Source organism: Schistocerca americana, chromosome 7 (genome assembly GCF_021461395.2).
Source record: "Schistocerca americana isolate TAMUIC-IGC-003095 chromosome 7, iqSchAmer2.1, whole genome shotgun sequence".
Lineage (NCBI taxonomy): Eukaryota > Metazoa > Arthropoda > Insecta > Orthoptera > Acrididae > Schistocerca > Schistocerca americana.
Genome location: NC_060125.1, coordinates 76651281 through 76702191, shown reverse-complemented (window position 1 = coordinate 76702191; position 50911 = coordinate 76651281). Strand labels below are relative to the sequence as shown.

At 44.2% G+C, this 50911-nt stretch overlaps 1 protein-coding gene across 1 annotated transcript; it reads left to right on the top strand.

Annotated features, from left to right (window-relative positions):
- Positions 1–4008: 4008 nt before the first annotated feature.
- On the top strand, positions 4009–42929 carry LOC124622720. The gene is made up of 6 exons (XM_047148511.1): positions 4009–4022; positions 13174–13303; positions 25679–25851; positions 39790–39897; positions 42743–42800; positions 42831–42929. Exons 1-6 carry the CDS (start codon positions 4009–4011, stop codon positions 42927–42929), a joined length of 582 nt encoding a protein of 193 aa, XP_047004467.1.
- Positions 42930–50911: the final 7982 nt, after the last annotated feature.

The following is a 50911-nucleotide window of genomic DNA, read 5'->3' as shown; positions in this document are numbered from 1 at the left end:
TAGGTTTCCTTAAGTTTCTAATAGTTAACCACATATTAGCTAGATTGAGAGGGACTGTGTCTGTTGTGTGCGGATGCAGGAAGAGTTGGCCGCAGTCCAAACGCAGCTGGAAGCTTTGTTGGCCACAGTCAACAGGCTCCAGAGTGTCACCTCGAGGTGCGGTGGAGATGGGGTGCCTGGGGTAGCCTCTGCTGTACTAGATGTGCACGGGGGGGGGGGGGGGGGGGATGTCACAGCTCTCTGTCACTGAGTCGACCTCAGGTGCGACTGAGCCGGCCGGCCCACTCCCACCTCAGTTTGGGTGGCGGACTATGTAGAAGTCTCGAGCCTCAAGGCAAAGGCTGCATGGCCGCTCCTTCAGCAAGGTCCGGGCAGGCACATGGGGATAGGGATTTGTTAGTCATTGGGAGCTCCAATGTCGGGCGGGTCATTGAGTCCCTCAGGAAAATAGCGGCTAGGACGGGGAAGAAGTCCGACGTTCACTCTGTGTGCTTGCTGGGGGGCCTTGTCCAGGATGTGGAAGAGGCTCTTCTGGCGGCAATCAAGTGTGTGGGGTGCAGCCAGTTGCAGACTGTTGCACATGTCGGCACCAACGATGCCTGTCGTTAGGGTTCTGAGAAAAACCTTGGGTCCTTTCGACTGCTGGCTAAATTGGCGAAGGCGGCCTCCATCTCTCGAGGAGTGGAAGTCAAGCTGACAATTTGCAGCATCTTACCAGGGTGGACCGGGGTCCTCTGGTTTGGAGTCGAGTGGAGAATCTAAACCAGCTACGTCGACTCTGTGACGAAAATGGTTGTAGATTCCTCGACCTACGCTATTGGGTGGAAGGTTGTAGGACGCCCCTAGATAGATCAGGGTTGCACTACACACAGGAAGCAGCTACATGGGTAGCACAGTACTTGTGGTGTGCACATGGGTATTTTTTAGATTAGGTTCCTCCCCACGGGAAACAAACCGTTGGGCTGAAAAATTACCAGTTCATGACACTGATGTGGGTGTGCCAACTGTAAAAAGTGTTATTTCTCCTAAGCAGGTCATTCCAAAGGATTTACATACACTAAATCTCATGTTAGTAAATTGTCGAAGTGTCTGTAGCAAGATAACCGAGTTAGTCTCCGAAATAAACAGTAGTAATGCCAATATCATATCAGCTATCGAAAGCTGGTTGAAACCAGACATAAATAGCTCTGAACTTTTGAGCTCGGATTGGGCAATGTTTAGGAAGGATAGGAATGATTCCATGGGAGGTGGTGTGTTCGTTGCAGTTAAAAGCTGTTTAAACGCAGTTGAGATAGATACTGGGACGGACTGTGAAATAGTCTGGATACAGCTGTCAATCAGACAAGGAGTGACCATTGTATTAGGATGTTTTTGTAGACCACCACCATCCGCAACAAACGTCGCAGAACGTTTCAGGGAAAGTCTTGAGTACGTAGGAAACAAATATGCAAATTATCCATTAGTTATAGGTGGAGAGTTTAATCTGGCGCCTATTGACTGGGAAAATTACACGTTTATCAGAGGAAGCAGATGCAAAGACACGTGTAAAGTTATTCTAGGAACGCTCTCATCATACAACCTTGAGCAATTGGTTAGAAAACCAACTCGAGATGGGAATATATCAGATACCTTGGCGACAAACAGACCTGATCTTTTTGAGGAAGTTAATCTACAAGAAGGTATTAGCGACCATAACGTCGTTGAAGCTTCCATGTCAGCGGACGTTGCAAAAAAACCAAAGAAACAGTGTAGAGGTTTCTTGTTTGGGAAAGCAAATAAAGTGTCATTAATGAATATCTTCAAAGTCAACTCCAAGCATTCACCGTGGGACGCAAAGATAGTGAGCATCTTTAGTTCGAATTTAAAGTATTGTCCACCACGTGCTAGATAAGTATGTGCCTAGCAAAAATGGGAAAGGATCCACCTTGGTTCAACAAACACATTAGGAAGTTGCTGAGAAAGCTGAGAATTTTACACACTCGTTTTAAACGTAGTCACTGCCCCGCTGAGAAACAGAAATTATGCGAAATGAAAGCAGCTGTCAGAAGGGCAATGAGAGATTGTTTTAATGAATTTGAAAGCAATATTTTATCTGCAGATTCTAAAAATAACCCCAAAAAATTTTGGTCGTACGTAAAATCTATGAATGCTACAAATAATTCAATACCTTCTCTTGCTGACAGTACAGGTAATGTAACTGATGATGATAAAGAGAAGGTTGAAATTTTAAACCTAGCTTTCAAAAACTCGTTTACGGTAGAGGACTGCAGCACCATTCCTCCTTTCAATTATCAAACACATGCAAGGATGGCTGACATAGTGTTTAGTGTATCTGGGATTGTAAAACAGTAAAGATCCTTAGACGCCAGAAAGGCATCTCGCCCGTACGGTATCCCCGTAAGATTTTATGTCGACTATATACAAATATAGCACCATTCTTATCCATCATCTATCAGAGATCATTGGAACAGCGGAAAGTTCCACGGGACTGGAAGAAGGCCCAGGACATAGCAATCTATAAAAAGGTAAGAAAATCGGATGCACGTAATTACCGGCCAATTTCACTGACATCGATTTGTTGTAGAATCATGGAACACATTTTGTGTTCAGACTTAATGATCTTTCTAGAACCTGAGAAGCTCATCTGTAGAAAATAGCATGGTTTTAGGAAACAGCGGTCAAATGAGACACAGCTGGCCCTCTTTGTGCATGATATACAACAGGCTCTAGATTCCGGCTCCCAGGTTGATGCCATATTTCCTGACTTTCGAAAGGCGTTCGATATAGTTCCGCGCTGTCGCTTGCCCCAAAAAGTGCGCGCTTACGGTCTATCCGAAGACATATGCGGTTGGATAAAAAATTTGGATCAGATAACACAAGTAACCGGCAAGGCGAACTCTAGATTGCGGTTTATTGGTAGAATCCTGAAGCAATCCAGTCCTTCAACCATGGAAATTGCTTACAGTACTTTAGTTTGCCCAGAATATTGTTCGTCAGCATGGACCCTTACCAGTTGGGTCTGATTCAAGAGATTGAGAAGGTCCAAAGAGAAGCTGCAAGATTCGTGATCGCGAGAGCCTTACAAATCACATAGAATGTTTGAAGTGGGACACACTTGCAGATAGACGCCGCGCTAAACGGAAGGGGCTGCTCAGTAAATTCCAGAATCCGATCTTTGCCGAGGATGTAGAGCATATATTATTACCACCAGCTTTCAAATTGCGAATGACCACCATTCAAAGATAAGGGAAGTAAGAGCTCGTACAGAGGCATTCAGACAGTCGTTTATCCCTCGCGCCATCCGCGAGTGGAACAGAGGTGGGTAAATATGACTTTGGCGCGAATAGCGCCCTCTGCCACACACCGGTTGGTGGCTAGCGGAGTATATATGTAGATGTAGATGCTTTGATAGTCAATGCACACCTATGGCAATGGATTGTATAAAGTAAAGTAAATCTTTTTATTCATTCAAGTAATAAAGTGAACTAATATGTCTCTTGTAGTAGTTCCAGTGATCCGCCTTCCAAAGCAATCAAAGAATCTGCAACTACAGCCGGACGATTGTAGTTTTATCTGGTCATGACATACAGAATGACGACGAAGTGATTTCGAGATGGAACGTTCCACGACAAGAGGACTAACATCAGTAGCAGTTTTAATGTCGTAGACTGATATTTTTTCAAGTTGATAGTAAAATCCTTACGACTGCCATACTTGGTTGCCACCTTCGAAATGGACGAAACACTGTTACAGTGCCTTCGCCTTCACAGATAGCGCGTCAGTGACCTGTCGCTAGTGACTGAGAAAGAGGCTGCTGCGGTGGAGAAGTGGATTCTGTTGCGTATGCAGCACGCTAGCCCACGTCGCTGGTGGTGCCTTCAAAAGCTGTACGTGACGGCGCATACTCGGTCATACTGCCAGGGCAACGCCCTGGACCTAGCCGGCCGACGTCTGGGGTTGCAGTCAGCCCGCACAGAAAGCTGACTGCAGTTCAGACCGGCGCCTGCAATGGACAACTCCAGGTCAGTCACCAACAGCTTAGGTCACTTCCAGTTATTTTTCTCCTTTTCGTTTTCATTTACTCTTGCCTATTCTTCTTCAAGATCACAGACAAACCGTTTTACACTGAAAGTCGATGATATCGAATGGTTATAATTAAACTGCAGCTACTCACAGAGGTGTAGGCTGTAACTATCGTGTGGCAGCGAAACGTGGTAAATATTCTAATGCGTTAATGTGGAGCCGATTTTCGCCGGGAAAAAAAATTAGTTGTATTTTCGCCACCAGGTGCAAATATGGCGCTGTGAATGCAAGGAAGACGTATAAAAATGTTGCCATATGTGTTGGATTGAGACAGGGACGTGGTCAGGAAAGGGCAAACAAGTTAGAAAGGCAACGCTTGCACAATTTGTTCAGTATGAGCACCGGATATGTCAACGAGATGCTGCTTCCGTAAAGCGACGTGATCGACAGTTCTTCACAGCACTTCTCGCGATATCTGAGGAACTCGTTCCTGTATAGTGGCGTTTACATCACGTAGAGACCGAATGTGTCCCTGGTAAACGCTTTCTTTTAGGTACCCCAGAGCCAAAAATCACATGGTTTCAGATGACGTCATCTTAACGGCAATGCACCTAGAAAATCTGTAGAGATGACACGTTCGTGGAAGGTTGCATTAAGCAGATCTTGAATTGGGCGAGGGACATGAGGTGTTGCCTCATATCTCATGCAAAAGAGCTCTCCACACAGTTGCGCTAGAGCACTCACATGCCACACAAGGAGGTTTCGATAACGTCCAGTGCAAACGTCATGGTACACCGGACAGGCCCTCTGGTGTATTCTTCTCTAAGAAGTAGGGAATAAGACCGTGAACAACCCGAATTTTAACAGTGGCCCAAATTCGACATTTCTGTGTATTCACTGCAACTTGTAGACGCTGACGCTGAAAAGACGAGCCTGTCCTTGGCTCGAGGTGGTGCAGTTTAGACAAAATTTGTCATTACTGCTGTTCCTGTAAAAGATATATTATTGATATTGTTGATTGGTCCTAGCTGGTGTAGCCTGAAAAAGAGAAAGACACACTCTGGTGAGGGATTAGTAAAACTTAATCCTTCAGCAGGTCAGGCCAACGCGTGGTTGGCCTGTGATGAGGTTGTTGGCCCATTCCACGGATGAGCCGGCTGCGGGAGCGTCCCGTCTTCTCGTAGAACTTCCTGGCGATGGCGCGAATCCTGTCTCGGAGAGGCAGGATCCCGGTGTCCTCGTGGAGTTGGCGCGTCGAGAAGCGCCTCGTAAGATGCATAGCAGTCTTCAGGGTGCGGTTCTGTATCCGCTGCAGAGTCACAATGTGAGCATCTGCGGCTTTCCCCCAGACCACGGCCGCATATTCTAATAGTGGGTGAAACAATGTTAGGTAAAGCGTGATGCCGTGTTGCGGTGGCAATGACGACTGCGGGTTTAGCAGTGGATACAGTGCGCGAAGGCGTCCTATTCCTTTCACATCTCGGATGTGATGCTTCCATGTGAGCCTTCGGTCTAGGGTAACCCCTAGGCATTTCGCCGTCCCACTCCATGGGATAGGTTCTCCCAGGATTTCGACTGGCGGCAACCTGTAGTGTAAAATGTGCCTCATCATTCCACAGAATACCGACTGGATACATGTCATCAACTCCGATTCGTGCCAGAAATCGAAGAGCAAATTCATAATGTTGTCGCGGATCATGATGTTTCAGTTATTGCACCTTCTGGGTCTTGTACGGGTACCAGTGGAAGACAGACCGAAAAACGTTCCGTACTGTTGCCCATGGGATGTATAATTCTCGTGACACTGCACGAGCAATAACAGGACCCGGGAAACGTGCTGCATAATCGGTTACAGCAACAGCAACATCGCCATCAACTGCTACATCTACATCTACATTTATACTCCGCAAGCCACCCAACGGTGTGTGGCGGAGGGCACTTCACGTGCCACTGTCATTACCTCCCTTTCCTGTTCCAGTCGCGTATGGTTCGCGGGAAGAACGACTGTCTGAAAGCCTCCGTGCGCGCTCTAATCTCTCTAATTTTACATTCGTGATCTCCTCGGGAGGTATAAGTAGGGGGAAGCAATATATTCGATACCTCATCCAGAAACGCACTCTCTCGAAACCTGGCGAGCAAGCTACACCGCGATGCAGAGCGCCTCTCTTGCAGAGTCTGCCACTTGAGTTTATTAAACATCTCCGTAACGCTATCACGATTACCAAATAACCCTGTGACGAAACGCGCCGCTCTTCTTTGGATCTTCTCTATCTCCTCCGTCAAACCGATCTGGTACGGATCCCACACTGATGAGCAATACTCAAGTATAGGTCGAACGAGTGTTTTGTAAGCCACCTCCTTTGTTGATGGACTACATTTTCTAAGCACTCTCCCAGTGAATCTCAACCTGGTACCCGCATTACCAACAATTAATTTTATATGATCATTCCACTTCAAATCGTTCCACACGCATACTCCCAGATATTTTACAGAAGTAACTGCTACCAGTGTTTGTTCCGCTATCATATAATCATACAATAAAGGATCCTTCTTTCTATGTATTCGCAATATACTACATTTGTCTATGTTATGGGTCAGTTGCCACTCCCTGCATCAAGTGCCTATCCGCTGGAGAGCTTCCTGCATTTCGCTACAATTTTCTAATGCTGCAACTTCTCTGTATACTACAGCATCATCCGCGAAAAGCCGCATGGAACTTCCGACACTATCCACCGGGATAGGTTACCTTCCTCTTCCAGGTGCCACACTAAACTCATCCGTGTTTTCATCATCTTCTTTAAACAATTTAATGACATCGGGCCTCTCCTCAGACATTCCAGTCGGCCATACGCTGTGGTTGCTGCCGTTCACATATAACAGTTTCACCAACAGCGCACGGTCTCACTTCTCGGTGGCCACACTGTTCACTCACGTTATGCCTTGCAAATCGCAGCTTGGATGCCATACCGTCATAAAAACAGTGTACAGCGCCAGACTTGAATGCGGTGTTGACAACTGGAATTTCATTTTCTAGCCTAAATCTGTTCTCCATTAACGCGTTAGCATATCTTCCAAGTATCGCTGCCGTACGATAATTACAGCCGACACTATACCTAGTGAGTGGCTGCACTTTAATTATAACCACCACGTACATAGTCATAAACCGAGTTCGGAAAAAAATTCACAGTGTATGTTTATGCATGTATGTGTGCGTGGGGGGGGGGGGGGGGGGGGGGGGGGAGGGGGGGATGTACGTGAGAGTCTGTGTATGCACGCAAGTTTCGTAAGTTCCCCTTCCTCCGCTTCCTTTACCAATTTTTCTATTAATTTTGGTGACTGGACGTGGACTGGGGATGGCTAACAGTGAGAAAATGATTCGTTGCAAAATAAATTTGGCCTCCTTGTCTAATACGACAACGCATTACTTTACTTTATGAATATTAGAGTTTTTCAGTTTTCTAAGTGGAACAATGTTTGTTTGAACGAATAACAGCAAGATTCATTATAGTTTATGGACTTTTTACAAGTAACGCACTTCCTAACAATGCCTAGGCCCAGGGCTGCATACTTCCGGGTTACCGCGGATTTGTTCAGTGCTGAGGGCTTCGTCGTGGGTAAGCCTGGACGCTTCTGGAGAAATTCGACTGACTGGAAATAAATAGATGTTAATAAACCTTAGCTAAAATTCACTAAATCAAGACTGGTACGCAGGTAATTTCGTTAGTTTTATTTTTTTAAAAACTAACGGCAAACTTATTTAGGGACACTCCTATGAACATATTCTCCATAAATCTATACTGAAGACAGTGAGAAACCGGCGACAATCGACGATCGGGTGCACCGCGACGTCGCCCCATCCGCCGGATAGTTGTCCGCAGAGAAGTCAATTGTACAACTGTATGTTTCACTCATCACGCTCGTACCACAGACGTAGTATCCCGATATTGCAGAATACGCACATATGTAAATTTGTATCGTTTATATTCGTTAAGATTTTTTAACTAGTCATTCTTTCATTTGTAACGCCAAGTTTGTCGTGACAGAGTATATAAGGGTGTTTCCGCAAAAGGGTGCAAAAATGTAACAGGACATAGAGTGCTCCACTGAACAGTTTGAGACAGGGAACCTGGACTCGAAGAAGCCAGCTTAGGGAGATATGGAAGTAAACTTGTCTACCGCTTAGCCTAGCATTGCTCTTTCTCAGCTTATTTGCAACTAATATGGTACAAATGTACCCGTACTGTGCTGTTTAACCGGCTGCAGTGGAAGACCGGTTCTAGGCGCTTCAGTCTGGAACCGTGCGACCTCTACGGTCGCAGGTTCGAATCCTGCCTCGGGCATGGATGTGTGTGATGCCCTTACATTAGTTAGGTTTAAGCAGTTCTAAGTTCTAGGGGACTGATTACCTCAGATGTTAGGTACCATAGTGCTCAGAGCCGTTTGAACCATTTTGTGCTGTTAATTTACGTGTATATTCTTTATTTCCTACAAGGAAACAAAGTGGACGAGCCTGATTACTAGCAAATCATGATGCAGGATTTGTTTACTTTACTTGTTCGTGCAAACAGTTTTACCTAAGTTTGTAACCGCCCCCTCACTTATCGACCTTAATGACAGTAAAATTAAACCGCGTGTACCTAATGGAAATTTGGGAAAAGCAATCGTCACCGAAGTTAATCTGTAGGTAAAGAGGGAGGAAAGGGTTACATCTAAATGAAAGGAAAAATGCAAATGAAACTGGTGGAAATTAGTTTTGAAAAGGGGTACAGTTAATAAAGAAACTAAATGTGCGGTCGTTGCGTTAACAATTAACTGGCGTTAATTAGATATTTGAGATTTGGGGAAAATTATGGTCGCCAGTCCTATGGACAACTACTATAAAAAACTGAAAAAGAAAGGTTATTGCACATATAATTAGCACTAAAAGCGTGGCAACTGAAGGTTAGTCTTGGGCTACCTCAACATTCATTTCAAAAGCTACTTGAATCTGCGCAATTTAGAAATAATAGGTTTAACTTTGAACTAGAATTAAATGATTCTGAACAATTAACAATAGTAAAATTTAGTACGTACCAATCTGAGCTGTAGTCACATGTAAGCTAAAATATGGTTACAAAACTCGCACTCTTAATTTGTGCTTGTGTAATCTAAATATTGTAGCCAGCTATGAGTACCTTAACCGAACTTTGAAATTAAAGCAGTTTGAATTTCAACGACACTCGGGTTCATTTCGGAAAAGGAAGGGACCCTGCTTGGTAATGCAACTGGAACGTTGAGCAACAAAGGTTCATGCTAATTTGCTGTAATTTTGTGAGGCAAATGGAACAATTTTAATAGTTGAGGTCTGCCATACAGTCTAAAACTTTACGTGCTTCCAGTCTTCCTTGTTGGTTGATTGAAGGTTTGAAGTCGTCGGTCGAGGAGGTGGCGACAGTCACTCATTGTCGGCCGTCGCTGTTGCAGAAGCTGGATGTTGGCGCGCCTTCTTCTCGACACTGCCACCAGGTAAAACGGGCTCTTGATGTGCGCCAGCTAATGCTTCCCGTCCGCGACACCGTGTCAGAAACTATCATAGCAAGTCGAGCGCAATTTCATGCTGCCAAACCCCGAAAGCACGGCAACTCGCGGGAGCGTCTCACAACACACCTGCTCCACCGCCCTACTCCAGCCAGACTCTGCTCTGCCCGCGCTCCACGCGGCAGAGTTAATACTACCAAAGATCCTAAACACTTTGGTTCTTCACACGACCTATCGATGTAATCGTTCGATAGAATATTTTTCCCTAGGCCAGACGCAGCGTAAAAATACAATTAATATTTACAAAACAAACCATTTATACATCGACATAAATGCATATATATATATATATATATATATATATATATATATATATATATATATATATATATATATATAGTATAACAATTGCAATATATAAAGACACAGAAATGTCATATCTTCAGGTAACAAAATAAGGAAAAAAATTATAGTACAATAGATGGAAGTAGGAGGATATGCATTTCCGGCGTTACAAGTTGTTGAAAGACGTACCCGTGGCTGTGCGTAAGAGGATGTGGATACAACAGGACGGTGCACCGCCTCACTTCAGTGTGGATGTCCGAAAACATCTCCGTGCTGTATTTCCCGATCACTGGATTGGAAAGGGAGGTCCTATTCCATCACCTGCGAGGTCTCCTGATCTGAATCTTTTTGATTGTTTGCTATGGGGATATCCAAAGTCACTTGTGTACGAGGCCCCAGTAGATACGGAGGTGGAGTTAGTCGCCAGAATTGTAATTGCCAGTAATGTGATTCGAAACACATCACGGATATTTGTCGGGCTGCGCCAGAAACGTGTTCACCAATTTCATGCTTGTATTGAGTTTGATGGTCGTCAGTTTCAGCAAATTTTGTGGGAAACAGCACAAAAGGTAAGTTCATTGTGTCAATGATGGTATTTTCAGTTAACTGTGACTAACGTACATAAAAAAGTACACAGTAATATGATTTTATTCCTATTATCTCCTTAACTTGCTTCTCCGACCCCAGATTTCCTGCCTCAAATTGTTCAGTGGAGCATCTTCTATGTCATGTTAAATTTTTGTACTCTCTTATGGAATCGCCCTGTATGTTCGGGAAAATAATCCGATTTGATCCAAACATTCGCGGTCGGCAACCTGAGTGATGGCACGCCTACCCAGACCCAGCCATGCTCGTGTTAATAATTAAAAGTATTCCACTTCCAGATTGAAGTTTGCTGTTTTGTACTGTTTTCCGAATTAATCTTTCATGTTATAACTGTCCCGAACAGCACTTTCATAGTTGTTGCAAGAATACATGAACGAAGGTGAACCCAGACATAATATCTTTCGCAAGATCGCCGCTAGTAAGTGGAGATCTCGAGCACAAACCCTGAGAACCACAGCACTAGCAACATGTTACAGAGCTGCAGATTACGTGCGTCCAGTTTAGTCCAAATATATCCCAGCACGTATAGCTAAGAAGGCGCTAAACTAAACATGTCGGCCTGTCACAGGTTGCCTGAAGCTTACATCTCTTGTAAAATTCTACCATTTCGCAGGCGTAGTTCCGCCAGATATCCGCCGAGAAGTAGCTGACAACGCAGGGAGAATAAATCAGGCTCACCAGGGAGCCAATCCATTACATAGGCACGTTCTAGCAGCCACAAGGCCATTCCAGTCTTGCAAACAGCAGCAGCTACAGCGAGGGAACAATCGTCGATTTCTCGTTTCGACTTGCGAACAGCTCTCCCGTCTCCATTCTGGAGTTGGAAGATCCACGAGTAATCTCCAGTAACGGCACATTCCTGCGGATACCACCAACTGTGACTCCGGAGTACCATCGTTCATGGAGCACTTACTTGACTGTCAACTGTGTCCTGCATCTTCCATATAAGGAGATCTGCTTCTGACTCCGAGAGTAACTGTCACTGCAAGGTTTTGGTCAGGATTAGTGTAACTTTATTATTCTTTCCTTTATTTGTTTCAGACTCAAATAAAATAACTGTCAAGTGATACGTTCCGCCGATGAGCAAGAACGACGATACAGTTTCGTCCACTGATATCATGGGTAATTTACGCACACCTTACGCATAGAAACCGAGTCATTACTCATTGTTGTCCTACCAAGGGGCGTAATACTTTAAAACTCATAGTTCATCACTTTAACAAGTTGTTCAAATTATTTTTGTCCGCTGCTCATGGTCTGGCGGTATCGTTCTCGCTTCCCGAGCACAGAGTCCTGGGTTCGTTTCCCGGTGGGGTTAGGGATTTTCACGTGCCTCGAGATGACTCGGTGTTGTTGTGTCGTCTTCATCATCATCATTCATCCCGAATGAGATTTTCACTCTGCAGCGGAGTGTGCGCTGATATGAAACTTCCTGGCAGATTAAAACTGTGCGCCCGACCGAGACTCGAACTCGGGACCTTTGCCTTTCGCGGGCAAGTGCTCTACCATCTGAGCTACCGAAGCACGACTCACGCCCGGTACTCACAGCTTTACTTCTGCCAGTACCTCGTCTCCTACCCTCCAAACTTTACAGAAGCTCTCCTGCGAAACCTTGCAGAACTAGCACTCCTGAAAGAAAGGAGTCCCGAGTTCGAGTCTCGGTCGGGCGCACAGTTTTAATCTGCCAGGAAGTTTCATATCAGCGCACACTCCGCTGCAGAGTGAAAATCTCATTCTGGAAACATCCCCCAGGCTGTGGCTAAGCCATGTCTCCGCAATATCCTTTCTTTCAGGAGTGCTAGTTCTGCAAGGTTTCGCAGGAGAGATTCTGTAAAGTTTGGAGGGTAGGAGACGAGGTACTGGCAGAAGTAAAGCTGTGAGTACCGGGCGTGAGTCGTGCTTCGGTAGCTCAGATGGTAGAGCACTTGCCCGCGAAAGGCAAAGGTCCCGAGTTCGAGTCTCGGTCGGGCGCACAGTTTTAATCTGCCAGGAAGTTTCATCATTCATCCCCATTACGGTCGGAGGAAGGCAATGGCAAACCACCTCCACTAGGGCCTTGCTTTGTACGACGGTGCGGGTCTCCCGCATCGTTCCCCCACGCTCTTTGAAGGAGTATGGGACTTCATCATCATCATCAAGGAACGATTACAAACGACTGTTCTGCACGAAACCCGAGGAACGACTCTCCGTTCGCATAATGCCGCGTGACCATTAGCGCCTGGTGAACGTAAGACAGGGAGACAATGCCCCTGCTGCAAAAAAGCCAGCTTCGAAAGTTCCAGAGAACCAGCCGTGCATAAGGGATACAATAAACTGCGTCATACTTTTGTCGATAGTAGTATAATTGTGTGCATGGGCGTGTGTATGGGTATATACAGGAGTGGAAAGAGAGAGAGAGAGAAAGAGAGAGCGAGCGCAGGAGCGTGGGGAGGGGGGGGGGGGGAGAACAATATCGTTAGAACCCCAGTTCAGTACAAATAAGATTAAGGGGGTTGATGTCGTTCTTCTACCTCTAGTAATTCCACTGTGAACGGTAGGTTAGAAATAGTGCCACTGAGATGAGGTGTCAGGTACGTTTTACAGCCAAATGCCCTGTTTCCTTTCACTCATATCAAATTTCATTGGTAAAATAAACGAAGTAAACCCCTCCTCAATACTTTCAACATTTCTGTCGTGTCACAGGCGTTGCATCACTGCCGTTGTGTGTCTGCTGCTGCTCTATACAGCATCTTGTACGTTCAACATTTGTACGGCGGAGAGGGCTTCCAGGAGCATACCGTTCCTTGTCTATCCAAATGGAGGAGCTCTTAAGGTAACTATGACGCACACATAATTGACTACAGCTCAATGTACTTATTTCAGTCTGAGTGGATAGCAAATGAAATTACAAAGAAAACCGTAATATTGTCAAACATTTTATTTCATATACTTGATGAAACTATAAAAATATTTTAAGGTAATTATGTTCCACTAGCAAAGAAAGTGAGTCATTTACTCGTAACTGAGAACTAAGGATGAAATGCAAAACTTATAGAGCTTTTCATTGTAGTTGATCATGAAAAGTGTGCGATAATTCGACTTCCACATTCTTCCATTTCAGTCTGTTCTGTGACACCACGTAATCCAGCAGTCCTGTCGGTGCCACAGAGTTAGTCTTCTGGGGTTTTACAATGCGTTTTCCTATTGGCAAGCTCACACTTATTAAAAAATCCCACGCTGTTTTTTAAATAAACTTAACGGACCCCATCAGCGGCGGACGTCTTCAAGGACCGATTCGCCACTGATTAAAGTAAACTTTCGTTTCCACCTGTTTCCGTGCAGAGGTTTGACAACACGGTTTAAAAATTGGAGAACAACTGTTCATTATCGACGGCTGTCGTCCGCTTTTTCTGTCTCTCCACGTGGAAAACAGGTACACATCTTCTTCAGCACCGGCATCCAAATGACAAATCAGTTTCATAACCTCCCTCTTTCGATTTATTGGCGTGTTTAATAATCTCGACACTCTGTCTGAAAGATGTATTATAATACTCACTTGCGGCAGCCATTACGTGATTCTCATCAAATCTAATCTGGTGGTGCCCTGGCTACGAAGCATGTTCCACAGTTGCTGATCTAGCTGTTTCTCCCCTACTATTCTTACTCTAATGTTCATCCAGTCGCTTTTATACTGTTCGTTTTCTACTAGCCACGAAGAGGACTCCACAACTACACGGTACCCTGCAAATTCCTGTTTATTCCACAGGCATGAAAGAATCTTTGGCCGATCCTTGGAGTTACCGCACGTTCTACGTGAGTCTCTATAGTAAGCCGATATCGCGTTTCTTCAAGATATTTTCAGTGCGGTCGGTAACATCTTTAATGAGAAATGAATGATAACTGCCTCGGTGTATAGTCTCATTAAACAGCTTTATGCGTATATACCAGATACAAACGACGTAAGGAACAAAATACACCACTGGCCATTAAAATTGCTACACCAAGAAGAAATGCCGCTGATAAACGGTTATTCATTGGACAAATATATTATACTAGAACTGACATGTGATTACATTTTCACGGAACTTGGGTGCATAGATCCTATGAAATCAGTACCCAGAACAACCACCTCTGGCCGTAATAACGGCTTTGATACACCTGAGCATTGAGTAAAACAGAGCTTGGATGGCGTGTACAGGTACAGCTGCCCATGCAGCTTCAACACGATACCACAGTTCATCAAGAGTAGTGACTGGCGTATTGTGACGAGCCAGTTGCTCGGCCACCACTGACCAGACGATTAAAATTGGTGAGAGATCCGGAGAATGTGCTGGCCAGGGCAGCAGTCGAACTAGTTCGGTGAAATCTCGTCGATCGAGGTCCGGCGAATACTAAAGGACGCCTGTCGTCGCTGGGAAGAGTCACCGACATTTTGGCTGCAACGAAAGTTGCTACCAGTGACGTTGTCTCTCACCTCTAGACGTTTGATCAGATACTTTGAAACACCCTGTATGTTGACGCAGATTCTCGGGCCTGCTCCCCAAGAAACGCCCAAAGGACTAAGGGGATTTGTGGAACCTTCACATTTTTTATTTACGCGCTTAATGTGATGTAATGATCGGTGTAAAGCCCTACGTACTTCGCCACCTTTTTGACCGAGAAATAAAGGGACCTAATACACTATTGGCCATTACAATTGCTACACCACGAAGATGATGTGCTACAGACGCGAAATTTAACCGACAGGAAGAAGATGCTGTGATATGCAAATGATTAACATTCACACAAGGTTGGCGCCGGTGGCTACACCTACAACGTGGCCGGCCGCGGTGGTCTAGCGGATCTAGGCGCGCAGTCCGGAACCGCGCGACTGCTACGGTCGCAGGTTCGAATCCTGCCTCGGGCATGGATGTGTGTGATGTCCTTAGGTTAGTTAGGTTTAAGTAGTTCTAAGTTCTAGGGGACTGATGACCACAGATGTTAAGTCCCATAGTGCCCAGAGCCATTTGAACCATTTGAACCTGCAACGTGCTGACATGAGGAATGTTTCCAACCGATTTCCAATACACAAACACCACTTGACCGACGTTACCTGGTGAAACGTTGTTGTGATGCCTCGTGTAAGCAGGAGAAATGCGTACCATCACGTTTCCGACTTTGATAAAGGCCGGATTGTAGCGTATCGCGATTGCGGTTTATCGTATCGTGACATTGCTGCTCGCATTGGTCGAGATCCAATGACTGTTAGCAGAATATGGAATCGCTGGGTTCAGGAGGGTAATACGGAACGTCGTGCTGGATCCCAACGGCCTCGTACCACTAGCACTCGAGATGACAGGCATCTTATCCGCATGGCTGTAACGGATCGTGCAGCCACGTCTCGATCCCTGAGTCAACAGATGGGGACGTTTGCAAGACAACCATCTGCACGAACAGTTCGACGACGTTTGCAGCAGCATGGACTATCAGCTCGGAGAACATGGCTGCGGTTACACTTGCCACTGCATCACAGACAGGAGAGTCTGCGATGCTGTACTCAACGACGAACCTGGGTGTACGAATGGGAAAACGTCATTTTTTCGGATGAATCCAGGTTCTGTTTACAGCATCATGATGGTCGCATCCGTATTTGCGACATCGTGGTGAACGCACATTGGAAGCGTGTATTCGTCATCGCCATACTGCCGTATCACCTGGCGTGATGGTATAGGGTGTCATTGGTTACAAGTCTCGGTCACCCCTTGTTCGCATTGACAGCACTTTGAACAGTGGACGTTACATTTCAGATGTGTTACGACCCGTGGCTCTACCCTTCATTCGATCCCTGAGAAACCCTACATTTCAGCAGGATAATGCACGACCGCATGTTGCAGGTCCTGTACGGGCCTTTGGATGCAGAAAATATTCGACTGCTGTCCTGGCCACACATTCTCCAGATCTCTCACCAATTGAAAACGTCTGGTCAATGGTGGCCGAGCAACTGGCTCGTCGCAATACGCCAGTCACTACTCTTGATGAACTGTGGTATCGTGTGGAAGCTGCATGGTCAGCTGTACCTGTACACGCCATCCAAGCTTTGTTTGGCTCAATGCCCAAGCGTATTAAGGCCGTTATTACGGCCAGAGTTGGTTGTTATGGGTACTGATTTCTCAGGATCTATGCACCGAAATTGCGTGAAAATGTAATCACATTTCAGTTCTAGTATAATACAGGGTGATTCAAAAAGAATACCACAAATTTAAAAATGTGTATTTAATGAAAGAAACATAATATAACCTTCTGTTATACATCATTACAAAGAGTATTTAAAAAGCTTTTTTTTACTCAAAAACAAGTTCAGAGATGTTCAATATGGCCCCCTCCAGACACACGAGCAATATCAACCCGATACTCCAACTCGTTTCACACTCTCTGTGGCATATCAGGCGTAACAGTTTGGATAGCTGCTGTTATTTCTCGTTTCAAATCATCAATGGTGGCTGGGAGAGGTGGCCGAAACACCATATCCTTAACATACCCCCATAAGAAAAAATCGCAGGGGGTAAGATCAGGGCTTCTTGGAGGCCAGTGATGAAGTGCTCTGTCACGGGCTGCCTGGCGGCCGATCCATCTCCTCGGGTAGTTGACGTTCAGGTAGTTACGGACAGATAAGTGCCAATGTGGTGGCGCTCCATCCTGCTGAAATATGAATTGTTGTGCTTCTTGTTCGAGCTGAGGGAACAGCCAATTCTCTAACATCTCCAGATACTGTAGTCCAGTTACAGTAGCACCTTCGAAGAAAAAGGGACCAAAAACTTTATTGGCTGAAATGGCGAACAAATGTACAACTAAATGAAACTTTATAGCTCCCTTAATTCGCCGACAGATAGTGCTTAGCTCTGCTTTTTGTCGATGTAGAGTTTTAAATTCCTAAAGTTGTGGTATTCTTTTTGAATCACCCTGTATATCTGTCCAATGAATAACCGTTTATCGCCTGCATTTCTTCTTGGTGTGGCAGTTTTAATGGCCAGAAGTGTATCTTAATAGAAGCAGTTCAAGAGCTATCTAGCCAAAATTATATTGCCATTACGTTCTGGGTGCAAATTCAAAGACTCTCTGTACACTGATTTAGTAAAGTACAATAAAGTTACACTTGACGTTCCCCTCCATACAGTAAGCACTAGAATCAGGGCCCTATTGAACGGAAACCTGTAGCTTACTCGATAACAGAATTGCAACTACGGTAGCAACTTCTTAGGGAGGGGCACTGCCACACTGTTGATTTAATGACGGAAGATTCCGACAACCTCTCTATCGCCTCGGCATTATGTCATCTTCTTCATGTGGATGCCGCAGTCAGAAAGATGTTAACCATATTTTTTTATGGCTGCAACAGGAGGTATCAAGAAGCCATGATACTAATGCACCATTTGAATTACTTTGGCAATGTATTACCAAGGAACATTCAAACTCTTTTACTGACAGAAGACCTAAAACTGTGTAATGTACTGCAGCGTTTTATAGCAGAATAACAAATAAGAACACACGAAAAATGATTTTTTCACACTATAATATACTAACTGCATTTGTATGCTTCGTGTTATCAACTTTCATATTTTATTAATCAATGTATTTGAATTTTGTCAGGTCATACGCTACATTTCAGGTTAAATGAGGATAACTTCATAGCTTTCGTTGTAACGGTACTTGCGCCGAATCTTTCCTGTTAACGGTTTCAGGCTGTTACGCATTTAGGTGTTCAGAAATCATCGTGAGGCTTACTGTGTGGGCGATGTCTAAAAAAGTCATTAATATATTTAAAAACCATTTTTAATACACGGTAGGACACTGACTTCGTTACAGTCTCAGCGTCCTTTTTATGTCAGCGGGCTAAAATACGTTCTTCAGTAACGATTGATAAGATTTTCATGTTTACGTCGGTAGCAGCTGTGCACATATCTTCCAGGCACTATCTGCTAACATTTTCAAAACTCTGCGCTTTTGTTGTGAATGATGGTATGATCCCACTGTAGGTGCCAGTTCATTTTTCAGCGAACCGTATGGCCCAAGTTACTATTTTGTTTCTTGCAGGCTAACGCATCTACTAAGATGTGACCTCCACTCAACCTCCTCATCCTCGGTCAACTGAATTTTCAGATTAATCTCATTTTCATGAAAATGATCTAGTCTGTCTCCATGACGTAGACGTGTTGTGTACGTACCGAAACTAGATGTTCGGGTCCTTTCCCCTCGATCTGCTCGTAAAACTGGTCGTCCTTTTAAAGTACGTGATCGAGTGAGAGCATTTAAACACCTTGGCAATATCGTCAGGAAAAATCTATTTATCTGTTCCAACACATCATAAAGCAGAACCATCATAAAGAACGGTGACCCTTCGAAGCTGACTAATACGCCCTAGGCTGGGCCATTTAATCCACTGATAAAGTCTGAGGAATTCTTGCTGTAAATGTCGATCGGCTCACATGTGGCCGTAAAAGTGTTCTCATGAATTTGTTAATGAAATGGGTGGTCGAACAAATGGTACCGTAAAGTCACGTTTTATGTGAGAATTTTCATGAACCTCTATAGCGTCGGTAGTATCCGGCTGGACCACTATGCCATTTAATCTACTAATAAACTGTGTGGAATTCTAGCTCTATGAGTATGACAGGCCAGCATGTCGTCGTAAAAGTGTTCTCATACATTTGTTAATGAAATGGGTGGTCGAGCCAATGACACCCTAAAAGCAAGTTTTATGTGAGAATTTTCATCAACCTGTATAGACTAATTGGTATCGCAACTGAAATGGACAGACTTTTCAGAGCTCTTATTTCGACCGAGGAAATCCTTTTATCAACAGCGGAAAAATTCTGAGGAATTTTTCGTGGGGTCTACACGCTGTTTAACATTTCAAAATTTCTGTTAAAGGCATCTAGGCATTATAGAAGAGACCTAGTAGATTAAGTGTTGACAAAAAATCCGAGTCCGGAAATGTGCCATCTGCATGTGAAATAATTTAGAAGAACGGATCACTTTCAAATCTCCCGCTTCACGGTATGCACTCGTCGGAGACAAAAAACTTTTTCCTTTGCGCTCTGCAAAAGCCGACGAATACAGGCAGTATTTCAAGTACTCGTCCTCGGGTTCTCTTTTACGTGACAAAGGATTACCTCTTCAAAACGAGCGTCCGTGGAGAACAAAAGTGGACCCTCCTAGATGCTCACGTGCCAGTTTATCGCAGCCGTAATTATTCTCAGACGATAACTATGTGCTTTCATAATTACTACAAGGACTGTCTATGGCGCAGTCTTCTCAGTTTGTACGCCTAACTTGAAGCGAGGGGTCTGAAGTGATTCCATTTTTAAATTTATTTTATATCCAAACAAAACATTTCCGGATATGGATTCCTTGTCAAAACTTTATTTTCTATCTTCGCTCTCCAGCCTCTAGAAACCCACAATATTAATTGCGAAGCGCCTATTCATGTTACAGCCCGCCACATTTATAACTATTGTGGCATTGTCCATGTCAGTCGAGAGAACGGTAATACTATGCGCCTCATTCAGGAGCATTTGTCTGAACTACAGTTACGTTATATTTTCTTGGCTTTACCCGAGCTAATAGTCTCAGCGTTTACACACATGTCTTCAGCTGTCACTGGGTGCACACTACGAATGCCTGCTTTTACTCCGCCTTTATCTTCCAGAAGCAGTACTTGCGAAGGGAGTGAGACAGGATTGCAACCTATTCCCAACGTTATTCAACTTATACACTGAGCAAGCAGTAACCATGGAAACTTTGGAGAAAGAATTAGAATTCAGAGTGAAGAAATTAAAAAAAAATAGAGGTTTGCCGATGACACTGTAATTCTATCAGAGACACCAAAGCACTTGGAAGAGCAGTTGAATGGAATTGACAATGTTTAGAGACAAGGTTATAAGATGAACATTATTGAAAGCAAAACAAGGACAATAAAATTTAGTCGAATTAAAGCGGCCGGCCGTTGTGGCCGAACGGTTCTAGGCGCTTCAGTCTGGAACCGCGCGACCGGTTCGGTCGCAGATTCCAATCCTGCCTCGGGCATGGATGTGTGTGATGTCCTTATGTTAGTGAGGTTTAAGTAGTTCTAAGTTCTAGGGGACTGATGGCCTCTGATGTTAAGTCCCATAGTGCTCAGAGCCATTTGAACCATTCGAATTAAATCAAGTGATGGTCAGGTAATACGATTAGGTAACGACACACTTAAAGTAGTAGATGAGGCTTTTTTTTTATTTGCTCAGGAGAATGACTGATGATGGCCGAAGTAGAGAGGATATAAAATGTTGGCTGGCAATGGCAAGAAAAGCGCTCCTGTAGATGAGAAATTTGAGAAAATCGATTATAGATTTAACTGTTGGGAGTTTTTTTCTGGAGGTATTTGTCTGAAGTGTAGCCTTGTGTGGAAGTGAAACGTGGATGACAAATGGTTCAGAAGAGAAGAGAATAGAAGCTTCTGATACGGGGTGATACAAGAAAAAAGCTGAAAATTAGATGAATAGATCATGTAACCACTGAGGAGGTACTGAATAGAATTGGGGAGAAAAGAAATTTGTTGCATATCTTGACTAAAAGAAGGGATCGGTTGACTAACCACATTCTGAGAAATCAAGGGATCAGCTGACAGCGGCTGCGGAAGCGACAGACATGGGAGACAGTAAGTAGTAGATTTACATCGCTTCCCCCCGTCGCTGCGGTCAGCTGGCTTCTGGGGTGCCTGCACTTAACCAGTCCCGTGTCGTGCTGTGCAGACGGACGCTGCGGTTGCTGGTTCTACGCTTCCACGCGTTTGTTTGGCGTGGGCGTGAGCCCCCCATGATTGACTGCCCTGACCATCACCCATTTATGATTTCGTAATTATTTCGTGGCACCTTCGAAACCGGTCTTGCAATAAATTAAGAAATTGCTGGCACATGAAGTGTATTTTGTTCTATAATTTATCGTGCGATGATGAAGGCGCGGGAGGTACGTCTGCTAAACGTGTTTTCAAATACTGATCGAGAATACGTTATTTTAAGCGAAAATAGCACATAATATATTATCCTCGCACACATACTGTTCAACAATATTTTTTTATCTATATCTGTATGTCTCAAAATCAAAATGAATAAACACAAGCACCTGAGTAATAACACTGATATGAAATTAATGATTTTCGATGTATAATTTGGTCATGGCAGTCACGTTCAAGAATAGAGCGACTACTGTTAACGTGCTTCACTTTAATTTCACTCCAAATAAATTAACGCATTTGTGACTCGCAATGTGCAGTAGTGCACAAATTAATTACACTTTAACTTTACATTTATTACTATATGTATAACATAGTAGCTTACTGAATATTAATAACCAATATGTCTTCTTTTTACTTTAACGAGCTTCTGAACACGTTGTAGCGTGGATTCGACCAGCTTAAAGCAAAATTTTCATAATTCATCGTCATGAAACCTGACTTTTACCACATTTATCATCATACATTCATTTGTTGAACAGTCCGCATTACCAAGAAGCATTTTCAAAGCGCTGTACAAATTCTTGATGGGATTTAAGTTTGGTGGATTACTAGGCCACTGAAGCACACTAATACTGTTTTCTTTCAGGAATGTCTTGAGTGCTTTAGAAGTATGATTCGAGGTCAGATCATGTTGAAATGTTCCTCCATCATCTGCAAAGAATGGCACAATCTTGCACCTAAGGATTTCAAAGTATTTAGTTGAATTCATCATGCCATCAACTGGAACTAGTGCCCCTGGACCACTAGAAGTGAAGAAACGTCAAAATATTTTTTGGGAGGTTGTTTTACAGTCTGTTCAAGGTGCTCAGCTATCACTTTGGGTGCTTGTCCGACAACCTTTGCTCTGTATCCTTGAACAATAAAATGTGACTCATCACTGAAAATTACACGTTTCCAGTCACTGGAGGTCCAACATTGATATATTTTGGCCCATGCCTACTGTTTTTCTTCATGGCAGATGTTAACAACGGCTTCTGCGTTGGATTTCGTGCCTTTCGCCCAAAATCAAGAAGATTATACCGTACGGCTGAAGAATCAGTTGCAATCCCAGTAGCCAATAAATATCTCTGAATGTCTTTACTTGTCTTGTGAGGATGAATTCTACTGGTTCGAGGTAGAGTTTTGTCAGATTTTCGTTCCCACCTACATCAGCCTTTTCTCTTTGGAGACAATTAGGCAGTATCACTATATGCCCTAATCAGTATTGAAACACTAGATTCTTCCCGCACCAACAACAGAAGCAGTCTCTCTTATAGTCATTTGTGTGTGTTCCTGAAGAGCAAGTATTTTTGCCTGCTTCTTAGGTGAAGTGTACATCCAGATGTTCGTAACTGCACACTACCGGAATTATGGCCAATTTTCGCTCGGGGCGATAGCTGAAGCTGATATTTTCCTAGTGCAATTCTTTTCCCCCTAAAATATGAGGTCAAGTTGGTGTTTCTTTGTGAGGCCATTACCCGCGGCACATGACGAAGACGTCAGTAGTTAAGGATTTGTTCGTTTTCTGAAGTGTACTAGATGGCGTTTCTGCACACCCGATAATACATATTTTTATCACGTAATTTCTCGTCGGTGACACTTATCCAGTTTGCTACGAACCGACTTCGTGTCTAGGCGAATCCGTTATCACGCCTCTTTTCTATAAACCGACGGATCGGAATACAATTTTTTGGTCGTCAGAGATTTAGCTGTTTAGAAAACAATCCCTAGATCTTTATCTCTGTTAAAATAATTACGTAACGTAATGTCAACTCTCCACAAGAATCAGCAGATCAATAATCATCAAGCACGGCTTCCATTCTCTAGTGTCGATACACATCGCTTCCAACCACTACACTTCCGCGCGGTCGGTTTCTCTTCCGTTTGCTCTTTTAACGTGTATTTTGCGTCATGCAATTAAGCTCCACAGGAGCGCAATATTACGCGCACAAAACGCCCTTTAACAAAACATTGTAGTTTGTTTACGTACCGCTCTTTCATCTTCACGAGGGGCAATTACTCCAGTTTCAGAGTTTACAAAGTGTTGATGTTTTATGCACTATTTGTTTGCCTCGCCGATATCCCACTAGTTGTCACACAGAGAGATGTTCAGAGTGCGTTGTAACGAGGGCTGGACGTGCACCCTCCCCATCAAATTATTTTTACACTTTCCTCAACTTTGTATTTCTTTTTTAATTTAAATTTTTCAGAACGGCAATATATAATTGGTATTGACGTGTAAAATATGTGGAGCTATAGTTGTCACAAACACAGATCCATCTATATCAGCGCTATAAGGTGTTTCACATTTTTATATTCGTCGTTTCGTTCTCATTTCCATACTTACTTTCTCTTTCCATCAATCTTTCATATCTTTCTCTCTCTGTCGCACGGTTGCTCACACACACACACACACACACACACACACACACACACACACACAGAAGGAGCGTGATGGAGCAGGGGTGGGGGATGACGATGACATTACAGAAGAACCCCTTGTACTAATGAGAAAGGGAAGAGGGCGATTTTCTTTTGAAACTGGCCCGTACAACATTTCCTTAAGCAATTTAGGGAAAAATGGAAAATCTAATCAAGGTGGGTAGAGGAGGATTCGAATCTCGTTACTCCTAAATGCGATTCCAGTGGATGAAACATTGTTCCATGTTGCTCGAAAAAAGAAGGAATAAATGGTTCAAATGGCTCTGAGCACTATGGGACTTAACACCTGTGGTCATCAGTCCCCTAGAACTTAGAACTACTTAAACCTAACTAACCTACGCACATCACACACATCCATGCCAGAGACAGGATTCAAACCTGCGACCGTAGCGGTCACGCGGTTCCAGACTGAAGCGCCTAGAACCGCACGGCCACACCGGCCGGCGAAGAGAAGGAATAAGGAGATGTGGGAAGGGCAGCGCAGAAAAGACCATTCTTGCAAAACTGGAACAGATTCATTGATATTTAACTGTAAGGTGAATCTGTACAGCCCTATATACTAGTTTTTCTTTTGAATTACATTTTTGAACATATCAGAAATTTGCTTTGTGCGTTATATTTTATAAAATTTGTTAACAGCGGTGATTAATTTGGTATAGCTGAACGAATATTTTGTCGCAGTATGAATGAAAAACATGGTATAATAATATGTTCACATTTTTATATTAAGGTAAATCCTTTAAACACTGATCTCCTCCTCCTGCAACTTCTGAAAAGTCTCTTGCCCCTCTTCAGAAACCACGTGTTTGTCTGACCTCTCCACAGATACCACTCCACTGTAGTTGCCTCTACGGTGCGGCTATCTGTATCGTTGAGGTACGCAAGGAAGAAAGTTTATTAAAACCACGACTAGTTTCATGCCGGTTTACAGGAATCGTCAGGTGATCTGAACATGGACTTGAAAGGAAGAATTATAGAATTTTTTTTCGTTTTACACCGGGTTTTTAAATAAATAATAGAATAATCCTGCACATTAGGTACTTATATAGATTGTGCCGTTAACATAACTTTACACTTTCTTGAAGCCTCTCCCCGTCGTCCACGCCACTGAGAAATTAAAACCCTCTAGAAGATAAGAAGTGAGTTCGCCTAAAACAACATAAAGCGAGTATTTAGTCGGAGAGAAAACCCTTCGAAACTTGCGAAAGCGTATATAAGCACCTATAAAAACATACCACGATATCAGCTGGAGGTGAAGTAGGCACGGTCATAAAGAACACTTACCAAGTTACAATCCTTTTCTACACATGCATCGACGGTGTTTTATATCATTTGCTGATTTAAGCTGTGATTTATGAAAAGCATCTCCTCTTTCACGCTTCGCCGTTCGGTGCACTAGCCGCACTTTCTCTTGCCCCATCTCGCTGGGTTTTCGGATACCACGGCCAATGCTGTTTTCCCCATGGGTGCTTGCACAGGGCTCTAGCTAATGTTGTAGAATTTACACAATAAAATTACTCAATGTGCAGGACAATCCTATTCCATGTTGCAGTATTTACTAGGCCAGTGTAAAAATAAAAATAAATGTAAAACACATATTTGCTGTTTAGCTCACAGGCGGATGTGCCTAAATTTTTTTTCCCCTTCCCAGAAAAATTTGAACGTTTAGCTGCTGTTGTCCGCAATTTAAGATAATATGTATGACATATTTTAATTTATATTTACATACTGAAACTAACATGAACCGCTTTGTTACAGTGGGTCGTCGGTCTGTCTATTCCGGTGAAGGTGTCCAACCGCTCGGTTGGGATGCTCCTGCAGTTCCAAGGGCTGTACGCGCATCCCTCAAACATAAGCGAGATATCACAACACTTCCCTCTGAATGTTGGCCGTGCTGCCATCTATGCAGTTTTCACTTCGATAATGAACGCGTAAGTAAAACAGCTGGTGTCGTCCATCCCCGCACTCTTGATCCCAGTAAAAAGGAGACTCTTGTACCATTCAACTATAGAAATCTGTTGTGCTGTTGTTCCGAGGTTATTTTTTTAGTCTCAATAAAAATTTGATTTAGAAGACAATTTCTTGATGTTTGTGGACTGTGTGATCAATTACAATACTTCCATAGAATTTCGTATGTGTCTGTAGGATGCGATGAGAGCAGTATGGGAGGGAGGTATAGATAGAAGAGGAAGGGATGAGGAGAAGTTGTCATGAACACGCAGACAATCAAAAAAAACTTTTTTAGTAAAAACTCAATATCCATTATTCCTCAGTCAACGTTTGGAGAATAATGTATCATCAAAACTAACAGTGTCAAAAATTGCAAAGAATTCTAGATATTTCTATAATGTTTAACACAGGGAACTTAACAGCTTAAAATTCCAAGTTGACGGATTTACGTATGGACCGCAGGTACAGAACTTACCTTCCAGGGAAAGGTGCCCATTCGCAGGATGACAGTATCTGATGTTGAATAAGCCAAGGCAGAAAAGGAAAGACCCCTACTAAGAAAAGAAATACAGAAAGACCAACTTCTCAAATGTAGGCGGTAATGGCTGAAGGTAACAGGTTTCCTAGTTTCCACTAGCTTAGTCGAAGCACACATGTGTTCACAACCTAAATGAAATAAAGTTACTTGGCAAATGCACCCTTCAAATTTATATTTTACAAATTTTGGTGTTGACTATGGTATCTGAGTTTGTGGTTATTGTGGCCTCAAAGTAATGGCGTCCAGATGCAAGTCTCAAATTTTCCGACAAGTTCATTTCACTGAATGACAATTTCTTCGAAGCTGTGCTAAAGCGATGTACGAATCACTGATGTTAACAAAGTATTATTGTTATTATATTAAAACAGATTGGATGTTTTATTGTTTTTCTTCTTCTTCTTCTTCTTGTATTAAGTACTTCTACAGGCCACGTTCCAATTTCATTTCTTAATCCCTCGTTACTCTTACCTTTTCGTCTAGTATTCTTTCATTGTTTCACTATGTTTCTTTTTTCTGTCTTCAGACCACGTTGGCTAGTTTTCTTTTCTTCCTATTCTGGACACCTTCCAGTTTCAAGAACTTTTTCCTAAAATCTCTTTCCAATACATCTTCTTCTCTTATATTATTCGTTTCCAAGTCTTGAATCCAGGTGTTTATCGATTACTATTTTCTAAGATATTTGAAGATCTACACAGTGACTCTTTTGTCATTGATTCCGTAAATACTTCCAAAAACTAGTCATCTCCGCATCCTTATAGTTTTCAGTAGGTGTTCGGTGATGTGATCCCAAAATCGAAAACACTGCCTTTTGATGAGAACGTAACCTTTCTTTATAACTCTTCTTTTTATTGTTTTTAGTTTATGAAACTTATAATTTAATACCATACATACGGTTTCATAAAGGCATTCCTGTTCACTACTGTGTTGCAGTGCTTTATTTAAAGCTTTGATAAGGACATTTTTTTGCATGTATTCTTAGTTATATCATACGTGTTTTCCTTCATATGTATCTTTTCCTCTAAAGAAGACTTTTCCAAACCGATTTCTTGAATAGTCTTTGCCAAATATTTGAATTCTGCTATTTTGTCTATTTGCCCAATATGTGTTACTAAATATTTTGAAACACTTTTGGCCGCGCGGGGTAGCAGTGTCGTCTCGGGCGGCTTGCCACGGTTCGCACGGCTCCCCCTCTCTCTCCCCCCCCCCCCCCCCCCCCGTACCCTGTCGGAGGTTCGAGTCCTCCCTTGGGCATGTGTGTGTGTGTGTGTGTGTGTGTGTGTCTGTGTCTGTGTGTGTTTTGTCCTTAGTGTAAGTTAGGTTAAGTAGTGTGTAAGCCTTGGGACCGATGAAATCAGCAGTTTGGTCCCATAGTACTTACGACAAATTTCCATTTCCAAGCACTTCTGATATTTGCCATAAATCATGTTTCCTCTGCAGAAATTCTTCAGCCTGTCATGTTGGCTGTATCTTCCAGAACACTGACTTGCACTGCTGCATCTATCAGGCTTTCAGAAAGCATGAAAATATTTTTATGTAAGCCCCCATGGTGCATGCAACATATAGCTCATTTATTTGTGGTTGCCTAATGTTATCTCCACAATGAAATTCTCACGCCTAGAAATTATTATAACGACCCTGCCTTTGACAGTCCACACCTACAGATTTTCAGTTTAGCAAGTCAAACCAATCATTCCTATCGTGATGCTACTACAAAGAATCACGACGTGGATACCGTAAACGATTTATTCTCAAAAAATGCGAAGGGTAAAAAACTGTACAAATATGAAATACACAATCTCAGGTTCTATCCTACGTGTAATTTCGAGGCTGGCAGAACATATGTTTAATTTTCTTCAGACAGTGCCCCATTTATTAGACGTACACAAAAGTGGCTGATGCTGATTAGCGGTGAGGAACAGAAGACGTACACTCTGACTGACATGCACTCTGGAACAAGCTCAGTGGACAAGCAAATGGAACTCGAACACGTTTACTGTGTTTCCCTACTCGCCGAACAGAAGCGGTTCAAATGGCTCTGAGCACTATGGGACTTAACTTCTAAGATCATGAGTCCCCTAGAACTTAGAACTACTTAAATCTAACTAACCTAAGGACATCACACACATCCATGCCCGAGGCAGGATTCGAACCTGCGACCGTAGCGGCCGTGCGGTTCCAGACTGTAGCGCCTTTAACCGCTTGGCCACCACGGCCGGCGAACAGAAGCGGGCGTGTCACCTGTCGAAATACGGACAGCAGTTATACTGCACCGATGACCTGCCCGCCGCGGCTTTTTCTGCTGTGTAGGTGGTGTGTGTGTGGCGTACCTGCCTGTACAGTGGACGTTATATGCCATCTGCAAACTCAGAGAGCCGAAATGATGTCAGTACAAGACAGAACACAAGTCTAGATTTCTGTTTGCTCAACAAACAGAAACTCGACTCAAGTATCCTTCCATAAAGATGCACTTCAATTTGTGTCAGACTTCAAAAGAGGCCAAGCATTCGAGTAAACAGAATAACAACTCTGTCTACAGAAAACCGGCTTGACATGCATCTTGTGGCAAAATCAACCCTTCCCAAAATCTAACCGTGAGATTCTCTGCTGTGGCTCTCCCGAGCGAGGTTTCATCCACAGAGGGAAGTGTCTCCGATCGATCTTTGAAGGGAAGTGTGTCTCTACACAGCACACCTGCTCCCTCCTCGACACGCATTGTCTACGTTTGCGCTCAGGCGACGAATCCCAGTGACCGTTAAAAAAACGTTACTTCCCAGTGCATAGATCATGAATATGCCAGCTAAACGCCTGAAGACAATACTCCTTTCAGAAGATTTTCTAGAAGTTCCCATTTCCCCACCTACATCCTTATCACTCCGCCAGTCAAGTACTCATCTCTGCTTTTTGGTGGGAAGTGTGATCCGGTGCTTCCTGTGAGAAGATCCCTTGGACGTCAGCTTGCGATCATCGTTTGTGAACACCCGCGCATCCCTTCGCACTACAAAGAATGTTTTTTGACTTTGTTCCTCCCCTGTGCCAGCTATGCTGTTCCGAAATATTTTTCAGCCCACCACATCTCGTACATTCTGCACTATGGGGGTTCTGTGGCCTGCAGTATTGCAGACTGCCGCCTTCTCACTCTGCTCTCTCTCAGGGCAATATATGTCCACCCTTGCAGGTTACGACACTCTTCCCATTTCGCATTAGCTGATAGTAGCTTTTGAGGAATGTGTTGCCAACATTACCCTTTCTCTCAGTGTTGAGACACGCAGTACTTCAAAAATGGTCGATACATAGTGCTAGCTGGTATCAGCCAATGAAACGATTAACAATGGGATTGTGCATCACAAGCATTGATCCAATATGAATATGAATGAAAAAGAATTTACAGAATATTAAATATATGATGGATAAATGTTGCCACCTTACAAAATTATCCACAAATGATGGGCAGTAAATTTTACTTTTATTATTAATACTTTTGTAGGTATCTGTGGTACATTAGAGGGGAGGAGCGTTTAACCCACATTCATGACTGTTTTGGAAGGGAGGGAGGGAAGGAAAGTGAGGGAGAGGGAAGCGAGCGAAAGAGACAGAGAGAGAGAGAGAGAGAGAGAGAGAGAGAGAGAGACAGAGACAGAGACAGAGAGAGAGAGAGAGAGAGAATAAAACCCTGATCCTCCTTCAATCCATCCACACCTCCTGAAACCGAACCCTAGATACTCTGCCGCATCCTCCAGAGAGGGAAAGTGTCCGTAACAACCAATGTGTCTACAGCCCGAACACTGAAGACCTATGGTCTTTCTTTGTATAAAATTGTCAATCTATTTTCGCAAAGAGATGAGTGTTAACGAATGGCATGTGTTCGTACTGAAGGCGTGTGCATCAGCCTGCAAATTCGAATGTCAAGAGGCTCAGTAATAGACGGGCCATATGAGATTTTTATATCTGTTATTGCTTCTTTCACGTATAACGCTACTTTTTATGTAAAGAGTTCATGAATTAAAATCGACGAATACCGTTAAAATTAGTTTTGTGAGAAACCAATGGAAGACCGAGCGATCTGGTGCAGTAGTAGGATGCTGGACCGCCATTCGAGAGGGCAGCGATTCCTATCCCAATCGCCCGACCATATTTAGATTTTCCGTGATTTCCCTAAATCGGCTAAGACTGGCAGTGTTCCACTGAAAAGGTCACGGATGAGCTCTTCACCCATGTTTCTCCAATCCTAACCTGACTGGAATGAGTGCCGATCAGACGGCGGACTGTGGCCATTAGATTGCTCGTAAAGAGAATCGCGAATAGAGTGCTGTCCAATTCCGTCGTCTGCTGTGATCAATGACTTCGTATCACCCGCAAAGACGATAGCCTACGTTAGTTACTGAGACAACAGCAGAAAACACAGGCCGGTTACATTCTTCGAGATGGTGACAAGAGAGACCATTACGTTCACAAACAAACGTAAAAAATACGAAAAGTATTTCACTCAATGAAGAAAATGAAATTAACAAGAAAACTATGGGTATGAAGGGGTTTGTGGCTGGGACAAACTTAAAAAATAGGTTAATAAAGATAAAACTAGGATATCAAAAATAGGACACGCTAATTTATTTGAAGAAATGTAACGAAAATATAAACAAAATACAAAACTGAAAATGAAAAATTCTCTTGACCTAGCTCAAACGAAGACAACGATACCAGACACTCTTCTCCCGAAAAGACAAGAGAATCGAGAAATTAAATAAACGAATTTGTCTAAAATAAACCAAGCCTAAAAATATAAAAATCGCACAATGGGAATAGAATTTTTTCTTTGAGCTATATATATCTAACAAAGACAGTGATTCCGAAACCCGGAAACCGAACAAGAAGCAACATCGTAATTTCCATCAGTTCTATTGAACTGAAAGACATCAGTTGATACCAAAAACATAGCCCTGCAAATGAAAATAACGAAACACAACATAAAAACCAACAATAAAAAAAAATTCCCATTCGGAAACAAAATTCAGAATTAAATTAAATAATAATTTTTTTCATACAAATGTACTTAATAAGTGTACTAGACTGCAAGCTAATCTATCCTGGCCACCAAAGTACATCAATATAGTAAGGTCCGGTTCCATCTGCTCTACTTGTTTCCCTATCGACAGTTTAAGCTAAACTTGCTGTTTGCGAACATCACACACTACACGAGATATATGGGCAAGCACAGATAACGTATAATAACAGGTCGCTAATCTTTCGCAACGTAAACTAATGGCGTCGTGCAGGACGTTATGAGTCAAAGTCCAAGGGTGGAATTGGACCTTGTTCTTGAATGTCACAAATCCTATGTGCCATGGAAACGCTGTGTTTGCAAGGCCATTTTTCCAGCATCACCATACATCCGTTTTTGATAATACAAGGTGATTCAAAAAGAATACCACAACTTTAGGAATTTAAAACTCTGCAACGACAAAAGGCAGAGCTAAGCACTATCTGTCGGCGAATTAAGGGAGCTATAAAGTTTCATTTAGTTGTACATTTGTTCGCTTGAGGCGCTGTTGACTAGGCGTCAGCATCAGTTGATGCTAAGATGGCGACCGCTCAACAGAAAGCTTTTTGTGTTATTGAGTACGGCAGAAATGAATCGACGACAGTTGTTCAGCGTGCATTTCGAACGAAGTATGGTGTTAAACCTCCTGATAGGTGGTGTATTAAACGTTGGTATAAACAGTTTACAGAGAATGGGTGTTTGTGCAAAGGGAAAAGTTCTGGACGGCCGAGAACGAGTGATAAAAATGTAGCACGCATCCAGCAAGCATTTGTTCGCAGCCCAGGAAAATCGACTCGCAGAGCTAGCAGAGAGCTGCAAATTCCACAATCAACTGTATGGAGAGTCCTACGAAAACGATTAGTTATGAAGCCTTATCGTCTGAAATTGGTTCAAGCACTGTCTGCAGCTGATAAGATTAAAAGAATCGATTTCTGTGATTTTATCCTTGCTCAAATGGAAACAGGTGAATCTTTCGTTTCAAAGATTGTGTTTAGTGATGAAGCAACTTTCCACACTGACGGGAAAGTCAACCGTCACAATGTCTGTATATGGGGCACTGAGAATCAGTGGGAAACAACTCAGTGTGAACGTGACTCGCCTAAGGTGAACGTTTTCTGTGCCATTTCAGCCAATAAAGTTTTTGGTCCCTTTTCTTCGAAGGTGCTACTGTAACTGGACTACAGTATGTGGAGATGTTAGAGAATTGGCTGTTCCCTCAGCTCGAACAAGAAGCACAACAATTCATATTTCAGCAGGATGGAGCGCCACCACATTGGTACTTATCTGTCCGTAACTACCTGAACGTCAACTACCCGAGGCGATGGATCGGCCACCAGGCAGCCCGTGACAGAGCACTTCATCACTGGCCTCCAAGAAGCCCTGATCTTACCCCCCCGCGATTTTTTCTTATGGGGGTACGTTAAGAATATGGTGTTTCGGCCACCTCTCCCAACCACCATTGATGATTTGAAATGAGAAATAATAGCAGCTATCCAAACTACACTCCTGGAAATTGAAATAAGAACACCGCGAATTCATTGTCCCAGGAAGCGGAAACCTTATTGACACATTCCTGGGGTCAGATACATCACATGATCACACTGACAGAACCACAGGCACATAGACACAGGCAACATAGCATGCACAACGTCGGCACTAGTACAGTGTATATCCACCTTTCGCAGCAATGCAGGCTGCTATTCTCCCATGGAGACGATCGTAGAGATGCTGGAAGTAGTCCTGTGGAACGGCTTGCCATGCCATTTCCACCTGGCGCCTCAGTTGGACCAGCGTTCGTGCTGGACCTGCAGACCGCGTGAGACGACGCTTCATCCAGTCCCAAACATGCTCAATGGGGGACAGATCCGGAGATCTTGCTGGCCAGGGTAGTTGACTTACACCTTCTAGAGCACGTTGGGTGGCACGGGATACATGTGGACGTGCATTGTCCTGTTGGAACAGCAAGTTCCCTTGCCGGTCTAGGAATGGTAGAACGATGGGTTCGATGACGGTTTGGATGTACCGTGCACTATTCAGTGTCCCCTCGACGATCACCAGTGGTGTACGGCCAGTGTAGGAGATCGCTCCCCACACCATGATGCCGGGTGTTGGCCCTGTGTGCCTCGGTCGTATGCAGTCCTGATTGTGGCGCTCACCTGCACGGCGCCAAACACGCATACGACCATCATTGGCACCAAGGCAGAAGCGACTCTCATCGCTGAAGACGACACGTCTCCATTCGTCCCTCCATTCACGCCTGTCGCGACACCACTGGAGGCGGGCTGCACGATGTTGGGGCGTGAGCGGAAGACGGCCTAACGGTGTGCGGGACCGTAGCCCAGCTTAATGGAGACGGTTGCTAATGGTCCTCGCCGATACCCCAGGAGCAACAGTGTCCCTAATTTGCTGGGAAGTGGCGGTGCGGTCCCCTACGGCACTGCGTAGGATCCGTCGGTCTTGGCGTGCATCCGTGCGTCGCTGCGGTCCGGTCCCAGGTCGACGGGCACGTGCACCTTCCGCCGACCACTGGCGACAACATCGATGTACTGTGGAGACCTCACGCCCCACGTGTTGAGCAATTCGGCGGTACGTCCACCCGGCCTCCCGCATGCCCACTATACGCCCTCGCTCAAAGTCCGTCAACTGCACATACGGTTCACGTCCACGCTGTCACGGCATGCTACCAGTGTTAAAGACTGCGATAGAGCTCCGTATGCCACGGCAAACTGGCTGACACTGACGGCGGCGGTGCACAAATGCTGCGCAGCTAGCGCCATTCGACGGCCAACACCGCGGTTCCTGGTGTGTCCGCTGTGCCGTGCGTGTGATCATTGCTTGTACAGCCCTGTCGCAGTGTCCGGAGCAAGTATGGTGGGTCTGACACACCGGTGTCAATGTGTTCTTTTTTCCATTTCCAGGAGTGTATTACGCCTGATATGCTGCAGAGAGTGTGGAACGAGTTGGAGTATCGGGTTGATATTGCTCGAGTGTCTGGAGGGGGCCATATTGAACATCTCTGAACTTGTTTTTGAGTGAAAAAAAACCTTTTTAAATACTGTTTGTAATGATGTATAACAGAAGGTTGTATTATGTTTCATTCATTAAATACACATTTTTAAAGTTGTGGTATTCTTTTTAAATCACCCTGTATATTTTTTACAGAAACAGCTCAAGAATTTCACTGTATGCAAGCATATGTTGATATTTGCTTGTTTCTTCACCTTCGTATGGTGTTCACTGAAGTGCGTTGGGTCTAGGCACTTGTTACAACTACATTATCTCTTTATGAACGATTTTGTGAGGAAAAAAGTATAGGGCTAGTAATAAGCACCTCAAGAGTTTCAGAAGACGGCTGTGCAGCAACTACCAGATATACACAAAAGAGAGACAACTCGGCAGATAAAACAACTGCACAAGTTTTTGACTCAAAATACAGTTGCTCAGTATGGGAAGCATTTACGATGCGGCTAAGCTCAACACGTCCGTGCAATTTGATGAAACCGGCAGCACATACTGTCTGGGAAGTCGCGACGAAAGCATATTTTTGGAAATTTGTTCAAATGGTTCAAATGGCTCTGAGCACTATGGGACTTAACATCTGAGGTCATCAGTCCCCTACATCTTAGAACTACTTAAACCTATCTAACCTAAGGACATCACACACATCCATGCTCGAGACAAGATTCGAACCTGCGACCGTAGCGGTCGCGCGGTTCGAGACTGAAGCGCTTAGAACCGCTCGGCCACACCGGCCGGCTTGTTCGTTGGGTTGCGTATCTGTATCTACATCTATGGGACTACTCTTCAACACACGTAAGTGTCTGGCAGAGGGTTCATCGAGCTACTGTACACTATTTCTCTGCCATTCCACATTCGAACAGCGCTCGGGAAAAGCTAACACTTAAATATTCCGCGCGAGGTGTGATTTCTCTTATTTTATTACGACGCTTATGTGTCCCCCCCCCCCCCCCCCCATGTAGGTAGTCGTCAACAGAAAAAAAATGATCGTGTGGCATTGTTGGCCGGGAGGCCCTAACCGGTAAAGTTCGGCCGCCGAGTTGCAACTCATATTCGAGGTGACGCCACATTGGGGGACTTGCACGTTGGTGGTGATGAGATGATGATGATGATGATCATGACAACTTAACACACAGTACATGGGCGGAGAAAATCTCCAATCCGGCCCGGAGTCGAACCCGGGATCGCTTCATGTTAGGCAAACACGTTACCTCTCAACCAAGCAGTGGGAGTGAAAAGAATATTTTCGCATCAGGAGGAGAAGGTTGGCGACTGGAATTTCATGAAATATCGGCGCAGCGTAAAACGCCTTCTCTTTAATGCGTACCATCGTAACTCGCGTATCATATCCACGACACACTCTATCCTATTTCGTGATAATGTGGTACGAGCTGCCCTTCTTCGAACTATTTTGATGTCCTCCTCCAGTCCTATCTGGTAAGGATTCAGTGTCGCACAGCAATACCCTAACAGAGGATGGACAAGAGTAGTGTAAGTAGTCCTCTTTAGTGGATTTGTAGTATCTTCCAACTGTTCTGCCAATAAACACAGTCGTTGGTTATGAAAGTTTTCGTGCGAATTTAATACGAAATAGAGGAATGTGAAGGAAGGGGAAAGGCTGGGTGCACTCTCGAAATGCAATGGTGAAAGTTGAAATTTTCTGCTGGACCGGAGCTCGAGCCTGGATCTATCGCTTGTCATGAGCTGTTGCATTAACCGCTTCGGCCATCGGGACGCGGTCCCTGATCGATCCAGATTTCCAGCTTATCGCATGCTGCAATACGGCGTTCATCCATTAACCTACTCACAATTATTGAGCCCCGTAATACATGAAGGGCTTATTTCAATAGTGGTACAAGTCCATTACCCCCACTTTTCTGCCTATAATGCATCTGAAATTAATGATCCAAACAAACAGAAAGAAAGGTCCATCTCTAGCAAGAAGCCATATGCTTGAATATTTCTGATATCTCAACTGCAGATTTTTCAGTGCTCATTTAACTTGAGGACTCTGTATCTCATAATGAACACAAATGGACTTGTACCACTACTGAAATAAGCCATATAGGAATATTTTCTGTTGTGTCGGCCATGTCCGACAGAACGGACACCACCTGTATACATGTACGTTCCAATGTAAGTTGCTCATAATTGTAATCCTTAGGTATTTACTTGGATTCACAGCCCCTGGATTTATGTGATGTATCGTGTAATCGAAATTTAATGGATTCCTTTTAATATTCATGTGGATGACTTCGGTGTTGTCATTATTTATTGTCAATGGACCCTTTCGCACCATTGACCGTAAATAATGAAAAGACCGAAGTCATCCCCATGAGTACTAAAAGGAATCTGTTAAATTTCGGTTACACGATAAACCACATTAATAATTTTGCAATTTGTTTTGGTATTCCAATGAATTTACTAGACGTTAAATGCCAAAGTCGTCTGTAAACAACGTAAGCGGTCTGCTCAGATTGTTTCCCATCTCATTTACAAGAAGTGTGAATAGCAGAGGGCGTATAACACTTCTTTGGAGGAATGACAGATATTGCTTCTGTTTTACGCGACGACTTTCCGTCAGTTATTACTAAGAGGAAATCCACAGGCACACAAGTTGCTTATAAGCCACTTGCGAGGAATGGTATCAAAAGCTTTCCGCTATTCTACAAACACAGAATCAGGTGCGAACTAATTTGATGCGACATTATGTCCTGACACATCTGCTCCTAAATGAAAGTACCCCATGGTGTGTATATCGTTGAGATATGCTCTATTCAGGAATAACTGTCATTCTTAGGGTTCTGTACCTCAGTCGATAGAAACGTAACCATTATGGGATCACTTCGTTGACCATCTGCCTGTCCGACTGTTAAGACCCCTTTCCCTCAGGAATGCTCAGAGATATTAAGTTGAAATTTATGTCACATAATAACCTCTATGGCGTTTTGGGGCGTAAAAAAATTTAACCTTGCAAGTCAATGCAATAAAAAGATACAGCTATATTTTGATACTCGCAGACTCACTCATCAAAACCTATAGGGTACTCCCCGTTTGTAAGGTAATACTTATTTGCAGATAAGAGAGCATTTTACTTCATTTCCAGTGATGCTACGTAAAGCGAATGCATCAGCGCAGCAGTACGTGCGGAGTAAGGGGCGAGCTGTAGCTTCCCACCATTTTGGCTAGCAGAGGCAGTTGGCCATCTGGCGATTTCAGACCGAGTGGGACGAGGTTCCGATGCAGAAATTGCTCGTGACGTAAGCAGAGAGATGTGTATGGAATATACATTTATTCTGCCATGAATCAAGTAATTGTCATTAATAAATATATGCTAAATAAAGTCGCCTTTCGCCACTCAGACATTTGGAGGTGTCTTCGGGTCATAAATACTATCTTTCAGTAACTTTACAATGCCAGGAAACGGTGATATTAATAAATACATGAATAGCTTTGGCATAACCGAAGATCTTATACGAACTGTGCCGACTGTCCGCTCAAGTTACAGACTGTGCGCCATATTCGGCAGTCGTCGATAGGATGTATTTCGATCTAGTCACGCGGTAGACCACGCTCTCGTACCGTTAATAGTTAGCTTATAATCGGTGGGAACAAGTTTATTTTACGGTACTTCTTAAATAAAGGCACCATAATGGCATCCCGTGTAAACATTATTTGTACAAAACTTCTTACTGCTTCATTACGTAAAAAATAGGCAGTAGTATTGAATTTTGAGAATCCGACGGCGCTGCTGGGCTTTGAGAATCCGACGGCACTGCTGCGGCTCTGCAAGGGAACAGAAAACTATGAGAGCATATCCACATATAGGAAGAATTCCTACGCAGCGGCTCAGTAGCTTAGTTTAAAGACGGACTGACTTAATTATCGCAAAACTCGGGTGGGTAATCCTGGGCAGTTATACTGTGCTCCCCTTATACCGCCATCTGCGCACTCAGCTGCTAAACTGAGATATTTCTGGAGGTTTAGTACGAGTGGTGGATTCTTACAGGTTGAATTACAATCATGAAATTTGGCAAGAAGCACGGTTTAACAGAGAAAGTAACTGAAAAAATCCGAAGATTGTAATCTGTAATTATATCGCACAAAAAAATTTTTTCGCGATTACGAACTTATATTGCATCCTTGATCTGCTAAAAGCCGCAGGGATTTTGATGTGATTTTCAGTAATAGCTAGAATGATTCACGAGGAAGCTTTGCGTGTATAATTTAGAAATATTTTGTGCTTATTGGCACAATGGAGTGAAGCGCACTGTCGCTGCGAAAACGATGGCTCTGTTATCCAGAAGTGACAGGACAAGGCCACTCGACTTCCGCCACATCATCTCATTCTCCTTACAGAGATTTCGTGAGGGAGTATGCTTTCAACACGAAAAGCACCTGTAATGTTCCAGAGTAAAGTAATACTTGCAAGTAAAGCGTGATTGCACTTCGATCGCTTGTGGTGAGATTTCAATAGCCAATAAAATATCCATTGGTGTGTTCCACAGAACAATACGACATTTGCGTAACAATAACAGACTTCCGGAGAACAGACAAAGTCAATACATCTGCACTTACCAATTAGCAAAGCGTATTAATAAAATAAGTGAATAATTGTAACTGTGAATGCGAAATTACAATAAAAATTTGTCTCCGAAATTAATATACTCTCGAAAGATCTGGAATTTCCAGGACGGATATCTTGTCAGTATATATCTATGAATGAAAATGAAATGAAGTCCCATGCTTCTTCACAGAGCCTAGGGGAGCGATACAGGGGACCCGTACCGCCGAACTAGGCAATGTCCTAATGGAGATGGTTTGACGTTGCCTTCCTCCGACCGTAATGGGAATGAATGATGATAATGAAGACGACACAACACGACACAACACAACACCCAGTCAACTCGGCGCAGCTGAAAATCGCTGACCCAGACGGGAATCGAACCCGGGACTGCGTGCTCGGGAAGAGAGAACGCTACCGTGAGACCACGAGCGGCACAGTGAAAAATCACGGAGATTATCGGTTCTCGGGAGGAATGAACTACCTATATACGTAATTAAGTTGTACGGAAATCTCGGAGCGCGAGTGCTACTCGTACTCTCTGTTTCTTTTCTGTTTTTCCTCTTTATGTCTTGTAGTTAACACCACAGTCATCTTCCGAAGCCGTAGAGGTGCATATGAATAAAGCAGTAACTAGATAGTGGGTGCTACGTAAAACGCCCACTGATTCAGAAGAGTTTTTGTTCTACATCTCATAAGAAAGTACAGTTACTAGTAATTGCTATATAAACGCGTAGTGTTGACTGTTGTATCTTGTACGGCAGGCTAGGCACGGACGGCCACGCGTGCCTGCTGAGGGCTGTCTGCGAGGCGGCCGAAACGCCGCTGCTGCACAACGGACTGTTTGGGGAGGTGGCGCACCTGTTGCTGACGTGAGTACTCCAGCCTGCACGCTGCTAGCACACCGGGTGGAACGCACAGTCACCTGTGTGCTTTTCATCCATCCAGTGCAAAGTAACCCTTCCTAGAGCAATCTCGGTCTGACGCAAAATCTCTCCTCTCTTTAGTGTTCAACCCTAAGGTTGGCTTGACGCAGTGCGCCATTCCACTTTTCCCTGGACCTTCCTCTCCGTTACCGTTTTCGTGACAATCAGCTCTCCCTGTACAGTTGTGGACAAAACGAGCGAGACCCCTCGCCTCTTCGTTATGCTGATCCGCACAGCTTTAAAGTCTGCTACACAGCATAACAGGCAAGGCGACGAAGTGCTACCAACATCCTATGCATAGGCGTGAAATTGAAAAACTATCCGAAATTTGTCAGACTGTTTTCAGTCATGTGTACGAATATATTAATGCTGATTAGTGTGTTAACCACAACACCTAAATATAAGATATAAATGAAATAAGAAACGCTAATTAGTATGAACTGTACTAATGAAAATGAATTTCAGATTATCGAGATAACATAACTGTTTCAGTGAGACAAAGTACCCCAGATCGTTAAGAATTAGCAAAATATTATGCGCATTCGGCCGCGAAACGGTCTGTGTCAACGTTCAGACCAGTCATACTGGATTACCGTTGCTGACCTACCATGAAAGTGTGCAAATTTAGCAAAGGGTGAAGATTCATAACGAAATACAGTTAAAAATCATTCAGTGCCACACTTAAGTAAATTCAATTATTGACAGAAGCGGAAAAAGTAGGCAGTAACAAGTATGAAATTCTACGAGAGTTTCATATCGACATCCACAGGGCGCCGGTTACAGAATAAAGGTAGCAATAAAACGTATTGGAGGCGCTAGAATTTCTTAAAATTTCTTTACTGATCGTCTATCTGCCTTCATCGAGATTTGACCCGAAAACAAACCAGATCTCCCTGCAGTAACAAACACCTTTCACTACGTAGCAGACAACCCAGGCAAACAGCCCTCTATTATTACCCCAGACATGAATAAGCCAGCAATTTCGCAATGAAAATAGCAAGATGATCTGCAGTTTCTGCTGCATAGAGCTTTCTGGACTCAAAAACATGAATTGTCTACTTTTATCTCACCGATGATGTGATAATCATTCGGGATGTTTATCTAAATAACAAAAAAACTGTTATTAGCGAGTAAATTTAGTAGGATAATTCTGCACCACCCCAGGAAATAAACGGCGACGTAGCTGCCAAACGTATTCTACAATGTTTCGAATTCTCCATTAGACGTGCCACAGGCAGAAAACGTTCATTAGCCGAGGTGTTCCATAAGGTAGCAATGGGAATGCTCGCTCATCTAAAACGCGGTGGGGTGGGCTCTGAATTACCACGTGTATAGGCAAATGGATTTTATTTGCATTCCTGTAAACGTGATTTGGATCGAAAGCATAGCTACGATTAATGTGCTTATTTATCGACTGCAACTGGAACATTTCTAGTAAAGAGTAGGGGAAATTATTATGCAGTCCTTATCTTCAGTAACTTTGATAGCTATTTTCGTTGTTAGGATTTCGTCACGTAAATCGGTAAAAATGGAACCCTACTAGTCTCACTTTCTTGACCGTCTATCTGTCCTAAAACCCGTTTATCTCGAGTACGGGTGGACATAATAATCGGAAATGTATCGCACTTCCTGCGGTATACGATCCCTTGGTGGTGTAAAAGAGTGAGCTATGTCAACGCAATATAAAGATACAGTCGTTTATGTAAATAAAATTTACGCGAAACGTCAAAAAATGGCTCTAGGAACTATGCCACCAAACTGCTTAGGTCATTAGTCCCCTAGCTCTAGAACTATTTCAACCTACCTAATCTAACACACATCCATGCCCGGGAAAGGATTCGAACTGACGGCGCAAGCAGCCTCGCGGTCCGCGATATGACGCCGTTGAGCGCACGGCTAACCCGCGCCGGCAAGCTGTTAATATCATCTGGTGTTACTAAAATGTTATTCACTTCTGGTGAATGATTTTCTGCGCAGTTCATTTAAGAAAGAATAACCAAAATATATTTGTTGTTACGGAAGTGGATGGATACCTAATTCATTTCCCCTTGTCTTCATTCGTGATGTTAGATTCGCTATCTGAGCATACGTACTGTCCACAACCACAGTTTAGATCCAAGTCATAGTCACACATATGCGAATACAACACATTGACTTATACTTGAGGTATTTCGTTTCCCACGAAGTGGTGGAAGACGGTGCTGTGCCGTCTTCGAAGCGCGAGATTCGCCAGTACTAGGTATCTCAGCACATCAGCTGACTGAACTTTCATAGTATGTCGGTAGCACTTCGTCGCCTAGCCTGTTATGCTTTATAGCAGACTTTAAAGCTGTGCGGATCAGCATAACGAAAAGGCAAGGGGTCTTGCTCGTTTTGTCCACGACTGTACCTTTCGCAGTTTACTATTTGTATGACACTCTTGATCGCCCTGGGCGATCCCGGTACTTTCAAAATGATTCAAATGGCTCTGAGCACTATGGGACTTAACATCTGAGGTCATCAGTGCCCTAGGACTTAGAACTACTTAAAGCTAACTAACCTAAGGACAGCACACACGTCCATGCCTCAGTGTAATAAATGCGACTGGTTACAGCAGCTTGTATTTTCAGTTCATATACAAAAGACGCTTTGCATTCAGATCTTTTACGAAACGTTATTTAAGTTAACTAACATACTTGATTCCATACGATGATGGTGGACGCTTGGTCAGAGGATCATAACGGCATGAAATAAGATTTTGAAAGAGGACTAATCATTAGCAGATTTAAAAGTGCGCGAGTGGTGTGCGCAGGCCAAGCGACGGCGACGCCGGTCTGGCAGAGCACGTGCTGGCCCGGGAGGCGGGCAGGGGCGGCAGCGGGGGCGGCGGAGGAGGAGGCGGAGGGTGCCGGCGGCGGTACGCGGCCTGCCCAAGGGGTCGCGGCCTGCTCGACGCCGTCTCCACCCTGTCTGTGGACTCACAGCACTGGGATCGCTGAGCAGCGGTGGCAGCCAAACGAATGCTGCTGACTTGTGCCAGTTTGCTCTGTCCGTGAAGAAGAAACATTAAAGGAAACTGAAAAGAAAATCTGCCCTCTGTATTATATACGTAAGTGAAAGCCAGATCTGATTTACGATTTCCCATTAATAAAGTCAAGGCACTTACTCCATTTTACAGATAGTGATCATTAGCACAGAAAGACTGACAGCTGTTTGCTCTTAGTTTTCTCCGGGCTACAGTGAGAAACCAAGTTTAATTTTTGAGAAGTGTGAATGACATCGATTATAAAATTGGGAGGTAAGAACACTTTTCTGAACGGAATTGTCTTGAGTGTATCATTGTACGGATATGAAATGTAGGTGATAAATAGTTCAGACAAGAAACTTCTTGCCCGCATCTCGTGGTCGTGCGGTAGCGTTCTCGCTTCCCACGCCCGGGTTCCCGGGTTCGATTCCCGGCGGGGTCAGGGATTTTCTCTGCCTCGTGATGGCTGGGTGTTGTGTGCTGTCCTTAGGTTAGTTAGGTTTAAGTAGTTCTAAGTTCTAGGGGACTGATGACCTAAGATGTTAAGTCCCATAGTGCTCAGAGCCATTTGAGCCAAGAAACTTCTTGGCAGATTAAAACTGTGTGCCGGACCCAGACTCGAACTCGGGACCTTTGCTTTTCGACATCACACACATCCATGCCCGAGGCAGGATTCGAACCTACGACCGTAGCGGTCGCGCGGTTCCAGACTGTAGCGCCTAGAACCGCTCGGATATCTCTAACACATGCGCATTAACTCCACAGTGGAAAGCGTTTTAGAAATCTTGAGAATAGCTGAAAGGTTGTCAGTCGAAATATTGTATAAATGTTTAGTGATATCCCGTATGCACTCGCGGATAAAGATGGAATATTCAATCCGCCGGGAAAATGTCACAAATAATTGAAACTCTTAATCATTTACGTATCTGTCGGTGGTGTGTATGTGTACGAAGTTACGTTGACACCTGACCATATGTTCTGGCTGTTTCAATTTTTTTGTCAGGCAGTGTAGTTTTACAAACTTCCCAAACATATTGTTACTGATAACAATCAGTCTGGAATAATGTACTACCAACCACATAAACTATTAATTTCTGATACAAATACCTAATTAGTATTAATAAAAAAGTTTAATCTTAATTTGCCACTGGCATTTTTAATGATCCAATACTTAGAATAGCAGTCTGAACTGTTATTTGTGGAAAGACGATTATTTTGAACCACTGGAAATCTAACGTTGATCAGAACTGACTTCGTTATTGATGTTACTATTTCTAATCACAATTTAGAATGTAAAATCCTTACAGAGGTCAACCATCAAGTTTAGCAAACATTATTTTTGTCTTATTTTGTGTTCTAAGTTTCTTTATGGCGCGATTCAATATCGCCTTCGTAAAAAAAAAACGGCTCTGAGCACTATGGGACTTAACATCTGTCGTCATCAGTCCCCTAGAACTTAGAACTACTTAAACCTAACTAACCTAAGGACATCACACACATCCATGCCCGAGGCAGGATTCGAACCTGCGACCGTAGCAGTCGCGCGGTTCCGGACTGCGCGCCTAGAACCGCTAGACCACCGCGGCCGGCTCGCCTTCATCAGATAAATAACTAAGACACACAAAAAATATACATAAAACGTATCCACCTAGTAGAAACATATACAACCCTGCCGTGTCTCAGCGTGCATTTAACCGTGAGGGAGTAAGAAACTGGAGACATTTACCACAAAGGATTTATCTGACATGGACAGTTACAGTATTACGTGAAATAGGTAAAGTCTTCTGCCGTGGTCCTTTCACCACCACTTCATTATTTAGAATTAAGTTCTGTTTAACCCCCACATAGTCGGCTGTAATTTTACCGTCGGATACATGGATACACATGCAGATTTATTGATGAGGCTTCTGTGCTGAATGATTGTGCAGGCTCGGTGTTTTGTTCCGTGAGCGAATGGGTCGGAAATGTTTGTGCACTCAAAAGGAAACATTCATTTGTTTGTGACCGGCGAGCACTCAATGGTCACCTGTTTGTTTTTTCTGGAACGGTGAGCACTCGGAAAGCCCACGCTGTTTGCTTTACCGGTGCTGTGCTACGGTTTTGGCGTGTGTGTGTGTGTGTGTGTGTGTCCCAAACTTTCTGGTTACTGTCAATACAGGAGGGTGTGAATCTGGTTGTTTCCGGCTTAACTTTAAACGTCAGTATTTACAAAATCCACTATGGCGAGGGGTATAATTGTTACTCGCTTTGCGTTGTAAAGCTGGTAACACTGATGGCCTTGAGTTTACTGGTGCCTAATGAAAAAAAAAAGTGTGTGAAATCTTATGGGACTCAACTGCTAAGGTCAGCAGTCCATAAGCCTACACACTACTTAACCTAATTTATCCTAAGGACGAACACACACACCCATGCCCAAGGGCGGACTCGAACCTCCGCCGGGACCAGCCGCACAGTCCATGAATGGTGCACCTCAGACCGCTCGGCTAATCCCGCGCGGCTTAAACGTTCCAATCAAGATAAAACAGTTAAATGTGTTAGTAACTTTTTATCACATCAATGATTCGTTGCAGTGTCTGTATCCTCATATGAATGTCGATGCACTTGATTTTTACGTGTGCGTTTCAGATAGATTGATCTAACTAGTGGTCTGGTTTGGGCAGATAGATTGAACAAGTGGTCTGCTTTGAGTTTCTTTTTTTTACGAAAGAGGTATTGTGTGTCTCATGTTATCCAGATGCGACAGTGAAGCGAAAATTGTAAGTACCTATACTGTTACTTAGAGATGATGCCAGTAAGTTGCACACGGGTTGTAATTATCTTTCTTTCTCTCTTTCTAATACACGCACAAGCGCGCGCGCGCGCACACACACACACACACACACACACACACACACACACACAGAGAGAGAGAGAGAGAGAGATCAATAACGCTAAATGTATACTATAAAAAATGACACTGCATAAGTCGTATGAGTATTGATGGATAGTACCCTAAGAGTCAAAGAGCGCTACGTAATTTTTACAGGATTCAGATACAAAACTGCTGCTCATTACCAGCCTTACATGGGCAATAGGTACACAGACTTAATGTAAATGGGCTCTACTTCTTTAGATCGTTCTTACACAACCATAGTATTTGTAATTATCAGTAATACATCTGTCCCACAGTGAAACGGCTTGGAAGTGAGAGGTATAGAAATGAAATGATCGTGTGGCATTGTAGGCCGGGAGGTCCATCCGCGGAAGTCTGGATGCCTGGCTACTAGTCTTATTTCAGGTGACGCCACCTTGGGCGGCTTGCATCTCGGTGATGATGAGGACAACACAACACACAGTCCACGAGCGGAGAAAATCACCAACCCGAACCTGCTGCATGGTACGCAGACACGTTACCACTCAGCTAAGCAGAAAGACGGCAGTAACACGTTATAACCTGTTAAGCGGTCAGTGACGACTTCAAAATATATAGTGCCACTGTCACAACTTTATCATTTTGGTACTACAGCGTCTATATTTTTTGTTGCTTGCTGGAGTTTCTAATTCATCAATTAACAGACATTTTTTCCCTGTTTCCTCTTACGAAGTTCTACTAGATTATTGTCTATGTTGACGAAAGCACATCCCGTGTTATTTACCTGGGTGACGAAATCAAACGTACACTCCTGGAAATGGAAAAAAGAACACATTGACACCGGTGTGTCAGACCCACCATACTTGCTCCGGACACTGCGAGAGGGCTGTACAAGCAATGATCACACGCACGGCACAGCGGACACACCAGGAACCGCGGTGTTGGCCGTCGAATGGCGCTAGCTGCGCAGCATTTGTGCACCGCCGCCGTCAGTGTCAGCCAGTTTGCCGTGGCATACGGAGCTCTATCGCAGTCTTTAACACTGGTAGCATGCCGTGACAGCGTGGACGTGAACCGTATGTGCAGTTGACGGACTTTGAGCGAGGGCGTATAGTGGGCATGCGGGAGGCCGGGTGGACGTACCGCCGAATTGCTCAACACGTGGGGCGTGAGGTCTCCACAGTACATCGATGTTGTCGCCAGTGGTCGGCGGAAGGTGCACGTGCCCGTCGACCTGGGACCGGACCGCAGCGACGCACGGATGCACGCCAAGACCGACGGATCCTACGCAGTGCCGTAGGGGACCGCACCGCCACTTCCCAGCAAATTAGGGACACTGTTGCTCCTGGGGTATCGGCGAGGACCATTAGCAACCGTCTCCATGAAGCTGGGCTACGGTCCCGCACACCGTAAGGCCGTCTTCCGCTCACACCCCAACATCGTGCAGCCCGCCTCCAGTGGTGTCGCGACAGGCGTGAATGGAGGGACGAATGGAGACGTGTCGTCTTCAGCGATGAGAGTCGCTTCTGCCTTGGTGCCAATGATGGTCGTATGCGTGTTTGGCGCCGTGCAGGTGAGCGCCACAATCAGGACTGCATACGACCGAGGCACACAGGGCCAACACCCGGCATCATGGTGTGGGGAGCGATCTCCTACACTGGCCGTACACCACTGGTGATCGTCGAGGGGACACTGAATAGTGCACGGTACATCCAAACCGTCATCGAACCCATCGTTCTACCATTCCTAGACCGGCAAGGGAACTTGCTGTTCCAACAGGACAATGCACGTCCGCATGTATCCCGTGCCACCCAACGTGCTCTAGAAGGTGTAAGTCAACTACCCTGGCCAGCAAGATCTCCGGATCTGTCCCCCATTGAGCATGTTTGGGACTGGATGAAGCGTCGTCTCACGCGGTCTGCACGTCCAGCACGAACGCTGGTCCAACTGAGGCGCCAGGTGGAAATGGCATGGCAAGCCGTTCCACAGGACTACATCCAGCATCTCTACGATCGTCTCCATGGGAGAATAGCAGCCTGCATTGCTGCGAAAGGTGGATATACACTGTACTAGTGCCGACATTGCACATGCTCTGTTGCCTGTGTCTATGTGCCTGTGGTTCTGTCAGTGTGATCATGTGATGTATCTGACCCCAGGAATGTGTCAATAAAGTTTCCCCTTCCTGGGACAATGAATTCACGGTGTTCTTATTTCAATTTCCAGGAGTGTATATCGAACGTGTATCGCAAAGCGTTTGCATAATCATTGTCCGGCTACTTAGCTGAGTAACCCTCTGTAACTAAGAACTGAGTGAATGGGTCAACGGAGAACCTAAATGGGTGTCATCGGACTTCCGTCCCAAACAAATTCAACGAAAAATGTAGAACAAAATGTGATAAAAATGTGGTACGTGCTTGCCACCCATTCAGCGGGTCCCGGTTTGATTACCGGCCGCGTTGAGAATTTTCTCCGCTCGTGGACTGGGTACTGTGTCGTCCTCATCATCATTTCGTCCTGATCACCAGCACGCAAGTCGCCCAACGTGGCGTCGACTGAAATAAGACTTGCATTCGGTGACCGAACTTCCCCGGATGGGGCCTCCGAGCCGACAATGCCAAACGATCATTTCATTTGTTTTGTACATTCTTTGCATCTTGAGGTGAAAGTTCCAAGCAATCGGAACACTTCCCACAGGAGAGCCAGAACACTATGATCATTGGCCACTGTTACAATGAATGACAGCCGGCGACGCTGGGAGCACGTGCAGCAGTAAGGTAAGTTTATAAGCGGAGCAGAATCATTCTAACAAAGGTGGAGAAATGAGCGGCTTGACAAAGGGCAGTTTATTGCTGTCCGGCGCCTGGAAAAGGGCAACTAAGAAACGGCAAGCTGGTCGGCTGTTCGGGAGCTCCTGCCTTGAACATCTTTACCATATGGTTAGAGGTAGGGCTGTTGATGTTTTTAAAAATACCGGTAATCCGATATATCGAGCAAAAGTATTGATATAACAACGAAAAAAACATATACCTACCTGGCCATAAAAGCATCGGCTCCACACAGTAAATATACTGCCGGTTTTAGAGCTGTGTATTGACGTATTGATTTATTATTAGATATTCTGTACCTCACAAACTGGCAGGTCACCTCTTCTCCTTAGAGCAAGAATTTAAAGGAGAACGATACACGTACACGCTTGGCAATAACCACTTTGTATGGTAATTACATGCAAGTGGCACAATAGAAGGTGTCCCATGGGTCTGTCGCTCGGTTTCGCCACACACCGGACTTGTCTGGAGCACTTCATGTCGACTTCCCTGTTTTCTTTTTCACTTCTGCCAACGTCAGCGACCTAGCAGTTGTAGTGTCGAAACTGCGAGGTGAAGCTAAACGTTGGAATTTATGTTGGTAACGCCAAGTGCCGGTTAAGTCAGCATTTCCCCACACACATCTCCATCCCACCGAAAAGACCGATGTTCTCATCTAGATTTTTGTTCATCATTTTCAGCTACTGTTTTTGATGAATGCCGATGTGAAGACATGGCACACTTGTTGCTTTAAAATGTCCTTTTCAACGGAACTGGTATGCTATTTCATCACATCGAAGATCTTGTTACCCCATTCACGTCCCCCCCCCCCCCCCCCGTCCCCCACAAGTGCAGTCGGACTTCTTCTTTGTGCCACATACACTATGCGATCAAAAGTATCCGGACACACCCAAAAACATACGCTTTTCATATTAGGTGCATTGTGCTGCCACCCACTGCCAGGTACTCCATATCAGCGACCTCAGTAATCAGACATCGCGAGAGAGCAGAATGGGGTCCTCCGTGGAAAACACGGACTTCGAATGTGGTAAGGAGATTGGGTGTCACTTGTGTTATACGTCTGTACGCGAGATTTCCACACTCCCAGGCATCCATAGGTTCACTGTTTCCGATGTGATAGTGAAGTGGAAACGCGAAGGGACACGTACACCACAAAAGCGTACAGGCCGACCACATCTGTTGACTGACAGAGATCGCCGACAGTAGAAGAGGGTCGTAACGTGTAATAGACACACATCTATCCAGACCATCACACAAGGATTACAAGCTGCATCAGAATCCACTGCAAGTATCATGACAGTTTTGCAGGAGATGAGAAAATTTGGATTTCATAGTCGAGCGGCTGCACATAAGCCACACATCATGCCGGTAAATGCCAAACGACGCCTCGCTTGGTGTAAGGAGAGTAAACATTGGACGATTGAACAGTGGAATAACGTTGTGTGGAGTGACTAATCACGGTACACAATGTGGCAATCCGATGGCAGGGTTTGGGTATGGCACATGTCCGGTGAACGTCATCGGCCAGCGTGTGTAGTGCCATCAGTAAAATTCGGAGGCGTTGGTGTTATGGTGTGGTCGTGCCTTTCATAGAGGGGACTTGCACCATTTGTTCTTCCGCGTGGCACCATCACAGCACAGCTCTACATTGATGTTTTAAGCACCTTCTTGCTTCCTACTGTTGAAGAGCAATTCGGGGATGGCGATTGCATCTTTCAACACCATCGAGCACCTGATCGTAATCCACGGCCTGTGGCGGAGTGGTTACATGACAATAACATCCTTGTAATGGACTGCCCTACACCGAGTTCTGACCTGAAACCTTTAGAATACCTTTGCGATGTTTTGGAACGCCGCCTTCGTGCCAAGCAACACCGACCAACATCTAAGAACGGGCTGCCATTCCCCAGGAAAACTTCCAGCACCTGATTGAATGTATGCCTGGTAGAGTGGAAGCTGCCATCAAGGCTAACGGTGTGCCAACAGACCATATTGAATTCCAGCATTAACGATGGAGGGCGCCACGAACTTAATCATTTTCAGCCAGGTGTCTGGATACTTTTGATCACATAGTGTATACTTGCTTCACACAGACAAAGAGGAAGAGTGGACATGTTGTATGCTCAGAAAGTAGAAAGACTCCTTCACACAATGAAAGTAAAATTATGTTCCACTACGATTTCAAAAGCACAACTTCAAATATGTACAGAAAACTGTGAAAAAATTTAATGTAAAATAAAAATATCGGCACCCGACATTACCATTTTGACGTCGATATAT

Bases quoted from the DNA above. Each gene is read 5' to 3' on its own strand.
- LOC124622720 (XM_047148511.1), top strand. The intron at 25,852-39,789 runs GTAAGTAAAACA...CTTGTACGGCAG, and splicing joins TTCACTTCGATAATGAACGC to GCTAGGCACGGACGGCCACG. The intron at 39,898-42,742 runs GTGAGTACTCCA...TGGTGTGCGCAG, and splicing joins GTGGCGCACCTGTTGCTGAC to GCCAAGCGACGGCGACGCCG.